General features: G+C 44.1%; 4 protein-coding genes across 4 annotated transcripts in view; 2 read left to right on the top strand and 2 right to left on the bottom strand.

The window, feature by feature from the left end:
* The first annotated feature begins 9,381 nt into the window (after positions 1–9,381).
* LOC139916116 (cortexin-3) lies at positions 9,382–9,633 on the top strand. Its single transcript, XM_071904908.1, has one exon. The coding sequence runs from the start codon at positions 9,382–9,384 to the stop codon at positions 9,631–9,633; it is 252 nt and encodes an 83-aa protein (XP_071761009.1).
* Positions 9,634–16,971: 7,338 nt separating this feature from the next.
* On the bottom strand, positions 16,972–29,024 carry LOC139916114 (GA-binding protein subunit beta-2). The gene is made up of 8 exons (XM_078287021.1): positions 28,917–29,024; positions 24,444–24,611; positions 23,471–23,665; positions 20,835–20,937; positions 18,924–19,088; positions 18,233–18,354; positions 17,194–17,487; positions 16,972–17,085 (listed from the first exon to the last, which is right to left on the bottom strand). The coding sequence occupies exons 1-8, from the start codon at positions 29,022–29,024 to the stop codon at positions 16,972–16,974; spliced, it is 1,269 nt and encodes a 422-aa protein (XP_078143147.1).
* A 3,241-nt stretch (positions 29,025–32,265) lies between these two features.
* Positions 32,266–52,526, top strand: ptpn23a (protein tyrosine phosphatase, non-receptor type 23, a). The gene is made up of 24 exons (XM_071904907.2): positions 32,266–32,478; positions 34,642–34,716; positions 36,571–36,698; positions 36,816–36,892; positions 37,546–37,595; positions 37,691–37,822; positions 37,923–38,003; positions 38,629–38,760; positions 38,949–38,996; positions 39,542–39,598; positions 39,727–39,785; positions 39,905–39,984; positions 40,864–40,978; positions 41,205–41,270; positions 41,588–41,733; positions 42,329–42,652; positions 44,040–44,194; positions 44,860–45,191; positions 45,532–48,103; positions 48,678–48,862; positions 49,419–49,523; positions 50,076–50,214; positions 50,606–50,719; positions 51,095–52,526. Exons 1-24 carry the CDS (start codon positions 32,395–32,397, stop codon positions 51,713–51,715), a joined length of 5,877 nt encoding a protein of 1,958 aa, XP_071761008.2. The 5' UTR covers positions 32,266–32,394; the 3' UTR covers positions 51,716–52,526.
* A 4,103-nt stretch (positions 52,527–56,629) lies between these two features.
* scap (SREBF chaperone) overlaps positions 56,630–71,302 on the bottom strand; it is a 43,876-nt gene continuing 29,203 nt past the window's right edge. Inside the window, exons 14-23 of the mRNA XM_078287397.1 lie at positions 69,756–69,905; positions 63,173–63,374; positions 62,254–62,369; positions 61,184–61,718; positions 60,341–60,426; positions 59,812–59,894; positions 58,984–59,150; positions 58,248–58,328; positions 57,737–57,943; positions 56,630–56,880 (exon numbers count right to left, since the gene is read on the bottom strand). Coding sequence (XP_078143523.1) covers positions 56,635–56,880; positions 57,737–57,943; positions 58,248–58,328; positions 58,984–59,150; positions 59,812–59,894; positions 60,341–60,426; positions 61,184–61,718; positions 62,254–62,369; positions 63,173–63,374; positions 69,756–69,905 — 1,873 coding nt within the window. The 3' untranslated portion in view covers positions 56,630–56,634. The remainder of the gene's footprint in view (positions 56,881–57,736; positions 57,944–58,247; positions 58,329–58,983; positions 59,151–59,811; positions 59,895–60,340; positions 60,427–61,183; positions 61,719–62,253; positions 62,370–63,172; positions 63,375–69,755; positions 69,906–71,302) is intronic.

The raw sequence follows: 71,302 nt of genomic DNA on the forward strand, positions 1-71,302 counted from the left end.
GGTCAAGACGATCTGCTGAAGTTCAAACCAAGCATCAGAATGGGGAAGAAAGGTGATTTAAGTGACTTTGAACGTGGCATGGTTGTTGGTGCCAGACGGGCTGGTTTGAGTATTTCAGAAACTGCTGATCTACTGGGATTTTCACGCACAACCATCTCCAGGGTTTACAGAGAATGGTCCGAAAAAGAGAAAATATCCAGTGAGCGGCAGGTCTCTGGGCGAAAATGCCTTGTTGATGGCAGAGGTCAGAGGAGAATGGCCAGACTGGTTGGAGCTGATAGAAAGGCAACAGTAACTCAGATAACCTCTTTACAACTGTGGTGAGCAGAAAAGCATCCCAGAATGCAACACGTCGAACCTTGAGGCAGATGTCACTTTGGTAGCCGGTTGACACTGAGCTGAAAGCTGATACCTACCCAGTATTAGTAAGGTGTTCCTAATGAAGTGGCCGGTGAGTGTATATGATATTCAGTGTTGATAATACTACATGTAATCTCAGATATGTGGTAAGAGAAAAAAAAACAACAACATGGAATTTCACAGAATTTCATTGTATGACATTTCCTGAAATTCCAATTCAAGTCTAATTACTGTGTGTTTCCTGTAGGTAATTTCAAATTCCAATTCCTCAGTTGAATTTGAAATGATGAGTTCATTCATGAATTGACCCGAACTCTGGGGTGTGTCAGTATGCACCGTGTTATTTTATCTGATCCTGTTTCTGACCCAGAACCCATCAGTCAGGACTACATCGACCTCTTTACTGACTCTTGGTTATGTGCCACATCAAAGACGTTTCCCAGATCATTTGGTAGGCTTCCTTGGCCTTTCAAAATCAGAAAATAAGTAAGAGAACGGAAAATTAGCTTGTATTTAGAGGATAAAGGTTTTTTTTTAAATGTTTTTTTGGAACAGCATATGAGTTGTACTGTACTGTTTCATTTTGAGCTGAACAGGTTTCTATCACAGCGGTGTTGTTCATGTATTGATGTGAATGATGTTATAGTGCCATGCTGTGGTCGCTTTGTGGATTTCGGTCATTTGGTTTCGATGCACAGAACAGAACCTTGAAAAAGTATTCGCCCCCAGTCTGATTTCCTGCATTGTTTTTCCACTGAATGTTATCAGATCGTCAGCTGAAACTTATTATTAGATAAAAGAGACTCTGACTCTGCTGGTTCAGGCCGGTGTTTGTCGGATTTATATTTGGCCTGAATCAAGCCTGAGAGTAAAGTATTCAAACAGCACCTAATTATCCCTTTAATTGGGTTGACTAGGGGGTGATTTTCACATTCAGATTGCGTGTTTGATTACCTTGCACATCAAGCGGATCAGAGTCATTTTGGAGATATGAGGTTTTCTTCTGACAACAGCAGTATGCACATGCACATGACTAAGGAGAAATCAGCTGAGCGTCTCGGGGTCTGTTACCTCTCCATCCACTGCCACCTGTATCTAACCCAGCCAAGTTTCCTTTGTTGGTTTGGTAGCAAATCACTGGCAGCTTCCCTCTTATCTCCCTCTGGTCCACCTGCAGCTGCATCCAGACATTTAGCAGGCAGACAAAGGAAATTGTTTCCTGGCCAAGGGAAGTATCAGCGCTTACTGGGTCACAGGTGGAGCTGCTCTGCATGATATTCAGTTATGGAGGATTGGCATGGGAAGAGGCATGATTACTTGATTACCTTGCACATCAAGCGAATCAGAGAAGAAACTAACTTTGGTGTCATTTTCCCCTCAGACTGCCTCTAAACGTGACAGCAACACACTGGAAGATCTGACCGAACTCAGCATGAAAACAGCAGAAAATCAAACGGGAGGGGGTTGAATATTCTTTCTGTTCCGATGCACTTGAACGCATCATCGGGCACCTGGGTGTTTCAAGTCAACATCAGGTAACCCAGCCGGGGTCGATCCATGGATTCCTCCTCTTGATCCGCAGCCATCTTGAAGCAAGCTTGTTACAAAGAGATGTGATGAGCAGGTTTGATCTGGCAGCCGGGCGAGTTTCTGGCATCGCATCACGCAGCGTGTATCGGCTGTAAGCTGCAACTGGCAGCGTGCTTGGTGGCTTCTTGCTCCAGGAGTGCTGAGGAGACAACGTGTGTGTGTGAGTGTGTGTGTGTGTGTGTGAGTTTATGCATGTATGTATTAGGCTTAGGCCGAGTTTGCTGATGGATCAGGCCAATACTGACCTTTCATTAAAAATCGGATATCGCCAGTCAGTGTTGCAGACTGCAGATATGATGGAGGTGAGGAAATGATTTTACTCACCAGCTTCAGCGGAGTCAGTCTGTAAAACCTGCAATTATCCTGACCTAGACCCATGATAGTCTAAATGCTGTTTCAGAGGCTTTTCCACAATGACAAGAATAAAATTGTGGGGTAACATTGAATCTTCGCAATTTGGGGGAGTTTTTTAGATTTCTTTTTGCATGAAAATGGTCAGATTTAAATATACAGCACCAAATATCGCCACAAAATATCAGCTATTGGCAGCTTCAGTCCAAAAATATCGGTATCTATATCAGAGTTCCAGTACCCATTTCGGTTGAAGCATAGGGTGTATATGGAAAACCTCGTACCTCCAATTTTGGTGATTTTCATGTTTACACTTAAATGAAAGGTTTGCATGCTCCGCTGTGGGTTCAGAAAGTTCTACGACTTTTGGACTGATGATATCTTTCAAAACCTCACTGGATAAACTGAAAAACGCCTGGTGGTCAAGCTGAAAACAAGGCTGTTTTTTTTTTTAGAGTTCCTGAACATTTTGGAGATATGAGCTTTTCATCCGACAACAGCGTTATGTGAGCTGTACACACACATGACTAAGGAGAAATCAACAGAATTCACACAAACGATTGTGTTTCACTGCCACCTACAGTATATCTAACCCAGCCAAGTTTCCTTTGTTGGTTTGGTAGCAAATCACTGGCAGCTTCCCTCTTCTCTCCCTCTGGTTCACCTGCAGCTGCATCCAGACATTTAGCAGGCAGACAAAGGAAATTGTTTCCTGGCCAAGGGAAGTATCAGGGCTTACAGGGTCACAGGTGGAGCTGCTCTGCATGATATTCAGTTATGGAGGATTGGCATGGGAGGAGGCAGAGAGAGAGAGACACTCGCCCTGATGATCTGGACATGACTCAGATCCTGAATAATGCATGAGGAAAAAGACAAAAAAAAAACACAACATGGAATATTTGCCTGGCCGAGGTAAATATTTGACTCATTAGGCGTCAGTTGGAGCTACTCTGTCACACCAACAGCAAGTCAATTAATGTCCATCCATCCTACCATTTCAGAAACAGAAATTTGGGATTACAGTGATGCAAAGTAGAGTTTGTAGTGTTTGTTATGCTGTTGTTGTCTTTTATGCCAGTGCCAAAGACGAATTTCAATTCTATGTAAATTTAATGGACAATAAAGTAGTCTGAGTCTGAGTTGTTTTCCATCAGTGGCAAGAAATTCTACGTACCTGGCTATGTGGCAAGAAATATAACTGTTGTTTACCTCGAAAGCCTAACCAGGGACAGGGGTTGCAAATAAGATCTGGCCAGAAACCCTCAAGCAATGCATGTGTTTCATGTTTTAAACTTGCAACAATGTCTTTTTGCATTGTCCCTGACAAAGAAACAAAGAAACAAAGAAAGAAACAAAGAAACAAAGAAACAAAGAAACAAAGAAAGAAACTTGATAGATACAGTGCTTGTGTGAGAAAAGCTTGGCTGTCAGCAGTGATGCAGTGGTAGATAAGATTGCTATAAAGCAAACGATAAGCAACATAAACCAAATACAATCATATTTGCAGGGTGGTGTTAATTTATATTCTTATTTTCTCAAAAGGACCCTGTTTTCATCATGATCCTGATACTACTTGCTATAAAATACACCATGACATGATATCATTTACATTACCAGTCAAAAGTCTGGACACACCTGATTGACTGTTCTATGTTTCTCATTCTCTTAAAGCCATTTTGATCTAAAGGCTTCTGCTTAAATGCTTGAAATTAGTTTCTTAGACAAATATAAATAGTGAAGTTGATCCTATGTATGAATTTCTTTCCAAAGCCTTTTCCTGTCCATCAAGGTAAAGGGCAGCTACTTTAAAGAATCTAAAATATAAGATAGTTTTGATTTGTTTAACACTATTTTGGTCGCTGCATAATTCCATTTGTGTTATTTCATAGTTTTGATGTCTTTACTATTATTCTAAAATGTGGAAAATAGTAAAAATAAAGAAAAGTGTGATGTGTCCAAACTTCTGACTGGTAGTGTAGATTTATATGAGCTGAGTAAAGGTGAGTAAACTCTACCTGATAAATTTAAAGATGGATAAACCACTCCACTGTTTCCCTGGCTGACAGTGATGTCTGGTCCCTCCATCTTGCCGCTCCACTGAGCGCCACCAGGGGGCGATGTGGTACAAGACTTGTGCTGCTGTGAGGCAGAAGAGTTTAGGGGATTATGTAACCTCTGCACAGTCACTGACTGACCCGGCGTGGACTGTCTGTCTGTCTGTCTGTCTGTCTGTCTGTCTGTCTGTCTGCCTGCTGTCTGTCTGTCTGTCTGTCTGTCTGTCTGTCTGTCTGTCTGCCGTGGACTCTGAGGGGATTTCTGTCTGTCACGATGAGAGAAGAAAGAGACTCAAACGCTGTCATCCGTGAAACAGAAGGGATGACTGTTTCTGTTTTGACGCCCATCACACCTGAAGCCTCCAAAACTATCAAGTCATCTGCAGCAAGTCATTTCTCACCCATGCAAACATTCATCCAGTGTGGGATTCATGAATTTACCTGCTGGAATAACCATTGACAATTCCCTTATGAAAAAGAACTACAGCAATCCTAGAATAAAAAAAACATCTTAAGTCCCTATGGGAATAAGTGATAAATCATATATATATCATAAAGTACATTAAGGTCACTCTAAACTCACTATTGTGCACCACAGACACACTGTAAGTCCAGAGGAATATTACAGTGGGACCGTTTAAAATGACATACCATAATCTTTTTCTCTTCCGTTTTTAATTTAATTTGGGTTTGGGTGAGCCCGCAGTCTCTGTGGCTGAATCAATTTACAGAGAGAGCATCAGAAAAACCACACCTTTCCTCTCATCCACTCGCTCGCAGCAGCAGCAGCCTACCTGGAGGATTGCTATGGCAACAGGTTGCCAGTAGCGACGGGGTACCACTACATCCCTCTGCCTGCCTGCCTGCCTGCCTGCCTGCCTGTCTGTCTGCGGGGCTGCGAGGCGCGTCAGGGCGAGAAAAACACGCAGAGAGAGAGAGGGAGAGAGAGAGAGAGAGAGAGAGAGAGAGAGAGAGGGTGAACCCCGCACCGCACAGCCGGACTGAACAACATAGACTACTGCCTGGTTTTTTTTGGCATGAAGTGAGGAACACGGTGCTCTTGCAGGACACGTGTTAGGGTGTTTTTTTTCCCGGGTGTAAAGATACTGAAAATCTAATCGTCATCACATCTGTAGCGGAATGGCAGGCTGGCGCTGACGGAGATTCCCGAGCTCCCCAGATACAACAGGTTAGTGTTTACACAGCAACTGTTTGATCACTTTCACATGCGGCTGATGCGCAGATGAGGGACGCGCGTCCGGTGGCGCGTGCATTCCTGTCTTTATTTTGTCTTTGAACGTTCATTTCACCGTTTAAACTGGATGGAAGAAGGTGCGAAAGGAGACACCAGATGCATCAGAGGGAAAAATATCTTGTGATGCGTGTGATGCGGCCAAGTGTGCAGTGACAGTCTGACTGGAGCTGGACCGGCTTTTCACATTAAAGCTGAGGATAAAGCAGTTTCATGTTGAGTAGATGGATAGTTGGGAGAGTTAGAGGTAGAACTGTATGATTTATGACCCTGGTAGCTTCACTTTAATGGCGGCCCGTTATTTCACCGTTTAACATGCCAGTTGTGTTGGGCATTCCTGCAGTGAGACTGAGGGTGTGTCACAAATAAATTAACTCCCAGCGCTGTTTATCATGTCGGTGCGATAAATCATGTTTCTGTCGTTACTCTATTACATATTAGGTGTTATTATGTTTTGCATACTGATAATGATTCGAGGAAATATGCAGTGGACTGTCTCATTTGTTCCTCACTTGATAAGGGAGTATTGTTTTATTTATTTATTTATTTATTTATTTATTTATTTATTTATGTTTTCTTTTTCTTCTTTTTTTTTTTTTTTACATTTCCCGTATTTGATTTTGATTTTTTTATGATAATTTTTTTTGTTTATTATTTATTTTTATATATACATATCGGCCTATACAAAATTAATATTTAGGCTATATATTTTGTATTATAATTTCCCTTATTCTTCCTGTTATGTTTCACTTGCTTTTAATGGGCTTTTTCTTGTAGCACTTTGAGATGTTTTTAATGAGAAATGTGTGTTTTCTTGCTTATAATGAAAAGTGTGTTGTCATAAAATGCATTATTATTATTATTATTATTATTATTATTATTATTATTATTATTGTTATTATTAGTAGTAGTATTGCCATGGTCTTTGCCTATAAATACACATCAAATTGAACTGATTAGTAATCCATGTCAAGTTATTAGACATTTCTATGCTTTTTCAAAGGGGAGTCCTTTATTAGTCATCATCACACACACACACACACACACACACACACACACATACACACACACACACACACACACAGCCTGCAGGTTAAATAAACTTTTCAGTGTAAAATAATCAGCTTAATTTCTAAATCTGGCTTAATGTCCATTGTCTGACTTATTCAATTTACTATATTCATCAGTGTCTCACATTGTTTTATCAGTCCTGTTCTCACCAAGGCAGCCAGCAGTGACGCTGCACAGTCGGACCAAAATAAATCCTGCAGTTACATAATGTTGGTCAATTTCTAAACCCAGAAGGATCTGCATCTCTGTAGTCTGCGATCCACTTCAGGGCTACAGAACCATAAATCATAATTCCTCTTGAATTTTAGCTGAACAAAGTAAATATACTTGCTAGATAGATAGATAGATAGATAGATAGATAGACAGATAGATAGATAGATAGATAGATAGATAGATAGATAGATTACAGGACATTACATCATCAATAACTTCAATAATATTCAACAGTGAGTTTTACTTCCCTGCCAGTTTGTTTTTATAAGCACAGACCATGGGACCATTTTTTATTCTTTTGAAATAAAAAACTAAAGTTGTAAACAGAAGCTTAAATATTTAGTGTGTACGTCAAGACTGTCGAGAAATTCTGCTAACTCTGCTAAGTACTTAGTCACAGAGCTGGTGGCGCTGTAAATTTAGGAACTCTTTGAAGTGTATTACATAAGCCACCGACAAATAACAAGAGTGGTTTTGGCCCCCGAGTGCTATAACACTCAGCATTCTCACTGTTTCACTGAAGGATAATGAGGAGAGATTACAATATGATAGTAAACACTGATGAATGGCCAACGGACAAAGAAAAATATCCACGTTCCTCGTCATATTTCTCAGTAAGGACAATGAATCACTGCTGTGAAATATCATTTTTTGAGTGTTAAGTGTGATGGATTACAGGCTGCTGCTCAGCCAGGCAGGGCTGAAGGCTTCTCTCTCTCTCTCTCTCTCTCTCTCTCTCTCTCTCTCTCTCTCCCCCCCCCCCCTCCCTCTCTTGAGAGTTGCCAGCAGAGAGGTTTTTTTCAGGGACAAAGAGACAGCTCTCCTCCTGCCCGTCTTGTCACTGTGAGCCGTCTCATACCACATCCTCTCCCCTCCCAGGTGACACTGTCAGTCTTTGTGACGGCTCTTCATGCTTAAAGAAGCGTAACCGAAGGACCCGACCACAAGCAGATTGGCGTTTTAGTTATACAAACATTTCTCGGGAGCAGAGCAGCTTTGGAGGCAGAAGTAATCTCAATGGTTGAGTTCTCTGGTGGAGCCAAAGAACCAGAAGTTTCTTTTTGGTTAAGCCATGCTCACACTACATGACTTTAGGCCCAAATTAGTTTTTGAAAACTGAGACAAAATGCCCGTGCTGGAGCGACTCGGTGTTCGTTAAGTCAAGTCAGGTCAGGTCAGAGAGGCAGTCTGACCCCATCTTTGAGCTTTGAGATTTTAAAACATGTAGTGTGAGATATATACAGATGAAGACAGATTTTGAGAAGGGTGAGCAGCAATAACCGATGAGAGCTTTCTCAGCAGCAGTTTGAACATCAATGTACAGACCAGCTAGCTGATTGGACTTCATTTGGGCTTCATAATTTACCTCCAACTCTCTCTGCAGAACAGAAAACCCAACCCTTTGCTCCTCCAAATTCCACATCTAGCCTTCTTTTTTCTTTTTTGAAAAAGCACTAAGTGCTTCAAGCCTCTTCCTTCTCAAGCTCCATTTAAGCATAATCAGGCGTTTGTTTTTGCACGACAGCAGAGTATCACGATCCCTCCACACCAGATCCAAATGAAGAATCTTTCACTGTGTCCATGTCACATAGTTTTTGTTTACAGCACTACATCAGCAAGACAAGAAACTACAGCAAAGGTTGTTTACTGTGAATGTGATTCATGTAGCTAGTGCGCGTCCACTGTTAGCTAACTGGCAGACTTGAATGCCAAAGAGGGAACTCTGGTCAAAATATAAATAAAAAAAATATACATGGCAGTGACTTATTTTTTTTGGTTCATGAAATTCATGATGTTGGAAGGTCAGCAGCCAGCTAACTAGCTTACCTAGATAGCTATAGGCTGGTATGGCTAATTTGAACTTGGAAGTTCAGCTAGCCTTACTAGCTAACCTAGATAACTTAGTATAGCAAGATTGTATTTTTTCAGATTTCACTGGGCTTCGGTCTAATGTTACTTGTCAGAAAAACAATGGTTCTTTGGCTCTGTCCTCTGAAGTTTAACTCAACCAATGAGATTATTTCTGCTTCCAGAGCATCTCTGCCTCTGAGAAAAGTTTGTAGAACTAAAACTCCAAACTGCCAACCCAAATCTCAGCCCAACACCCCAAGAGCCTCTGAGATCCAGGGCCAGAAGAGTTCAGCCTTGTCTATCCACAGGCTTTTGCACAGTAAAGCCTGGAGCCCCAAAAATAAATTCTCAGCTCTGGAGAGACACTTTGTTCCAGCTTGAGAGTATCAACACATTTTGTTTTGTTCCAACCTTGTGTTTGCTTTTATTTTGTGCACAGAAAGAAGAATTTCCCTGTTTCAAAGATCGTTTTTACTAGGACTTAGGCTGATATATTGGTTTGCCAGTATGTCGATCTAACCCCAGAAGACATTATCTAAATCCATTTGTTTGGACTCTCACACAGGTCTATCCGGTGTGTCCATCTTCCCTGAATATCTTTGAGCAACCGACAAAGAGCTGGAGCCGAGACGATCAAGCATGGATGTGCCCAGGATGGCCGAGGGCTTCTTCAGCAGCACGCTGTCCTCGTCGGGCGGCGGCCATCATGTGCCTTCCTACCTGACGCTGGAGCAGAAGGCCGCCTTCGTCTTCGTGCTGCTCCTCTTCATCTTCCTGGCCCTGCTCATCGTGCGCTGCTTCCGCATCCTGCTGGACCCCTACCGCAGCATGCCCTCCTCCAACTGGACTGACCACACCGAGAAGGACACCTTCGATTACCGCATCGTCTGAGGAGTCCCGAGGGCACGGACTGAAAAAAATAACGACTGAGCCGATGCTTATAGAGATATATATATACCTTTCCCCTTGGAATTTGACCAGAAAGAACAAATGACTGCCAACTCACCAGGAAAACGACGGCGTCCAGCAAGTCCTCTGAGACTTCAGACTCAGTATTCAGAATTAAAGCTTCTCCCTGCCAATTCAGCAAATTCTCAACTGTAACAAGACATGCCGAACTATGCTAAGTAGATTATTGGACAACCAACGCTATCGTGGCCCTGAGTCCAAGTCATGCACCAGAGCCAGTTCCGGTTCTCCCATAACTACCTTCCATCCATAAGTTCCTCTGAAGTTGTATTGTGGACTACCTCGTTCTTAATCCATCTCATGTGCAGATGACATCCTTCCATCTCCAAAGGGTCAAAAATATGTTTGAGATCCAAATCGGTTGGAAAACAGTGTTTACATCTTATCATGTTTACGTTTGCAAACTCCGTAGGTTTTTATTGATAACACGTAGACAATCAGTGTTCCAAAAAAAAAAAAAAAAAAAAAAAAGATTTGCAGAGAAAGTAGTTGAACCAAACGTCAAGGTCGTTGTTTAAGCGTGTGTGGTCAGACTTAATGTGTGGACAGACACTAGAGGTCCAGAGGACGTTGTGTGAGTTGATTAGCTGTGTGACTGAGATGATGCTAAGAGGAACTTCATGCCTTATGTCTTCGTAAGAGATCGGTGTCTTCGTGGCGGTAATTCATGCTAGCTAGTTATAGACCGCGAGCAAGACGAGTACCGAGGTTGTAAAAGCTGGTTTGAAAATCGTGGAAAAAAAGGCGTCGGTGTTGGAAAAGCTGTCCCTTTAAAGTTCTGGAAAGGTTTGGATCTGGACGGACGGATGCTGGACCAGCACCAGCAGCGAGTTAGCTAACTGTTCTGTGTCTGCGATAAAAAACAAATGTGGTCCTCTCGGTCATCTCCGGTGGCTGTGGGCCTTCGGTGTCCACATGTCTTAGATGTCAAACAACCAAATGAGGTATTGAAGAAAAAAAAAATACTGTTTACTGTGCTGTACCGTGTGCCTAATTATAAAAATTTAGATTGGTGTTTTAGGAAAATGAGAGACAATGGGTTCATATTTCTGTCTTAAATGTAGTTGTGTGTAGTGCCCATTTAAGATATGAAACTTACAGCATTTTACTGCCTGCAGTTGGTATATTGACAGTTGGTATGCCAGATCTGCACAGAGTGTTGATAACGATGAAGATGATGAAGATGACCGTGATGCATTTTCACATCTATCCCTTTACGAACTAATGTCGTGGCTCTTTCGTTGGGCAACTTTTCAACTGTGCGCCTTATAGTGTAGATTGTTTACAGTATTGTCGGTAGCTGAGAGACTGAATTCAGCCAGTCACTGAACAGAGGGTGTCTTTGCACTTCATGGAGATGTCATACAACCCGCTAAAAAACGTTCAGTGTCAGCCCCGCTTCCCGTCCCCCCGCGGGACAGGAGGCGACCTTCGACCCTTTTGACGTGTGATGTTCTTGTGATCTGCCGTGGCCTTTTCCTACCTATCGCAGATGTTGCGACGTTGTGTGCCGAGGTGACGTGTTTCCGCATGTTCTTTCTTGCAAAGCATCCTCTCCATGCATGATAAATGGTGAAGTGCTTTAATCCTGGTGTTGTAGCTGTGGGTCAGTTGCTCAAGCAGCTATTTCCTGTCTATATTTGAGCCTTTTTTTTTTTTTGTTGAATCTGTTTTACGTTTTGCCTGGAGCCGCCGTTCCTTTTGTAATAAAAAATGATCACAGTGCACTGCCTTTTTTATGTGTTTTATGTGTTTTATTTCATTAGGTTCATTCACCGGGCTATAAAAGTGGCAGGTATAAAGGATAAACAGAAATGGATGAGGAAGCCGTTCTTCTAACCCACCCTGCCCTTTTCAAGTCGGCGGTATGAGCAGGAGGGCCAACGCTTTCTTTTTAACGTTTTATCAGCGGCTGGCAGTGGTAGCCGGCAGGCGTCTCGATTGGTTTTCTGTGAGCCCAGACACTTTGTCTGGCTCTAGTCAGGCCCAACACACACACACACACACACATACACACACACCCTTCCTTTCTCTCCAGCTGCAGGCCTGGGCTGCTCCTCGAGCCGAGACCGATCCAGAATACCATGCAGAATAACAATCTGCTCTCTGACACCAACACTGAATGCTTTGATCTGCCAAACATCCCGCTGGGAAACATATTATATATTTTCTGATATTTAAGCAAGGTGTCAGACAGATCCACCTATGGATTCGGCTTGCCAGTGAATATGTGCGTGTGTTATTTATTAATTCTGCTGATATCTCACATCCACAGTTGTGTGGTTTTTTTTTTCTCTTTGGTTTGGGTAGCTGAACCTCATCAGAATTTCAAATGCAAGCTGATCCCACCGAGGGAATGTGCGGCCTGCGCTTTCTGGCTTATTATGTAAGAGTCAACCTACGTCTTCACTGAAGCCTTTTCACTATTCCACCATTTAAAAAGTCAGAATGGTGATGAAAGTGCCATCCTCAGCCGCTTATGACTATAACATCAAAGCAGAGAGTCGAACAGTGTCGTTCATGACATATCCAGCATTTGTTAGAACTGAGATTCGCTCCTGCAAAATGCTTTCTGGCAGGAGAGAAGAGTGTTTTGCCAGTTTATTGTACATGCAACTGTGTAGTGAAATTTCACCGAAGTGAATCTTAAGAGCTAAGATAGAAGAACCACATCTGAGGAGTTTAATTTCAAAATGAGATGTTTAGATCTCTGTTTAGATTTTATTTTGCCTTTATTTTACCAGGAAGTCCCATTAAGATTCAAAATCTCTTTTCGAAGGGAGACCTGGCCAAGAAATGGCAGCAGGGGTTACACAAGAAACACACAATACAGTAGAAAATACAAAAATAGTAAAATATGTACAATCCAAAAATCACAATTTAGATCAGAAACAGGAGCACACATCTTGTGGTGTGGATTTTTTTTTTTGAACTGATTTAGGGGATATCCATCATTTGAAAAAAATAAAATAAAATAAATGACACCTACTCTTACAAAATGATTTCCGACATGAAAGTAAAAGCTCTTATTATGAAACCTCTTAAAACCTTTCCTTACAAAATTGTTCTGATTTTGGGGATAAAATCACCCGTGGGTTGGAAATACTGCTAATTTTCAGATCCCCAGAATGGATAAGTATCATTTTGGGCATGAAAGGGCTTCAATTTCTTCTCTGAAATCTCATTAGTTCACGCCAAACAGATATTATAATCCAATCTAAACACACCCTCGCACAGAAAAGTGGGAGCTGCAGAAGGGAACATAAACCATTGTGGATCAATACCAGTCATGCCGTATGCAACATGACTCATATTACTGATAATTGAATTATTATTTTCATTCTCTGCTCTGCACGCTCAGACGCCCTACGCTGAATTTATTCCGCTCCCAGACGCCCCATTTCTCTGCTCAGCCTCAAGTTAATTTAATGGTCTTCGAACAGGTTTGAGCAGACTGTTCCCCTGTGAGTGTGAATGGCTGCGCTGAGGACAGGAAAGAGGGGGGGTATATTGATATCGCATAATTGATTTTGCAGTGATTCCTTTCATTCCCGAGGGGCTTTACCGTTAACAATAACCTATCACAATTTCATTGAGGTGTGAGAGTGAAAGGAGCAGATTGGTGCCAAAAAAAAAAAGACGATCCCCGCCGACATCATTCAAAAATATTCAAGATCCGAGCCTTTCAGACGCATATTGGTCTGCTTTGTGTCTTTGTGGGTTCAAATATAGTGTGCTGTCCATTATAAAAGTGTGCAGTAGCCCCAGTATCTCCCCCTGTGCGTGGCTCATTGCCAAAGCGATAACAGTTGAACACATTAAAGTCAGCAGTATCAGCTTTAGTCCTCAAAATACATCAAAGGAAGACAGCTGTTCAGGAAGACGCACTACTTCAAATACCAGCAGCCAAAACCCACTGAGATATTTTGTACTTACTTCTTTAATATCTTTTTTTTTACCCAGGGAGAGCTGACAGCAACACACTGCTTTCCTCTCACACAGTCACTACAGTCTTCTACTGGGAGCTGCCCAGTATGATCACACTCTTTACTGGTAATCAATAGTGAAATGTACATAAATGAAGGAAATTAAACATGGGACAAATACATTTTCACAGCATTATTATTATTATTAAATACCTGCATCCAGAGGTGGGGACTTGAGTTACACGACTTGGACTCGAGTCATGATTTTAATTGCTTGAGACTTGACTTGATGCCTGAAGAGAAGACTTGAGACGTGACTTGACTTGGGTTCTGGTGACTTGGGACTTGACTCTTGACTTGAGATCTTGTGTTTGTGTAAATGACTTAGATTGAAAGTGATGAGATTTGTTCCAGCGGACGACTGAATTTAAATTCTGTTTTCTGAATTTGTATGGAATGATTGAATTTATTGAAGTTGAAACTGATTATAGAAATCAAACTCATGATGCTCTTACCAAGTTTTTATCCTATTAAAACCATATTGCATTGAAAAGTCCTAGATATTTAGTTTTCTTTAAGATATTAAATTGATACTGGACTCTTGATTTGTTCTGACTTGACTTGCTGTTCTACATTTAGACTTGAGACTTGACATTAATGACATGGACTTGACTTGGACTTGACTTTGTAATCTATATTTAGACTTGTGCCTCAAGACTTCAAAGTTGACTTGATCACACCTCTGCATCTTTATGTAAGTGTTAGTGAATCAGAACTGAGAAACGAACATAAAAAGCAATGATAGAATAACAATAAGTGCTTGTTTATTGAATTCTAAAAAGTAACATTTTCTTTCAAAAAGTATTACAGATACAAAACTATGCAACATTATTACATTTTGTTTTTACATTTTAATTCCCAAACATGTATCTTTCACTCTCACACACTGAAAGATAATAAGCCATCATAACATCAACCAGTTAAGAGAACTTTTAAGCTGTAGTGCTACAAACTGACCTACTACTGGTCTAAGGCTGCATTTACATGAGGACGGCAAATCTGATTTTTAACTCAATGGGTGGATTGCATATTACCGTTATGGAATCATATCAGCTTCTTGTCATCAACGTAAGACTGCAGATCTGATCTTATGATGGATATCTAAACAGTGACATAAACAACAATGGAATCAGATTTTTTCCCATGTTCAGACAGTCATGAGAAGATCAGGTTTGGGCCACAAAGATTTAAAAGTCAGATTTTATGCTACTGCGTAAATACAGCCTCTGAGTGCAAATGTGTAAACAAATGTCCACTGTCAGCTTCCATAGTGAGGAGCAGGGCTGCACAAAAACAACCAACTTCACATTGACGACTGCAACTTTTCTTTGGCGGGGCTCGCCTCTGGCCTCCTAACTCAGTGTTTTCTGGTGGAGTGCAGAATCCCCCGGTCGGCAAAACAAAGCGGCCCGACGGCACCAACACAGCCGGGGTTGGGGGTTCAATTCCCCCGAGGCACAGCCGCGCTAAAAAATGCGAGAACTCCTGGAGCTGTACGGCGCTTCGGATGAGAGAATCCCCCTAACAGCACGTGGAAAATCTTTCATATAATTCAACCAGACAATTTGTAATTTTTCACCCCCATTTTGTTTTTTTCCTTCATATTAGATGACTAACTCTCTCCACACGTATCACAATTTGTTTTATAACCATAATGTAGAGCAAAAAAGTGTAGGGTGGCCCGGTAGTTAAACAGACTGTCCCGTAACCTAAAGGTCACAAGTTCGAACAGATAATGTCCGTCAATCAAACAGCCGTGTTTCCTGCTGAAGTGTCCTTGAGCCACCGAGCCTCTATCTGCTCACTGTAGGTCGCTCTGGATAAGAGCGGGTGAAGTGCTTTTACTGTAATTGCTTCGTGATTATTTTTGTCCATATTGTGCAGCTCTACTGAGGCGCGTTTCACCGTGCGACGCAGTCACAGTCCATGGTCACAGACAAGAAAGAGGTCCTTCATTAACAAATCCTATCAGGAGAAAATAACGTAAACACAGCGGCTGGAGAATAACTTAGAAACTGTAACTGGACTGAAAGCAAAAAGCTGAAATAGCGGTACAACTCCCCGGATTTTAGCGTTAAGACTGCAAAGGAAGGTGGGAGGCAATACCTTGGCTTGACAGACACACACACACACACACACACACACACACACGATCCCATCTGCCTGAGACGGTCGAGGGCTGACTACAACTAACAGTATCCAATAAACAATAAAATGACTAGACTTTGACATACAAAACATCATTACTTTTTTTTTTACATTACATTTACATGGTACAAAATAAATCGAGAACCCACAGAATGCGATCATACTTAGTCACACATTAACATCGACTAACATGACAGAAGGAGAGAGAAACTGGAGTGATTTCAGTTTGAGCTACTTCGGTTCTCACATGAAGACTAGGTTTAAGGAATTTTAAGGCTAAATCTGCATTCGGAGCACCAGAAACCACAGCTAGTGACGCTAGTTGTAGCGGCAAAAGTGTTTCAGCAGGAGGGACCGGTAGCAACACAAGCACATGATTTTGGAACATATATTTAACTTGTGTTAGAAAACTCCTGGCAGTTGATTTCTCAGTTTGCTGGTGATGTAACGGATGTGGGATTGGGGAATGTGGGAATCGATGTAGACTGACTCACTTCTCAACTTTCCTCCGTTGACCTAAGGTTGAATTTGTATTGCTAGTTGGCCTGTGAAAGTATTTACAGGATATCTCACACACCTAAAATGAGATCTCACACATCCTGAGGCATTTTTTTTTAACCTCATCCACCAACCACCAGTGAATTTCTGGTCATTTCTGGCTCTGGCTGGAAGGTTTTTCTCTGCCAGCCGCTGTGGCAGTTAACCAACTGTCATCTGGAGGTCGTTTTCAGTTCTTAAAAACCATTTGGCTCTTTAAATAGTGATTGTGTGGTGAATTTTGGGATGTACTGGCCTTTAGTGGTGGTGGTGGTAGATAACGGACAAAAACAAGTGAAAGTTTCCAACGCAGCTCCCATGCAACTGGGAGGTTGTTCAAGAAATTACAGGTAAATTAGAGGTAAGAAAACCAAAGTGATGTAGCGGTGAAGAATTGAGCGTCGTCAAAGTCCGTGGCGTTGACTGCTCCCTCTCCAGGCTCAGTGTGTGCTTGCAAATACACTAAACTGTCTTCTTCACAGGCGCGGTGTGAAAGCATCAACATATTTACAAAACCGTTCATATTTTTAAAAAAAATATCATAAAATCAGTGACATGGAGTGACAAGAAACGTTTTAAAAACTGTGGGCTAGCGTCTGCGTCTGCCCCTCCCCCTCCCCCGGCCCCGCCTGGAGGGAGCAGCCTTGGCTGGAGACGCCTCCGTCCCCTCGGCGTCCTGGACCTCCGCTACATCCAGCTCACCCTCGTTCACCAGGATGGCGTCCTCCGGGAGTTCGCCCACGACCTCCTCCTCCTCTCCCGCTTTCCTCTCCTCTCCTTCCGCCCTGCCCTCCTCCTCCTCCTCCGCTGCCTTCTCCTCCACCGCGACTCCTTCTGTGATCTCCAGCTGCTCCTCCACCACCACCTCCTCCTCCTCCCTCAGTCCGGCGCCGTTGGTCCCGGTGACGGCGGCCTCGGCGGCGACCGTGGCGGCGACGGTGGCGGCGATGTCGTTGCTGTTGCTGACGGCCATGGCCTGCTCCAGTTTGAGGCGGTACTGCTCGGCCTCCTGCTCCTTCTGCAGGAGCTGCTCCCGGTACTCCTGGGCTTTCCGGTTGGCCTCCTGCAGCTGCCGCTGGAGCTGCTCACGGTTCTCTTTGGCCCTCTGGAGAAAGCACAAAATGGAGGTTGGATGATCATGCAGTCAAGCTCCTTTGAAGCTGCCAAACGCCATGATTGAAGTTTTCTGTAGATTTTGTTCGCTCATGATATTTATCTTCAGCTTTTTCCACACTTAACCCACATGTTCTATAGCAAACCAAACACTGTAATGTCAACCACAACCAAAAAAATAAGTAGCTGAAAAAATAAGTTGTATTTGGATGCTTTTTCATTTTTTGTTGGAGTGGAATAGAACATGAACAAGGTGAAAGAAAGATAGGTGACTGGCTATTCTAACAAAACGGCTTGTCTTCCTCACTGTGTGGCATTTTTCATACAAACTTCGCTAATGTTGTCAAGCTCCAGAAAAATATGAATAACAATATTGATTACAACATGTATTTTTTGTTGATTACCATGAGTCCCAACCATAGTCATGATAAGAACAGCATAACAAGTAAACATGGATGCTCTTCAGCGCCATGAAGAGCAATGCAGACAATCGTATTGTCGTATGAGACAAAATGAGAAAAAATGAAAAGTTAGATAAGATATATAAGATATGCAATCGTATCAAATCACTGGCCTGCTCAAAGATATCTTTCCTGTATTGAATCACTAACTACACATTGAGATTTACATAGAATCGGTCTAAGAAAAAAGCGTCAACGGCATCACTTACATGGAACTGTCAAGAGGTTACTCAGTCCAGAGAAGCCATAAAATAAATCTATCTACTATTGGCTCACCTTGTCTTTGGGGCTGCTGTGATTGGCTGCAGGGTCTGACTTCCTCTTGCGTGTGGGCGGGATCTGCTGAGGCTCCTCCTCCACCACCTCCTCTGTGATGGCGCTGGCCGGCAACGCCACCACTGCAGACAGAGAGCAGCAGTCAGAACAGGCTCTAATGTACAGTCAGTGCACAGCAGTTACTTGTTTATTATATTTAGTTGTTTCTATTTGATTGTTTGTTATATTTAGCCAATAGTATCAAATGGCCAATTCTCCAATGGACCTCCAAGATGGCACTAGCTTAGCTCAAACAGCCTCAAGATGTTGCCATTTTAAGTTAATCTTAACAACAAAATTGGACTTTTGAGTGTCTATTTTTTACATTTTTCACATTTTTCACAGAGGAGGTCATCACATTTGAACCCATTTCTGATGAGCCGCTTCTTGTGGTTCAGGATTTCCTCCAAGGTTTTTCCATGGGTTGCTTTCAAACTCAAGTAAATGCAAATTAAGTGCAGTGACATCTTGAGGCCGTTTGCACCAGCCAAAGTTTCTTCTAGTTTCCCGATGCAACTGCAAAGCCTCTGTTTTGCTTGAATTCTCCGCATGTCAAATCCTGCAGGAGTGTCACATTACTCTAATTGGCAGTGCTGCAATGTGATTCTAACAAATGGTGCCAGAGTAGTGAGCCGGTGTGTTTCCCACTCACTCTGCTGCCCCTGCATGGTGACGAAGAACTGCTGGCCGAGGCTGGCGGGCTGCAGGTTGCCGTGTTGGTCCGTCACTATGGTGATGACCCTCTGACCCCCGTCGCCCACCACATGCTGAATGGCCGTGTCCACCGACTCGGCAGCTATGGCGTCCTCTGATTTTCCTGAAGAAAAGAGTGAGCTGGTATTGTTAGATTGTTAGAACAGCCAAGGACTGCTGTAACAATACCCGGGTGTGAAATGTCAAAGAAAGCCTCAAAGTTATGCAACCACAGATCAATCAAGCTGCTTTCAGGGAAGAAAAATAAGTGTAGATGAAGGAGTGCAAGATTGGAATATTTTATTTAAAGGCTTCTCCAAATATCTCAAAAAGAAAAAACAAAGCAGATAGAAAACAGAAAATAAAAATACCTGTTGCACAATATTAGTACGCCAGTATGCACAGGGAATCAGATAAAGTATCAGCTGGGGACAATCAAAACACAGTCAGTGGAGATGGAATCAGAGTGAATAATATAACGTGCAGAGGGAGAAGAAGAAGAAGAAGAAACAGCAGGGATGATAAGACATCGCTGCACGTCATAATCATGTTTGTTCTGTCTCTATCAGAATAGAAGGGTTGGAAGCATCTTACATGTGCACCGTCAAAGATTTAAAAAAGATTTGAGGCTTTTCACAACAAGTGCATAATGAGTAGGTGAACATATATAGGCTGTAAACATGCAGAATATGCAATGCGTTTTGAGCTCAGTGCTCTTCCTCAGGCAGCAGTAAAGGGGAGAGGAAGAGGATCTGTCTCTATAACGTCTAAGAACAACTGACAAATCTTTAAATATTTGCCAATTGTTTTACTTCTGGAGAAACAAATTCTTTCCATCTGTAAAGCAGTGATCAACTCATAAAGCCACGTTTGGAAGTTGGGCGGTTTGACTTCCTTCCATGCATTTTTTTTTGCTACCATAGATAAAAATGGTGTGACGTTTCAAACGGGTTAGTACCCACAAAGTGCGGTACAAGAGACGAGCCCTGCTCAATTTCTATGGGCAAAACAAAAAAAAATCGTCATTTCCTGTGGTTGTATCTGGTGTTGTTTATCGCCCATAACCTTTTCACGGCTGTCAAACAACTGCATGATCATTACAATTTAATTATGTGGAAGTCACAAAATGCTAACAAGCTAGAGAACTTCTGCACAAGGAGAGGAGTCATGTTAACATTTTGAGAACAATTTAATGATTAATGATCCTGCTGTTGTTTTGAGAACAGTGAAAACGTATCGACAAATGATTTACACCATGTACATTTCACATCAAATATTAGAACAGAGAAATGCTGATTTATTGTCTCGCTCACAGAAATTGAATAGGGAACATCCCAGCATAGCAATCTGTGTGTCAGAGGGGGGAAATCCCTCTGGCGTACTTGAGGGTAAAACTGAGAGATCGCGGTCCAGAAGCTGTGCAGCCCGGGACGGGACCAGAGAAGATGTGTCAGAGCCAGAGGCGGATCCACAGCTGCCGCATAACGAGCAGCCAGAAGGACACATTTCACTCTGTCTGGTTTGGGAGTAAATGGAGTCGGTGAATTATTTTATACTGAATGAGCTGATATGTGGACTCTGCTGAGGCTCTCCTTCCAGTGTGTGTGTGTGTGTGTGTGTGTATGACTTAAGTCACTTTCAGGGACACACACCAGACTTAAGACCAGTTGATTGGGGACGGCTTGTGCAATTGGGGACAAAAGCCGTGTCCCCAATTGGTAAAAAGCTGATTTTTGGGTCAATGGTTAAGGTTAGGGTTAGGGTTAGGGTAAGTCTCCAGGAAATGAATGTAAGTCTATACCCCAAAAGTGACTTAAGTAAGACTGTGAGTGTGTGTGTGTGTGTGTGTGTGTGTGTGTGTGCTGCCTACCTGTGGTGGTCTTAGTGACCAGCTCTGACAGGCTGACCACCCCACCAGCAGGGATGATGTACTGGGGCTCTGGGTTCATGTTCACCTGGTTCTGCATGCCGTCCTGCACACACACACACACACACACACACACCAATGAATAGTAGTACAACCTTTCTTAGTGTGACATAGCGTTGGACTGCAAAGGAAGAGGTCTGACTTCACCCACACCCTTGGCTTCAACCACACACACACACACACACACACACACACAGAATAAAATAGAATACTTTACTGTCCAAATTAGACTAGAAAAACATCTTTGGCCTCAACGCCGGGAACAATGAAAAGATATATTTTTACACACAACAATATAAAAAAAACACAACACAGTGACACTACAGACGACAATTGATCATTTTGTTTTTTGGCAATAAATCAATAAGGTTTCTTTCTTTCTTTAAGGAAACTTTCTGAAACACTTGAATGCTTCGGCTATATTGAATTCTGTTGCACTTCATGATCCGATGTATAAGTGAGTGAGTGAGTTTTACATTAACACACTGTACTTGAGTCTATATAGGAAACAGCATTTAAAATTGGCAGGGTGACATATTTCAATGAATAATGCATATTAATCATTTTGGCCGGTAAAAATGATTCTTGGCAGGTTCATTTATTTTTAGTTTCATCTTTTAAATCCCTTCTGAAAACACACTTTTACAGACAGGCTTTTATGTGAATTGCTCCATATACTTGTATCTCCATTTTATTACTTGTTTTTTTTATTTTTTTACTTATTTAGTTATTTATTACTGTCTCTTTTGGGGACAGCTTTTATTTGTCTGGGCGTTCATGTGGTTTTGGCACACGCTTTTATGTAAAGTTCCATCTGTTTTTAGTTGTGTCTCTGTTTTCTAGTTTCTAGTTTATCTCTTGTATTACCTTTTATTCCTCTTTTTAATTTACTCTTCTTTTTATTGAACTTTATTTTATTTATTTAATTGGGCTACTTTTACATCACTGTCTCTTTGGGTTTTATTGTTGTGTTGTTGCTTTTAGAAAAGTGCTACACAAACAAAAGTTACTCTAAAGTTGCAGGTGCAGTGATTCATCTGGCACAAAGGAACTGTTACAGACCTTTTTCTCTGCCGAAGGGTGTTTAGTCATGCCGACCCGAGGAGAGGATTTTATATTCGGGGGGTTGAGGTGGGTGTTTTGTGTCGATGTCTTTCTTGTGTTGGTCACCCGGTTGCTTTTGCTCACGGCCCTGCTATCTTTCCCAGCTGGTTTAACGCTCCTATCTGAGGAGAAAAGCTATCTCATGGTGATCCAGAGCCTCCCCCGTCCCGCCCGAGGCCCACACACCTCTGTTATATAAAGACGGGCCTTATGTAAACCCGCACGTTCCCAAATATTCTCTTCCCGAACTTCAACGTGACAGAACGGAAGGGGATAATCCTAATAACTATCGATTCTGCTAGTTTTCATTACAAGCGTGGATTCTCTTTTAAATATCTTAACAGGACGACGAGGCTTAATCCGCTTTTTTGTGTGAGATGGCGTCTAAATGTCGGTATTATGGCAGGAAATGAGTTTGCAACATGGCTGTCTGACAGAGAGAGGCTGCATGGCCGCTGAAACCATAGCAACGCCGCCCAGAGTCCGACCGGAGCCTCGCCGCTCGCACTTAGGGAACATCAAACACATTTTTTAAATCGTGTGAGGCTATGCAAACGCACTCACACACACACACACACACACACACACACAAGCAATCACACACATGCTCGCTCTCTCTTTCTTTATTTTCTCTTTCGCTTTCCTCCATTCTCGCCCTCCATCCCTCTCTTTGTTTATCTCCCCCATCTCTCTCTCTCTGTCTGAATCCGCCCTCCTTTCTGTCTCTTTCTCCCCTCCTAATCTGTCTATCTCTCTCCCTCTCTCTCTCTCTCGCCCCCCGCCCTCTCCACATTTATCTATTTCTCCCTCTCTTCCCCAACCCCCCCTCATCTGTCTGTCTATCTCTCTCTCTCTTGTCCCCCTCATCCTATTTTACCTGCTTTTGTTGAAATGTGCTCGGTCATTTTTTGGTCTCTTTAGATTGTTTCTGGTTCTGTTCTGTTATCTTGTCTTTTAACCTTGTGCCAAAGCTATAGAAATAGAGCTGAACTGACATCAGCCTGTCTCTCTCCCTCTTTCCCCCGTCAACTGTCTTTCTGTCTACCCCACCCTCTCTCTCTCTCTCTCTCTCTCTCTTCCTCATCATCTATCTCTCTCCCTCTCTGTCGCTCATCCTCCCTCTCTCTACCCCTTAACTGTCTCTCCCTTCCTCCTTCTCTCTCTCTTCTGTTTCTCCCCCTTGTCTCTCTCCACCTCATCTGTCTTCTATGTGACTATCAGTCTCTCTCTCTCGCTCTCTCTCTAATCCTTCTATCTGGCTTGGCCTGTCGGTCTCTCTCTCTCTTCCCTCCTCCCCATCTATGTCTTTGCTCCTCTGTCTCTCTCTCTTCCCATCATCTGTCTATCTCTCTCTCACATCTCCCCCTCCCTGTTTTTCTCTCCCCAAGAGAGTCTGAATGTCTGTCTCTCTCTCTCTCTCTCTCCCCCCTCCCTTTCTATCCCCCAAATCCCCCTCCCTCTCCCCCTCCATCCACCTGTAGCAGTATCATCAGCTCGGTGTTGCTGGTATCCATGGCGATGTCGAAGGGCGTCTTGTCGAACTTGCTGAGGGAGTGGACGTCGGCGCCGTACCTCAGCAGGAGCTCGGCCACCTCCCTGTGGCCGTGCTGAGCCGCCCAGTGCAGCGCCGTCATCTTCAGCATGTCCTTGGCGTTGATGTCGGCGCCGCTCTGCACGGACGCACGGCGCCCCCCGGTGGCAGGAGAGGGGGAGAGGGGGGAAGAAAAAAAGAAAAAAGGGAGACAAGGGGGGAAGAGATGAGGATAGATGTTGGTAGCTAATTAAGTAGGGAAGGTAAGTAACTGGTGTTTACAGGAGAACTGCAGGTAAACCAAATGTGATCAGATCAAAATATGATTCAAAACATTAGACAAGATTCTTTGAATTTTGTGTGTTTGCAATACAGAGTTTGGAAAATCCTTTTTGGGCTTTTTGGTACACCTAGGGACATTGTCCAAACACTAAAATCAAGGTTTGTTTGGCACTCATCCATACATTTCTCATACCAAATCAGCTGAATTACATTGAAATACACACAGTGATTTATAAAATATGTAAGTGGCACAATTTAACATCAGGACCAGGAAGAGAACAAGTAATAAGACATTAATTAGAGTGCTCATTGCAGGGGAAAAGCATGTTTTACGTTAAGATTTTTTTAGATTATAGGAAGGTGTTATCTATCTATCTATCTATCTATCTATCTATCTATCTATCTATCTGGGTGTTTCAGGTCTGTTAACACCAGCAAAGATTTATTATGCATCACACACAAACACACGGACACAATGCTTGCTTACATCTCCATTAAGTAGTCAAGCTTACACACACACACACGCACACACGCACAAACAAATGCATGCATACGTCTGTTCATGACATACTGTAGACTCACACACACACACACACACACACACACACACACACACAGCAGACGGCTCCCCTCACCCTGACTAACAGCTCCACTATGCTGGAGTGGCCCTCTGTGGCGGCCATGTGCAGGGGGGTCCTGTCCACCTTGGTGCGGGCGTCCCTGCTGACGCCGGCGCGCAGCAGCACCTCGGCCGTGGAGTGGTGGCCGTACTGAGCTGCCAGGTGCAGCGGCGACGTGCCCAGCTGCAGAGGAAACACAGATAAATATAGCTTTTATTATCTTTATTTATCCGGGGGAAGTTGACGGAGCCGCATGCTGTTTCCCAGCATCGCCTTGCTTCACATTCATTCAGTTCCACACATTCACCCCTTCAACCAGTCCCCTACAGCAGGGGTTCCCCAACTTTTTCATATCAAGGACCCCCCAAACAGATCCGCATTAGACCACAGACCTCATCAATAAGATTTGAGATTTTGTCCCATGGAACCCCATCTGAGAAGAATTTTTGTTGTTAAAGACCCCATGATGAAAAAAAAGGAAAGGAGGAAATGCATCAAATCAAGGAAGTAAAGATGCCATATCTTTACTTCCTTGATTTGATGCATTTCCTCCTTTCCTTTTCCTCCTTTCCTCAAGTGCAGTGATCAATCAAAAGTCTAAACCATTGGAATATGAGTCAGGGAGAGAAAGGCAATTTTATTTGATGGGTGGGGTGCCGAGGGGCCGGATTGTTCAAAAATCTGATGGTTTTATTGGTTAGAAATGTATATTTACGCCTCCTGGTGCAGCGTGATGTCACCATGAAAGATACTCTGTTTTCCAGGAAGTAAAAGTAGTGGGAGTTTGTTTCATGGGGACTTTAAACATGACAGACTTATATAACTGTAGGCCTATATTCTGTAGGTGAGGTGATACCAGCAGGGTGGAGAGTGAAACCTAGGTGTAAAACAGTCCTTACAGTACATGCTCTCATTGTGCTAACTTTTACAGAGTGAAATAAAACGATTGCTCATTTTTCTGGGGACCCCCTGAAATTCCCTCAAGGACCCCTGGGGGGATCCCGGACCCCACTTTGGGAACCACTGTCCTACAGCTCCACTGAAACATGTTGGGGGGATTAACTGCCTTGCTCGAGGGCATCTTGACTGTGGTTACGACCATGACCATGAAACATAATTTTTCTTTTCTCTTTCTTGCTCTCTTACTTATTATCTATTACTCTTTAGTTTGCCTTGTGTTGTTGATGCTTGTTGTTGTTTGTTTGCTGGCTTGTGCAGTCTGTTTTGTGTGTTATGGATGTTTTTATGAGCGCACTACAGCAAATTCCAAGCAACTGTCTAGTTGATGTGGCAATAAAGTAAAGTAAGTGAGTTATTTAGGAAGGGAGGAGCGTTACTCACTTTCCCCACCTACATTTTCCCAGCCAGTCCGGGGATTCAAACCAGAAACCTTCCAGTCACAAACCTGCTTCTCTGACCTGTAGGCTACCGCTGCGTTAGCCATGGATGCCAGGAAGGAGTAGATTATATAGATGTAGAATGACATAGCATTAGTCATTTTATCACTACAGAGGCTGTGTAATAGCTCCCTTGTGCTATTAAACTAGGATGAGTATCGATGTAGAAACGTTGTGGTTATCAAGTAGACTCTTCCTATCAGTGATGTTTCATTTAATGAGGTCCACAGCTCCTCCAGGAGGCTCTGCAGCTGAATTCTGTCGTCTAATTCTTCGTCTCTAATGCCGCGTTTCTCGTCATCTTGGATTTACCGTAAACACGAGCTGCCGACTGGGAAAAACCTTTCAGTCAGTCTCCTAGTGGTAATTACAAGTAGGACATGTGGGAGTTTGTTGTGGGCTCCAATATCTCCCACTTAATCCACCGATGTTGGCAGTCCAATATAACAAAAATCAAAATTATCATCAGTTATATTCACAGTAATACAATTAACTCTACTTACGGAAAGTGAGCAATATCTGCTGCAGTTCATTTATGGTTCATTTTACATTCATAAATAAAAATGATTTTGGATGAGGCCGTTCCAACAAGTTAGACATGTGAACGCTTCCAAGTCGCAGCGAGGAGACGTCATGCTGCTCTTCCACTTCTTCCTATGACTAACGTGACACTGGAACTACTCTGAGACTTGCATTTGCACATTTACTTTTAACTTTACGAATTTCATAATAAAACAAAGTTTGCACACCTGACAATTTCAGTCATGGCTGCTCAGAGAAAAAAACAGCAACGTAAATATATGAGGCTCCCGCACGCCATCTGCTCGCAAATCTCAATTCATGGCGACGTTTATGACCGAAACGTCGCAATAAATTGAGATTTGCAAGTAGATGGTGTGTGGGAGCCTCATATATTTATGTGGCTTTAAGAATTTTGAAAACACACTTCATTTTATCTTTTTATTATTCCTTTATTTAAGCAGGAAGTCTCACTGAGATCAATATTCTCTTTTTCAAGAGTGACCTGCTAACAACTATTATCTGCTGTTGTACACTTGATAACTGTGACACTAGAGAGTTTTCACCCAGCAGGGAATAGAAAATACAATAAGACCGCAAAAGGGATAATTGCATCACGTTGTCTGTTTTGGTAAATGTCCACTGAACCAATATTTACTTAAATTAGCTTTTTTGAAAAGATACATTCAATGTTTGTATATGATATTATTGTAATCTGTATTTTAAATGAATTGAATTTACCTGCAAGCTGATGAAATAGCTGCCTCCATGCATTTATTAAGGAGCTACATGAACCCGTGTTGTTTAAATCATTAGATATTTCTTTTAACATGCAAGGCTACATGCAAAATCCACAGGCCCTTCCCCCAACTCTCATTATCATTTTATTAATGCTATGATGTTCTATATAGCCTATATATATCTATCGATTCATTTATAATTTACTGCTCGCTGGCATATGCCACTAATGCAGTCGGTTTGTTTCACATGTGCAAATTTGTGCAAAAGTGAAGTACACAGGGAATATATGAGTGTTTACTCGCTTTGCACATCGCACTGCAACCCCGTCGACCTGCAGCTACATGAGATTTAGTTTAGTTTGATTTAGTCTCTTTGCACAGTGATCAAACACACAAGTGAAGTGGTGAAAATGCAGCAATAGAATACAGTAAACAGAAGAGCAAAGAAAATGATAAAAATATCTCACCTCAAAGCAAACAAACAAAATCAAGATGCCAAGCAAAGACACAACAGTGTTTGGGTAGCAGAATCTAACATGCTGGAAAACAGGAGAATAAGACGACACATAGAATGACAGGGAGGATAAAAATAAATTCAAACTAGTCCTGATAAAGACAACAGAGGGGGTGGGGGGGGGTGAGAGAGATCAGACTGACGCTCTGCATGCAGAAAACGTTCCCTGCTCTCTGGGACTGGTGGTCTGAGATGTGGCTTCAGGAGTGCCGACACGCCACCGCTGCATTTTGATGAAGCAACACATTACCGCTGTCTCCGGGCAAGAGGCAAGAGTCCACACAGCATACGGACGAGATCGGAGATTATGTTGTAATTAATTCATTACAACCTCACCTACAGGCTTCTGACAGAGATTTATAATACAACTACACTGAGTAGAAAGAAGGTCTCTACTGCTGTTCTCTGTGAAGGACTGTTTTGGTTCTGTTAACACCAGCAACATCAGAGTTTGAAGAGTCCACCTTAAATCACTTGGACGAACACTTTGCATTTCTGGGCCCGTGTTGTTGTTTGGTGTATTTTTCTTATTCCTGAACGACATGACATCACACTGAGATATTTCCAGCAGCTACAATGGAGTTTGACAGCAGAAAATGTTTCAGGAAGTAAAACATCAGCGGTAAACGTCAGGTTTTGGTGTCAGTCCCTCAGAATCAAACAGCGAAGGCTTCTTTCTAGAGCCGCCATTTTGCACCAAGAGACGTTCAACAATCATACAGGGAGAGAAGAGGAGAGAGAACAATTTCTCCACTGACAGCAGCCTCAATAGACCAGCATGCAATGCAGCCACAAGACAGGTTGAGTTTTGAGTAAGTGGCGAGACTCTCACTTTTTCTCCACTGGAAAAACTCTCACTGGAAATAGCTCTTACTATTACTATCTCTATGTTTATTTCTCTCTCGACCGACACGTATAACCCACAGCTGAAAGCAACAAGTTTGTGCCTCTGGGGGTTGTCAAAAGTCATTCTGGGAAACGTCGGATATCACTAACTGAAGTAGAAGTAGACGAGGCAGATTGAGGGAAAGTGGGTTCACCAGAAAAGAAAATTACAACACTTCATCACAAAATAACTGCTGGAATCATTAATCCACTGAACATCACAGATTAATGATATCTAACAGTGTAAGAGGATCAGAGAGGGGATTTTTCATTTAATTAGTGGCTGCTCAGTGTTCCTTTTACTGTAAAAAATGTGTCTTCAAACCCCAGTGAGGAACAACACCCTCTGTCTCCGAGCAGCAGATGACTGTCCACACCGCTTATTATGGATTAGATGAAAGATTATTCCATAATTAACTCATAACAGCCTCACCCAGTCTGTGGTGAACGGAGCCCCATTGGCCATCAGGGTTCTGACATCATCGTCCTGTCCGGCCCGCGCCGCCTCCAGCAGCCGCTTCCCCAGGTACACCAGAGACATCTACTGGCAGGGAGGAGAAACACTGTGATGCTCTCAGACAGGGACAGAGCAGCTGGGCAGGAGTGACATTTTAAACTATAAGCACAAGTTGCTGTCTGTGTCTGTGGTTGTTATTGTGGTAAAGCCATATATCTGTAATACACTTCAACACTTCAATAGCTGGTTTGTCTTGGGTTTAGACTGTTTTGCACTTAAGCAAATTATGATCTTCAGCAATGATCCAATGTCTTCCTTCAGTTTTATGAGACCTTTCTTGTCAGGCTATTCAGTATTATTATTACTTTATATGTAAATAACACAAACTAATTAGGACTAGCAGGCTATAGTTGGTAATCGTTTTACATTATTTTACTGTTGCTGCATAATTACAGTGGTAGTGAATTGAACAAGGGGAATAACGTGTAATTACGTATATAAGGCCTGGAAAAGGCAAGGAAAGGACTGAAAAGAGTATTTCTATTGGTTATCGATGCATATGCAACTCAAACCGTTAATAACCAAATAATAACCAAAGTTATTCCAGAAACTTCGACCAGATTCAGTCACTGATTTGGTTATACAGTGCTGTAAATACTAGCAGATATGTGTCAGCCTATGTCCTGTTGTATGGCTGTTTTGCATAGTGAGGATACAGTGGAGCAACTACTTTGGCAGGATGTAGGAAATTAAAGCTTTCTAGATGAAGCTTTATCTATGCAGTTTTTGAGCGATTCCCTCCACACGGCCTATCGCTGACTGGTAGACTGACCAGAATAGATCCGTTTTCTCACTCGATAAAAGACAAAGGGAACACATGAATAATTATTGAAGATATTAAATCCGAGGTTTAGTTTGACATCTTATTTGCTTTGTTCCGGTGGAAGTTGCGGATAGCAAATGAGAGCCGCACATCAGCTAACGTTATAAGCTATTTCCACATCCGCTAGTCAAGTCTCCTGCTGCAGCTCAGCTGAACAACTCCGGTCGGATTTACAAATAAACAATAATATCTTCAGCTGTGATTTCGACAACTACCGAGATATCGATACACGTCGATAGCTTATTATCTCCGACCAGACAGACTGGAGAAAGCTAACTTGCTTGCTTGCTAATATTGTGGCTATCCTTGGAGTTCTCATTTATCGCTACATTAATGTTAGCTCTTATTCTAATTTCATGTTTAGCTATCAAAGAATGTATTTCTGGGATTAATAATTATTGTGGTATACTTGCCTCACAAAGACGATGTCAAAAGAGTTACTCTTAAATTATGCTGATATGAACTCCTAGTTGATGGATACACTTTCGCAACTTCTTCGCAAAAACAAAATATCATTTGTTTTTATTATTTGTGGGTCAAAAATGGCGGCGACACAACAAGTGTCAAGCCAGACAGAATAAATCATTCGACTTCCGGTTAGAACCTTCAAAGTAAAACCCTCATTGAACATCATGTTACAGCATTTTATGAGTAAAGTACTGTACTAAAGAGCACAAACAATATTTTTGCGTAGCAAGTAAAAAGACAATTGATGTGTTTTTTTCACCGCATGTAATTATGGGTGTTTAGGCCTGTGTAAGATGCAACACATACAAAACTGTCAACAAAATAGAAATGTTTCTATTTGGGAAAAGTTGATTATAACCCATGGGTGGGGTACAGTACTGCCCACAGAATGTGGCGGTCAGTCCCTGGTGTGACGTCAGCCGTAATAACGTTACGTACTTATGGGGAACGCTTTTATTTTGAAGGCAAAATCGCTTAATTTCCGGTGTTACTCTTGTTCTTTTTAGCTGGCTTGATGCAGTTGGCAACAAATTAAGCGTTTATGCGCAGCCTGAGTTGGCACATTTATTCAAACATTTTGGAAAAAGGTTTTTTTTTTGTGACTTTTAGGATGGTTTTGTTTTTCTTTGTAATTTTCATTGTGAAACTTATAAAGTTTATTCATGAACTTGGTGCCATAAACTTGTTGGCTGTAAAAGTGTGAATAAAAAAATGTTAGTAGCCTATAGTGCCTCTACAGATGCATTCCCTAACGAAAAATAACTACAATATTCCCAAATGGACTTGTGTCTGTGGTACTCAACAATGAGTTTATAGTGATTATACTTATTTATTATTCTTCATTCATTATTATTCTTTATTTTATCTTTCTATTCGTTTTTTTTTTTAATCTCTGGATTATATGCAATATTCCTATATGGATTTATCAGAGGTGTGACCAAGTCAACTTTACTCGAGTCCCAAGTCAGTCTCAAGTCTTGAGGCACCAGTCTCAAGTCTAAATGTAGATTACCAAGTCAAGTCCAAGTCATTAATGTCAAGTCCCAAGTCTAAATGTAGAACAGCAAGTCAAGTCAGAGCAAATCAAGAGTCCAGTATCAATTTAATATCTTAATGCCCCTTAAAGTGAAAAAAATGTTGCACAGGATTCTGGTCAGGTTGCTGCTTTGACTTCTGGGCCTCCTGCAAGATGCATCACTGGACTTCCTACTCTGTGTCTATTAATTTATTGGCATATTTTATTTATTTGCACATAAGTAAAATACATCCAGTACAGAATGACTGGTAAGTGCTGGAAGAACACCACCCTCCTTTCTCAAGGGGGAGACAGGGAGGTCATCTGCTGGTTGCATGAGCATTTTTAAATGGGATGGACCAATGTGGCCCCAGTGATGTAGTGGTGAATAAAAACCTGGGTAAACCGTGACCTCCAATCGGTGAGACAAAAGAAAAAACACCAATATATACAAAAAACAATACATGTATGCTTATTTTCCTTAAAAGACATTGTCTTCATAAGACTTACATCAGTTTGATGTAAGTCAAATATAATATATATATATATATATATAATATAATAAACACAATATTTACTCAATTTTAGTGTTATTATTTGCGAATGCCTTTTTATTGATAACACACAAAAACAAACATGACATAATCCACCAGGGAAACAAAAAAAGAGTAGAATATCAGTCAATTTTTGAGAAGATCAAATATTTATTGTAAATTTTCGACATTAAGTTTTATATCAGCCTAAAATGTCCCCCAGTGTCTCCGGTGGGTACATTTTATTTAGCAAATAAGTTTTTAGGTGGGTTTATCTGCATTCCCCACTGCATCCCTGTTTGATCGTGACCCTGCTCAATACAGTCTCTTCCCTGAAAGCAAGTCAAACTACATCAGTAACTACATCTCCCACAAGCCTATGCGGATCGGCTGGTTACGTCATTTCCCGTCCCAGCTTCCGGTTGGAGTGTAAATGGGTACATGACACAGTTGTTTGGGGGATATCTGCTAAAACCGTTAACGTCCACAAAACTATCGACGTGATATTGAGATCGTAACGGCTGACAGTCCGGTGTCGATCCGCCGTCGGCCGCGATGGAGGCGGTCCCCCGCATGCCGATGATCTGGCTGGATCTGAAAGAGGCTGGGGAGTTCCAGTTCAGCCCGTCCGTCAGGCAGGTGAGCTGGGTGGGGAGTGGAGCAACAGGGCTGAGGTCGGAAGTCAACCAGACAGGGATTATGGATGACTGGATAACCTCATTAGCAAGCTAGCCAACGGACAAACTAGCTATCACAGGCGGTTGGGGGTTCGAGAATGTTCGGGCTCGGCTAGCTAGCTAGAATCTGGCAAACCTCCCTGACCACCGCCTTTGTTTGCTAACGCTAACATGTAGCTGCTCGCTAATAAACAAGCTAGCTCGTCAAGTTGAAGTTCATAATTAGCTGGCTAACGGTACCCAGAAAATATGAATAACTGCTAACAGCGATAAAGGTAGCACTACAGTTTCCTAACGTAACGAGTCCAGCTCGGCAGGGCCCAGTCAGTCTGCTGAGATGAAACTAATAAACAGTGAGATCATTGTCATATGCACCTGACCACAGCAGGTTTTATGGATATTGAAAGCTATGACATCACGGCTCACTGCCAAAACAAAGACTAATTATGCCAACAGCCCTAGTACACGTCAAAAGTGATACTACAAATGCATGGTTAAAGCTTTTCTTGTCATCTGATCATGACGTGACGACATGGCATGACGTGACGTGATCATGACAGTCCTCAGATTGGTTTTCGCAATCAGACTGTCAAATTTTAAAGTACAAATAGATTACACATTTTGAGGCGTTTTACTCGTAACGTAATCCCAGTGTTGTGACTGAGTTTATATGACTGACGTTTACATCCTTGATGTGATTTGCTCATTGTTATCTTTATCGATTGCCCCATTTTCTACCTCCTTTTCCTGATCTAGATAAAATGACAGATCTTTGCCCTCTTGGCTGATTCCTATCTGGAATACTCGATTGGCCTACAGTCAGTGAGCCACACTAGAAATGTGAGATATGACGCAAAGGAATGACGAAATCAGTAATCAATTTTTATTGATCAGATATAGCAGTTGCATTTTCTCCCAATTGAGAGTCGGTTAAGTGAGGTTTGTTTTGTTTCATCAAAGCAAGTCAGTCCATCCATTTTAGCTGTTGCATGAAAGAAGTCATCAAAAAAATAAAAAGCAAGGATGTAGGAGACAGCTGGTGAGAGTGTTGTTGTCTTTGTGGAATGTGGTAGTTCAGCTCCAACACATGCTGTTCTCTTTTCCTCTTTTTGTATGGGAGAGAATGTCAAAATCTATTGCAAAATCTGACCATTTAATGTTGCTTTCCAAACATGCATACCTCTCAGATTATTGCATAAGACCTTTTCCGAATTGTTGGAGTCGTCTAGTAAATTTGGTTTACATGTAATCCACCGAGCAGGGCTAATTTCAATACGATGCAAAGGGAGAAAGAGATAACGGCACACATCGGGAACCGGGACAATGCCTGTCTTGTTGCTGTGTCATTGTACATCTTTCCGGCCTTGTGACCATCCGACTGGCTTAATTTCATTATATTAATTGGACGCAGACATACTAGTGCCATGCGGAGTGAGTATGTCTGAGTATTCAGTGGGGTTGTTTACCTCCTGACCTGACATTAAGTAGCTCGACGCTCATTAGATCAGCTCATGGGGACAGTGAATGTCTTGGCAAGGCATGATGGGATAGATCCACAGCCTGAAGGAGGCTAAGTCATGGCCGTTGCTTAGGACCAAAGATAAGTGTAATGATTAGTTAGCCAAGGGTCAAAGAGAGTTGAATGAAACGGAAATGCTAATAGCACTGTTTTCTCCTGAACTGATATCCTGCATGTCAGATAATGTTAAATATGACTGTGCTGTAAAAAAAAAAACATCTTAAACAAGAAAATTCTGGAGTTGTTTTTTTCATCTAAACTTTTTGGTGGCAAGCAGGACAGGAAAGTAAAGGAAACACAGTAGCTGTTCCATCCCAAAGCCACTAGCTGCTTTGGCTGTTTTACCAGCCAGCTAGATTTTTCTAATAGACCTTTAGTATAGGACTTCCAAATGATGGCTGGTTACCTGGCTAAGTGGCTGGTAGAGAGGACAAGCTTACCATCCACAGTCAAAATTTCCCAGCATTTGGCTTGAAGCTAGTGGTGATTTCCCATCCTGGTGGTAAAGCGTTTTTATCGGACCTGTAATCTGACCTCATGTAGGCGTATTAAAATACAGTTCCTTCACCTGCTGTTTCTGTCTCCTCTCCTCTCCTCATCCCCCAGTTCATCCTGAAGAACTATGGAGAGAATCCGGACAACTACAACGAACAGCTGAAGAAACTGGAGACGCTGCGGCAGGTAGGCAGCGTGTGAAACTGTGACTAACTGCTCCGCTCTCACAAATCGTTCTGGGGATCAGAGCCTTCCACGCCTTCGTCTGGGTTACTTGTTATGTTGGTGATGCAGGAATCGAAGCGTCTGGATAAGAGCGTCAGCTAGATGACTAAAATATGAAATATGAATGTAAATTTAGCTCGGGGATTTGTCTACCATCAACTCCTGTTTGATCATATGAGAGGATTGATGCTAGTCAAGCCGATTAACCAAACTCTAAATCGCTCCCTCTTATAAACAAGTTGGCATCACCTGATCCTCGCACAACTTCTTCTGCTGGGTGCCATTTGAATAAAGAAAAAAACAAGACCAGGAAGTGTTCCCAAGCAATCTGTTCACTGCCATGTTATGACTGCTGAGAACGTAACTCAAAAATATGAATTCATAGTCGTTTCAGCCTGCTGTTGAGACTGATGGCGAGGTTGGGAGATGCTGTGTAAGCCTAAGTGTAGGTGTAATGTAGATGAGTTTAGGTCTGATCAGTATTGAGATGTAGCTGTGAATCAAACTAGATTTCTGTACAAGACGTATAGGTGTAGTTGCAGTACATCAGATCACAGTACATAGTAAACATGAATCCCAGTGTGTTTTTTCCCCACTGTGGTTTCCTTGCTTCATTTCATAATGATGATGTAAGCCATTAAATATGCAACACCTTCACTCCCTTCAGAATATAGGTGTGGATTTTGGGGGGAGGCTCAGACACTCTCTGTGTTTTTACTGGCTCTTCGTTTTATTTGAAGCACAGTTGAGCTTTGTGATTGGCTCATCTTGTGGTTGGCTGTGGTCTAGTTGTTTCACATTCCATTTAATGCATGAATTTAAAGGCAGTTTGACAACAAATCAGACTGCCATGTTTCATATTTTGGTTAATGTTTGTCCTTCAAAACGTCTCACTGCACTACAAAGCCAAAGAGCAGTAACTGAATGAGTAGTAGAACTGTGAAAAATGGCTTTAAAGTTTATCTCTTGCCTCGACAAAAGTATTTTCGGAACCCAAATGTTTATCATTTAGTAGCATTTATAGGAAGAATTTTTGTTGATATTAAATCTAAACCCTGGATATGGCCTCTGACGTATGAAACACATACAGTAACAAGTAGTTACTTGCCTTTGTTGGGCAGAATAATTCTCACTCTCTCTGCATATTTTTCTCATGTAAACTTATATATTTTGTGTCAATCTTGCTGAAGAAGTGAGGGGAAATGGAGTTGCATTGTGGCTGCTACTTTGCCCTTAGTATGTCAGTTATTTGCTGCTCAGAGTGAAAAGTTGGAAGTTGAAATGAAATTTATGTCCCTGCTTCAAAAGCCAGTGGTGGTGTTAAACCTTTTTATAGAGACGTTGTTGCATCAGCCTCTCTCTTAGCTTATTGTTGACTGCTTCAACAGATAGTTATGTTTAATAGCCGGCTGATATTTGCAGTGTTTCCTCTGTAATTTTATGCTTAGTTTGGGAGTAATCTTAACTTTGGTTGCACATCTATCCCTGTTTGGCTCACAGTTATGGTTCTAGTGGAAATTACAGTACTAAAAAAGCGACTCTTTGGAAACTTCATCATGAAAAACATCAATTCTAAACATAAAGACTAAACTTCTTCATGTTTTCAAGGAAAGTTTGTGTACATTCCAGTTTTTATTTGACTGTTTCTTTTGCAGAGTTGCTAATTATCTTGCTGTGGTGGCAAAACACAGCTGATTAAATAGAAAAGAAACACTGTGTTTCTGTATGTGTGTGTGTGTGTGTGTGTGTGCGTGTGTGTGCGTGTGTGTGTGTGTGTGTGTGTGTGTGTGCGTGTGTGTGTGTGTGTGTGTGCAGAGCGCAGTGAACGTGACGAGGGATTTTGAGGGCTGCAGCACGCTGAGGAAGTATTTTGGCCAGCTGCATTACCTCCAGAGCCGCGTACCGCTGGGACCGGGCCAGGAGGCCGCCGTGCCCATCTCATGGTAGGACAACACACACACACACACACACACACACACACACACACACACACACCCTACAAAACTCCCCTGTTTTTTACACTCCATCTCATGTGCTACTGTTATCTTTGCCTCTCTCAGGACTGAGATCTTCTCTGGAAAAACAGTCACCCATGATGACATCAGCTATGAGCAAGCCTGCATCCTCTACAATCTGGGTGAGTCACGTCATGTGGAACTCGACTTGTTTTAAACTCGTCCAGTTAATTTAAACTGACACTGATAAAGCAGCTAAACTGACCATTGTGGGCCAAGTTTTGCGTTGCAGGATGCCCTTAAAAAGACTGAATGCTGAACTGAGACTCAGACTCCTCTTGTGACCAAACCCTAAATTGTTTGTTTACTAGCTAACTGACATTGGTCGCCAATTCTTTTAGACTCGGTTTCAGTAAAGGGATTCATTCTGATTCATACTATATACTGTATATTTCTATAGTGTAAGAAAAAAAAATGTTACCTGAAATTCGTCACTCAACACTCAAAAGCCCTAAGATAGTTGTTAACTTATATGCTTCTCAATAGTAACTTTTACTTTTTTCTACAGTAAGTTTTACTTTTGTGTCAGTAGTTATTTGGTAAGCAGCAGTGGTCACTTCTCAAATGCCTGGTGTTTTTTGCTGCATGTCACTCACTCTGCCTGCCCCAACCAGCTTTCCTGTTCCTCTTAACTTTATTATCTCATAAAGAAAAAATGCTTTGAAATAATCTTTAACAAACTGAGACCTGACCTGAAGCTGGAGTGAAGTCTGGTCAATATTTCACTCCTGAATGCAAAGCAATCTAACTGAAACTACCTGTTGATTCTCTGTAGGGGCCCTCCACTCCATGTTGGGAGCCATGGATAACAGGGTATCTGAGGAGGTAAGCTACACACACATGCACGCATGCACACACACACACACACACACACACACACACACACACACAGTCCCACTTACCATTTTCTCTCTGTCCAGGGGATGAAGGTGTCCTGCACCCACTTCCAGTGCTCGGCGGGGGCTTTCTCCTACCTGAGGGACCACTTCAGCCACAACTTCAGTGTGGACATGAGTCACCAGATCCTTAACCTCAACATCAACCTTATGCTGGTAGCTAACACACACACACACACACACACACACACACACACACTCATTCACACACACACACACAAATGTTTCATGTCTCATCACCCTGTCTCTGTCCCAGGGCCAGGCTCAGGAGTGTCTTCTGGAGAAGTCCATGTTGGACAACAGGAAGAGCTTCCTGGTTGCCCGCATCAGCGCTCAGGTCAACTTTTTACCATCAAATATCATGTATTTCAAAATATGTCAAACCTTTTTACAGGCCAGCGACTCACTTTGTCATTCACCAGCCACAGTAGCTGCTGCAATGGAAAGTTCAGCAGTTAAATATGAGTTTTAGAGTAGAACAGAACCTCCAAACGATGAGACGATCAGACTCAGGCAAAAATGTACTGGCATTTGTCTGGTGGCTGATGTTAACTTCCATGCCTGCCTTTTTTTATGATGAAATATACAGTGGCAATAATACCCAAAATTATGTACTTTGCTGTGACTATGGGTACCTCAGTGCTGCCGACATCACCATCGTACCCATAGTCACAGCAAAGTACATCCTCACCGGTACAGCTTTAATACAACATTTAACGATGTGTGTTCACCATCTGAAAGGTTTTCTTCAAAGTGACGCAGCTATATAAGGTTAAAAAAACAAGAGAAAACAAGGAGGATTACTAACTACTTATAGAGTTGGCATAGCAGCCAGCTAGCATTGCATAACTTATGTTAAAATAACAGATTTAGAAGTGGCCTATTGTTATCACACTGCTCTGTGTGTGAGAGACAGTACTCAGACCGTGCTGGTGTGTGATGGTGCTGCTGTCCTGCTCCAGGTGGTGGATTACTACAAAGAGGCCTGCAGGGCCCTGGAGAACTCTGAGACCGCCTCCATGCTGGGAAAGATCCAGAAGGACTGGAAGAAACTGGTCCAGATGAAGATCTACTACTTTGCTGCTATCGCACATGTGAGTCCAGTGGGAGAGAGGGAGTGACTGTGAGAGTGTGTGTGTGTGTGTATGAATGTCCCTGTGTGTTGCAGAGGTGGTGTGCAAATAGGAAAATTTGGAATTTGACTATTCAGATACACACACACACACACACACACACACACACATCCCTTCTTTGTCTCAGTCTTTTTTTTTTCTCTCCACAGCTCCATATGGGGAAACAAGCTGAGGAGCAGCAGAAGTATGGAGAGCGGGTAGGACCAAATTTCATGCACAGGAATATTTGACCCTTGTACTCCTTCCTATTCGTCGCTGCAGTGTTGCCAATAGAAATTTAAACTTATTCTACTGTTGGGCGGCGTTCACATGAGCATTTGTGATACGTCAAAAACGCACAATATCCCGTGTATTTCAATGAGAGAGGTGTTGAGGGATGACATTGACAGAGTGCAGTGCGTGAATTAAACATCACAACCCAGTCCGTCAAAAAAGTTGAAACTAGTTAAAATTTTGACGGACAGCAGGTAAACGTCATCCGCTAACAGCCAGTGAAATTTATACAGACTGCTTCAAAAGGTTTTAAGATTTGATTAACAACGCAGCCGAGGTGGTTTCCATGCAGACACCTTACACTTATTCTAAGTTTCTTTCGATAAGGGCATCAGCAAAAAGCCTGCAATGTAAGCATGTCATTTCCTTTCTTCTTCTTTCTCTCTCACTCTGTCAACATTTTACCGCTCCCTCTCCCCTTTATTTCATTCTGTCTCTTACCTGGATTTGGATTTTCTGTTTCCCGCAGCTGGCTTACCTGCAGAGCTCCTTGGACAAACTCAATGAAGCCATCAAGCTGGCCAAGGTAAAGCTGCAGTTACCCTCCAGCAACTCATGTATAATGTCTTGTGTGTGTGTGTGTGTGTGTGTGTGTGTGTGTGTTCCCCTTCTGTCATAAACTGACATCTCCGCTGTGTGTCTTGGTACAACCAGGGTCAACCTGACAGCGTGCAAGATGCCCTGAGGTTCAGCATGGACGTTATCGGGGGAAAGTGAGCAAAATGAGCAACAGTTTTGGCATTTTCTATGTAGTTGCGCTGGTAATGTGGTACGGCTTCTTCCTTTTTGATTTAAATGTTAAAACGTCTTCTCTTTTGACTTTTACCCACAGGTTTAACTCCGCCAAGAAGGACAATGACTTCATCTATCATGAGTCGATCCCTTCTTTGGAGACTCTGGCCTCAGTCAAAGGTAACAGAAGCTTCAGTATATTCGATTATAGATTATAGATTTTGCATATAGTTGTAACATGTTGAATGTATTTATGTAGAGTGATATGAATAGTCCTACAGTCTGTTGTGTGTCTTCCACTGTCCGTATGCAGTTTGAGGTCCTGTTGTCTTTGTACTGTGTGTGTCAGTGTTTACTATGAAACTCTTAAGTTATCAATATGTCTCTGTGCCAGAGTCACCAAGACAAATTCCTACACATTTATTGTACTTGGTGATTAAAGTGATTCTGATTTTGGTATGTTTTGCTCCTTGGACCATACATGCCCAGTCTCTGATTATAACCAGGGTTGTGTATTTGAATTTTCAATGAGTGTTGCAGTAATTGCCGGATCCAACACACACTAATGCAAACTACTGCTGGTCAAAGCTGAAATTAGTGAGTTAATCACCTTGGTTCTGTGTTTTAAAATTCAGCTATAATACATCGATTTGATCCTATTTGAGGTTTTATGTTTTGTTGTCTTAAATAATGTAATGTTTTAAAATCAGGCAGTAGAATTCAATGCACTGCCCTGCCGCCATCTTGGATCCAGATAGCTGTGTTAATTGCTAACTTCTGTTTGGTGGAACTGCCTACAGGCTTTTGCCTCACATATCCAAAATATCACCAATGAGGCACAAACAGACCGCAGTAGGAGTGCTGTGAGAACGTGGGAGTGCTGAGTAAAATTGGCCTCAGGCTTCACTATAGGCACAAATAACATCTGCGTCTATTTCTTCCTTATTCTTAATATGTCAGTATTTGTGGCTTCCCCTTCTGTTGAGCTATCTATTTCCATTTATGAAAACAAGCTTATGTGTTAGTATGCCAGTAAAAGCAGCCGCTCTGCGCCCATAGGTGCCCCGCTGGTGAAGGCTCTGCCAGTCAACCCCACCGACCCCAGTGTCACCGGACCGGACCTGTTCGCCAAGCTGGTGCCCATGGCTGCCCACGAGGCTTCGTCTCTGTACAGGTAGATGACAGGTTCATATTAGACGGTTGTTGGGGGTTAGAGGAGTTCAGTTGATTTACTCAGTAAAAGACATTGGTTATGCTGCTCATGTCCAAGGTGAGAATGTGTGTAAATGTATGAGTGTGAAGCAGGGTGATGCTGAAAAAGAGCTGTGTGTTCAGTCAGCCTAGCCTGCATAAATATACGTCAAAAATGTCTGTGCTAATGGTTGGGTCTGTTTTTGCAGTGAGGAGAAGGCCAAGCTGCTGAGGGACATCATGGCCAAGATTGACGGCAAGAACGAGACACTAGAGTGAGTAGATATTGTGTGTTCGCTAACTTTGCCTAAGGCTTGACATTCAAGTGCAGATTATGGACCTGTCCCATGCATAAGAAACACACAAATCAATTCAATTATATTTTGTATTCTCTATAAATCTACACAGCATCACACCATGCTCAATTGATTTCCTTAACCAAAATGTTCATAAACAAACAAACATGACGCTTTTTGAAATGCCATTCCATACCTTGAAATCAATATTGATACCAAAAATCAATAGTCTGACCAATAGTCTAGCCGATGTGTTTTTTCCTGGTGTGGCTAACTGGTCCTGTCTCCTCCTGCAGGCAGTTCATGGACTCTCTGGGCTTGGAGCCGGAGTCGGTGGACAACCTGGACATGTACAGCCACATTCCCACCGTCCTGATGGAGAAGTGTGCCGCCCTCAGCGTCCGGCCCGACACCGTCAAGAGCCTCATCCAGTCCATGCAGGGTCAGTGGCAAGGGACACACGCACATACACACACACATGTACACAGAAATAAATAGATGCACTACAACCTCTTCCAGTGAGACTGTGTTTTGGTGTCGGAGTGCAAAGGAAGAGGCAGGTAACACCTCACACCTTGGCTTCTACCACACAGTGTCACAATACGTGAAGGATGAATATGTTCTGGTGATGCAGAGACTTGCTGATTGATGCACTTGGAAAGATGTTGTGGGGTTTTCTTTTACAGTCATCAGTCAAAAAGTATGCCTGTTGTCTCTCTGCATTTTGCATTTTATGAATTATTGATTTTCTAGAGCTTATTCTACTGTTGTGCTCATTTTAGGACGCTCTAGATAAGAGTGTTAGCGGATTGACTAAACCATACACACAAACATACATACAACAAACAAACATACACACACATCTTCTTCTGTGGCCTGTGCTGCTGTTGTTGTTGATGTACTTGTTCTGTGTCTTGTTTTTATGATGCTTGTTTTATTGATTTTTATGTTTTCTGTAAGGCGCTTTGGTGGCAGTCCTGTGTATTAAATTGCTCTATAAATAATGACTCATATCCCCTCCCTTCTCTTCCCTGCAGTCCTGTCGGGCGTCTTCACCGACGTGGAGGCCTCTCTGCGGGAGATCAGAGACGTCCTGGAGGAGGACGAGGCGGGGGTGCGGGGCCTGCAGGAGGCGGCCGGCCCGGCGGCGGCCGAGGCGCACCCCGCGGCGCAGGCCCAGGCCCAGGCCCTGGCCGAGATCCGCAGGGACCTGGAGAAGTACATGGAGGCCCACGAGAAGGCCAGCTTCACCAACACCGAGCTCCACCGCGCCATGAACCTGCACATCAGCAACCTGCGCCTGCTGGGGGGGCCGCTGGAGAGCCTGAGGGACGCCCTGCCCCGGCCGCAGCTCAGCGAAGGTGAGGGTGGGGGTGTGCAGGGTGCTGCGCTGGTGGCATTTACAGAACGTGTGTACATTTGAGAACTTGCCTTTGACTGTTCTGCCCTGTATCAGCAGCCTCACCAGGGCTGCAGCTGGTAAGATGATATTGCCTAAATTAGCTGAAAGAATGAGAGTTTTCCAGCTCATGGAGATCTACTCAGCAGAAGTCAGTCAGTGACAGTTTAAGAATTCTCAGTTCTTGAGTTTTTATGGATGTGGTATGATAAGATGAAGAGCAATGGAGCTGAAACGATTAATCGATTAGTTGTCAACTATTAAATTAATCGCCAACTATTTTGATAATCGATTAATCGGTTTGAGTAATTTTTTAAGAAAAATAAGTCAAAATTCTCTGATTCCAGCTTCTTAAATGTGAATATTTTCTGGTTTCTTTACTCCTCTATGACAGTAAACTGAATATCTTTGGGTTGTGGACAAAACAAGACATTTGAGGACGTCATCTTGGGCTTTGGGAAACACTGATCAACATTTTTCACTATTTTCTGACATTTTGTAGACCAAGCAACTAATCGATTAATCGAGAAAATAATCGACAGATTAATCGACAATGAAAATAGTCGTTAGTTGCAGCCCTAAAGAGCAACAATATATTGTTACATATTTTTTTGTTGAACAGCTGGAAAGGAGGTTGCAAATATTAAAATGAAAAGGGAAGCGGTGTCAGCTACTTTGCATCCTGAATAACATGTACAGTATGTAGTCTGTTATATAACTGGAAAATGTCCACATGTGCTGCTGCACTTGGACATTTGAATTTGGCAAAACAAAGTGCTGTACCTTCTATGTTATTTGTGTAATTAAAGAACTAAATATGAATGAAACGTCAGCAATACGTCAAAAAAAAAAATCTATTTTGCGTGGTTCTACTTTTATGCCAAATATGCTTTAAATTATTTTGATATTGCATTTTTTTACTTGCTTGTTTGATAAAATACAGTGTGTGAAAACATGTTACCTTTTCAAATCTAAAAATTTAAATGCACATTATGAAAAGATTTGCTGAACTGAAGCTTCACTTTCAGTGAACAAACAGCGATGCAAGGTCTACAAATAGGCAACACAGAAAGTGAATAGGTAAGGAACAGGAAAGTAATTGTTAAATACAGGTAAACATTTTCAATCTGAAGTCCATTGGAGATTTTGATCCCTAAAAAGTGAGCTAGTCCCTAGATGTTTTTTTTATTTAATTTAGGTGCTAGTGGCCCCTTTGTTAACATTTTAGTGTGGAGCTTTGAACTGAACGTATCACTGATTATCAATACTCTTTATGGGTTCTTGTTCTCATATGAGTTATAAATGTAATACATAAGTGTGTTTGTGTGTGTGTGTGTGTGTGTGTGTAGAGGAGGTGGCGGGGCTGCAGTGTATGAAGCGGATCCTGGGGAAGGTGCAGGAGATGCGGGAGCAGCGGGGCTCTCTGGAGAAGCAGCTCCGCGACCTCATCCAGCAGGACGACATCACCTCCGCCCTCGTCACCACCGAGCGGGCCGACATGAAGGTACGGGCCGCTCGTAATGTCAGAAAAACAGAGAGAGAGCCCTAGAGAGAAATGGTGAAAGGAAGAGTCTGCAGAATTAAAATGAGCCCTCCATGCTTTCAGCTTCTCACAGGAGTGTAAAACAGAATCTGTTTCAGTGAATTCAGCTCTTAAAGTTAGTATCAGCATCGCCTATATGAGTTAGCATTACACAAGCAATAAATTTGCTAAATGTTGTATCTTAGAAATACCACAACTGAACTCCATTAACGATATACAGGGTGTTTGCAAGTCGTTAAAAAGTGAAAAAGTCATCAATTATCTAAATTTAAGCCTTAAATTATTAAAATATGTCTTAAATGCAACTAGGGAACTAGAGCTCTTAATTTTTCACCATGTAATGCAGTGTTATTTGTAATTAATATAATTGGACGTCATGTTCCTAAACATTTAATTTCCTGGTGTCCTTTTTCTTATTCTGCCCATTTATAGTTTCAGAACTTTGATTGTCTATGTTCAGTCATAAATAGTCTGGGCCCAGAAATGCAAAATGCATGTTTTTAACAGTGTTTTATGGTGGATTTTTTCTTTTAATTCCTTTTCGAGTGCCATTGTCTTTTCGGCTCACTCTTAATGCACAAATTGACAAGCGAAACGTCTCCTCTAACCAACCCGTGTCCTCACAGCGTTTGTTTGAGGAGCAGCTGAAGAAGTACGAGCAGGTGAAGGTGTACATCGACCAGAACCTGGCGGCCCAGGAGAACATCCTGAAGGCCCTGACCGAGGCCAACGTCCAGTATGCCTCGGTCCGCAAGGGCCTGAGCCAGACGGAGCAGCAGTGGAACGGCACCGTCCAGACGCTGGTCGCCTCCTACGAAGCCTACGAGGACCTGATGAAGAAGTCGCAGGAGGGGAAGGAGTTCTACGATGACCTGGAGGCCAAGGCGTCGCGCCTGCTGGAGAAAGCCAAGACACTCTGTCAGACCAGAGCAGAGGAGAGGAAGACCGTCCTGGACAGGTAAGGAGGACATTGATAGACTGAGTTTTTAATACAAGGAATGTCTGCTTGTGACAGCTAAATATGAGTTTTACTTGTATTTTTTGTTTACATGTACACTGTTTGTGAAAAATGAAGTAAAATAGTAAAGTCCTGAAACTTTCCAAGAGTAGCTTTTTTTTTTTAGCTTGAGATGGACAAAGTGAATAAATGAGAAATGTTGGCCTCATGAGAAGAGAGACAAATTCTCAGTTTTTCTCTGACTTTCTCTGACTCTCGACCTATACTAATGGAAAAAAATCATACTCTAATCCCTCATTTTCATGCTGCACCTCTGACCTCTGTTGTTCCTCCTGCTCAGAGAGACCCAGAAGAAGCCTCCAGCTCGGCCCACTGCAGCCAAGCCCTCCCTGCAGCCGAAGGGTTCGGACGCCGACTCGGCCTGCTCTAGCCTGGAGGACCCGGAGTTGGCCCAGCTGAGTGCAGCCATCCTGGCCCTGGGGGGGGACCTTCCAGAGGAGCTGCGCAGCCTCCCCCCCGACATCCCCTCCCTCCCCGCCGCCGCGCCTCGCCTGCCCGGCCCCGAGGCCTACCTCCCCCCTGGTGCCAACCTGGGCGGCAGCAGCTCTCTGCCCTGGCCCGGTGCTCCGGCTGCCGGTCTGCCTCGCTTCCCTGCCAACCTGCCCCCACCGGAGCTCCTGGCGCGCATCGCTCAGTTTCCTACTTCTGGGCCTCTGGGGACACAGGGGCCCCTGCCACGTGGACCCCACCCTCAGATGCCACCCCAGATGCCCCCACACATACCACCCCAGGCGGCGGTGTCAGGGTATGGGCCACCCCCTCCTCAAGTCCCCCAGCCCGGTCCTGTGGCCCCTGCTCCAGTCCGGCCCTCCACCACCACTGTGGATAGTATCCAGACCCCGATCCCCAGCTACGCCCCGACCCCGCGCCACCCTGTGCCACCTGCAGCCTCCGCCGGCTACACCGTGCCCCCGCAGATGGGTGCCTACCCCCAGTTCATGCCCCAACCAGGGATGCGAGGCCCAGCCCCTCCACCGCAAGCCCCTCCACCCCAGCAGCAGCAGCAGCAGTACCCCCAGCCCCCTGGGCAGCCGCTGCCTCAGGGCTACCAGGCTGGTCCTAGATCTATTCCTGGCCCTCGCCCTCCTATGCAGGCCCAGCAGGGCTACCCACATGGGTATATACCCCCACAGCAGAGACCGGGCATGCCCCCCCAGTACCAGCAGACGTTCCCTGGTCAGCCCCAGCCACATCAACAACATGGCTACCAGCCCCAGCCTCAGATACCACAGGGCTACCAGCCTCCGCAGGGCTTCCTTCCCCAGCAGCACCCTCAGATGATGGGCTCCATGCCGAGGCCACCTCCGGGCCAGATGCCTCCTCACGCTGCACACCCTCAAATGCCCCCCACTTCTCAGCCCCTGCCCCCTGCATCCCAGCCCTACCTGCACCCTGCCAACCAACAGATGCCCCCTGGGCTCCCTCACCAACACATGTTGCCACAACAGCAACAAATTCCAATGCACCCCAATGCCCAGCAGATGCCCCCTCACCCACATCAGCAGATGCAGATGCCACCTGGTCCCAGACCACAGATGCCCCCCACAAGTCAGCCAATGCCTCCAGTCTCACAGAATTACATGCCCCCCACCAGCCAGGCCATTCCTCCTCCCCGACACCCACAGATGCCTCCTGTCTCACAACATATGGCCCCTGGCCCTCAGGCCCACCTGCCAAGGGGCCCCATGCCCCAGATGCCCCCCAATGCCCTGCCACCGCAGCACCACCCCCACCCTGGACAGCCCCCTATGCCACACATGCCCCAGCAGCCCATGCGGATGCCCAGCCAACCCCAGGCTCCGCCCCCTCACTCCGGGGCAGTATGCTACCCCGGAGGGGCTCCAATGATGCCTCAGCAGCCCCTGGCCCCGCAGCCCGCGGCCCCCCAACAACCTCAGGCTCCTCTTCCCATGACCCATCCACAGCCTCCTCCACCCTCCACCATGTACCCTGCAGCCCCAGGGGCTAACGTACCTCCAGGTGCCCCACAGCAGCCCACTGCCATGGGCCCTCATGGTCCACAGGTTCCCCCTGCTCAGCACATGATCCAGCCTTCACCTGGAGGTCCTCCGGTGGCCCAACCACCCAATGCTGTCCCTCCCTCCCCCTCGCCTTCCCCCTCCCCCTCCCCCTCTCCAGGCCCTTCCTCTCTGGGTCTGACCGCCCAGCAGCGACCCGCCCCGGCTCCCACCCCTGGAGGCACAGCTCCCCCTCCTCTCCCCTCTCCCTCTGCTGTCTCTCCCTCCACCTCCCTGTTCCAGCGGCAGAACTCCAGCACGGACGACCTCCTCTCTTCGAGCCCGGAGAGTCAGCCCGGAGGCCCCAAGGCCCCCACCAACGTCCTGCAACCCACCAAAGCCGACCCCCAGGACGGGGAGCGCCGTAAGAAGAGCTCGCAGGGGGTTCTCCTGATCCAGGGCGACCCGTACCAAGCCCCCGAACGAGTCGCCCACCTCCACGGAGAACTGGAACGTTACCGGGCCCAGGTAGAATCCCTGGAGCACCCCTCGGAGAACGAGGGCGGCCTGTCGGTGCTGGACGCCCGCTGGAAGGAGCTCCAGGATCAGCAGGAGAAGGACGCCCGCCAACTCTCCATCGCTATCGCCCGCTGCTACACCATGAAGAACCGTCACCAGGACGTCATGCCCTACGACGTCAACCGCGTGGTGCTGCGCTCGGGCAAAGACGACTACATCAACGCTAGCTATGTGGAGGAGCTGTCGCCGTACTGCCCGCGCCTCATCGCCACGCAGGCTCCGCTCACCGGCACGGCGGCCGACTTCTGGCTGATGGTGTACGAGCAGAAGGTGTCGCTGGTCGTCATGCTGGTGTCAGAGCAGGAGCTGGAGAAGGTATTGTTTAGTTTAGTTTGCACAGTGCAAAAACATAGAAGTGATAAAAACATGAAAATAAACATAAGCATAACATAAGAGGGTAAACGGAAACATAGAAATAATAAGATACAAATTGTGAAACCATACATTTGTGCAGGTGAGACAAAGAAGAACCCAAAAGAGCGTTTCACCTTTCACCTCAAGATTTTTTTTGAGTAGGCAGTCCATTCTCTTTAGTGTTTTTTGTTTTTGTTTTTTTTGTTTCCTGGATATTTCCTGCAGGTGATATGTGTATATCACCTCTGAATCTTTAGTTGTGTGATTCACTTCGAGGTTCATTGAAAATTCTTTGCTGTATGGAGGTTGACTGATCAAGTATCTTTTATTCTTGAAGGATGGGATTATTTTGGGGTTTTATATTTTGTATTTTATTTTATTTGAATTTGATTTTTGTTAATTTAGATTTAGATTTCAGAATATTTCAGAATTCAGAATATTCAACTCCTGTTGATACCCAAATATCAATTCCTCATTTTCTGTTTTTTCTCCCATGATTCCCTGTTTGTTTAACGCTCTTCTCCATCTCTCCCAGGGAAAGGTTCTGCGCTACTTCCCGACGGAACGCGGCCAGCAGCTCTCTCAGGGACCAATCACGCTCAGCCTGACCACGCAGAAGACCACGCCCACCCACGTGGAGCGCATGATCAGCCTGCAGTACCGCGACCAAAGCCTGAAGCGCACCGTTGTCCATCTCCAGTTCACCTCCTGGCCGGAGCTGTGAGTCATTTACTTCTCATCCTGAGTCCTTCAAGCTGTACTAAGCACCAAGATAATATTGATCTCTTCCTGGTTTGAAACAGACTTGAGTCATAGTATTTGTAAATAGTATTTGTTAGTATTATTTGCAAATAATTGTTAGTGGGTATTTTTACCTGCTTGGAGTACCAGATGAGTATGATTTACCTCACTGGGATTTAAAAAAAAAAGTTCCATTCAGTCAGAGCTGGAATGTATATTAATTTGACTCTCAAATACTTTCCTGTGATAATCTAAACTTAAGTTCATTGCATTGATCTATGTGGTAAAACCCCATCCATCTAGCTTCCATGTAGGCTAAACCAAACCATATCAAGTGCTTCCAAATAGTATTTTTCCCTGTCCTGGTTTGAAAGTGACACTCTCCCCAACAGAGTAACTGATCAACTGTGATATTTTCATTCTTTGTATATAGTTGTTCCTATCCAGCTGACCTTCACCTGTTCCTCTAGAATCTGTTGTAGGGATTTCAGTCTGCTTCAGTCTAACCTGGCTGTCTCTCTGTATTTCTGAGCAGTGGCCTTCCTGACAGTAAGAGCAACCTGCTGCGCTTCATCCAGGAGGTTCATGGACACTACCTCCACCAGAGGCCCTTACACACACCTGTCGTGGTGCACTGCAGGTGAGTGTGTGAGTGTGTTTGAGTGTCACTGTGTTAGATATGCAGGCCTACATTCAGGATGGGAATCCCACCTGCTCTTAAACCCACCAATTCCAGTGGTCTTTCCCACTTCTTCATAAAAGCTTGTATTTTCCATTTAAGATAATACCATAACTCCAGTGTCAACACATCAGTAATTAGAGGTACATTATAAAGACTGCAAGTGGTTTCCAAGCTTCAAATTTAATACTGGCTGTAAAACAATACTTTTGATACTTAAATAAACTTGATACCTTTTTTTTTATTGAATAAAAGCACAGTTTATTATGTAATTGGGTAAATTATTTGAGAGAGTGACAATTGTACATGCCATAAACTTTTCGCCAGGTTCATTTCCTCAGTACAAATGCCTAAAATTAAGAAGATTAAGTAGATTTCTAATGTTGTTCATTACCTTTTTGATGCCTCAAAAATCAGTATGGCATCAACGAGTGTTTTTTCATACCCAGCTGTTTTAACCCGTCAGTGTTTTAAGAGGAGTGTGTTAATGAACCCGTACGCTGTCTGTCTCAGCTCGGGAGTGGGACGCACCGGTGCCTTCTGTCTGCTGTACGCTGCACTGCAGGAGCTGGAGGCAGGAAACGGGATCCCAGACCTTCCTCTGCTGGTGAAGAAGATGAGACAACAGAGGAAGAACATGCTGCAGGAGAAGGTCAGACACACACACACACACACACACACACACAGACACACAAAGAATCTGAATGGTTGAATGGAGCGGTGTTTGGGGTTAATATTTGATTCATTTGACAACTTTAAAGTTGCACTAGGCAATTTTACATATTGGCGGCTCCAAATGGCAGGACCTCATGTGATGTGATGTCAGTAAACTGCACACTACGCAGACCTGAATTTCTGGTGGGGTGGCGGGGGTGAAAAGGTCCAGCCATGGTTGTTGAGTCCAGGTTTCTCTGGACGGAGCGCTCACTCACTGCTGTTTAGGAGACAGTTTGAAGACTTCCTGCCAGTCAGCACATGCAGCGGCACCCAAATAACAACAAGCCTTTATATCAACATGTTTCTGTCTGTCTCTCTGTCTGCAGCTCCACCTGAAGTTCTGCTATGAGACGGTGTTGAAGCACGCTGAGCAGGTCCTGCAGCGTCACGGCATCACTACCGCCACCTGCAGCAAGAACACTAACTCCGCAGCCGCCAAGGTTCGATTTAGTTTGGTGCACTAGCTTGTAAAATAGTGAAAGTGGCTGGTGAATTTTGGGGATTTACCAGCTACTGTGCCCAGTAGATGAAAGACTTGGTTTCCTGCCATAGAGTGTTAGTGTCGCTCTCCCTGTTGTAAAAGTCTAGACCTTGGATCACATCTCTTCCCCGGTAGCTCCACTCTGTCTGTTAGTCATTTTCGGCTGAGCTCTAATGTTTTATTTGTTTACCTCATGCATGCCCGGTTCTTAAAAAGGGATTCTGCGAGTTCTGGTCAGAGGAGGTACTTCTTCACCCTCAGTAGAGCAGAGTGCACTTTGTCTTCCTGTGTGTTCGTCCTGTTTTCTGAGCCTCGCTGTCTCTTCCCCCTGCAGCCGTACTCCAGACAGGAGTCTCAGCAGGACATCGTGCTGGGCGGCGACATGCCCATCAGCTCCATCCAGGCCACCATCGCCAAGCTGAGCATCCGGCCCCCCAGCGCCACCGACCCGGCCATGGACGCCGCCGCCCCCTGCGGCCCGGAGGAGCAGGCCTTCGCCGCTCCGCCCGACCCGTCGCTGCCGGGCGACCTCCAGCCGCCCCGGGCCCCCTCCCCCGCCGCAGACACCCGGCCCCCCTCCTCCTTCAGCCCGCCTCTCTCCTCCCCCTCCTCGTCCCCCGTGAAGGTCCGCTCTCCGCCGCCCAACGGCGTGGACTCCGCCTCGCCCTCCTCGCCCCCGGCGGCCAACCACCACCACCCGGTCCCGGAGGCGGCGCCCAGCGTCAGCCCTCCTCCCCCCGCCTCCTCCGGCCCCGCCCCGTCCTCCCTGGAGCTGCTGGCCTCCCTGACGCCCGAGGCCTTCTCCATGGAGGGCGGGGGGCGGGGGAAGCAGCGGGTGACCAAGCAGAGCTTCCTGCAGCCGGCGGAGGGCCAGGGCCTGCAGGGGCCCCGGGAGGAGGGAGGGGACGACCCGCTCAGCAGCCTGGACCCCCTGTGGAGCCTCAACAAGAGCTGAGACCCTTCTCTCCGTTCTCTCACTTTATCGCCCGGCGTCGAACCAGCCCTTCAGCCGTCAGCGAAGGCCTGTAGCACTTTCTAATCCTACTTTAAAGAATTAAAAAACACTGAATCCTGGGAGCGGCAGAGACGTTTTAGTGGTGTTGATTACCAAGACGTGCCTGGTGGCAGATGGTCGGTATTTGGTTTGGAGTTGGGCGCATTTCTAATGCTTTAGGGGCGCGATCTCTCTCACACACACACACACACACACACACACACTCCCCCTTCATCACTGGTGGCCTGCGCTTCTGGGACCAAATCACTGTGCACTCGTCTGACTGTATCCGTTTATTCCCTCTTCGCTTTTTGCTGCTCTTTCTCTGTCTGTGATGGATGGAATCTGTTCTGCACTTCCCGCCCCAGATCCGGCCACTTCAGCATCACAATCCCAGTATGCACTCTGCCGTCGTAGCCCTTTCGCAGGCGGTCGTCCCGGCAACACCAGGCTGTGGCGGTGTCTGCTCCCGGGCCGATGGTCTGTGAAGATTTTAACGACTGGAAGACTGGATTGCACTAAGGTGACGCATGCAGACACAGGCCGACGGCTGGAGGCGGAGCTTGGAGGAGCTGGGCGGAGCTAATTAAGGACCCTACCACCCCCCCCCCCCCCCCCCATCCCATCCCATCCCACCTTGATCTACAGTAGGTATATCGTTATGGTAACACAGAGCAGAATACAAATCAGCACGTTTTAACAAGTTGATTATTTTTCTTTCTTGTCTGTAACACTGTAAATATCTTAAATAAAATTAGACTATTCCAGCTGTCTTTCTTTCTTTTAAAATTTTCACTATCATTCATAAGGCGTATTATACATTAGAAAAATATCAAATAAACCCAGTAGACAACCTGCTGTGGTATCAAAGCCTCTTTATTTGAAAATTAGTACAAAGTTTTGCGCCTGCGTTACAAAATAGTAAATAACATTAGTTGCCCTCCACTACAGCCTGCGTACCTTGTAGCCAGCCGATGAAGAGAGGAGGCCGGAGGGGGAGAGGAGCAGGCCGGGGAACTCGGACCGCATCTCCACAGGAACTGAAAGAAATCTGGTTTTTTAACTCTTCGCAGCACAGCCGATTTCCTCACAGCTGTCTAAACAGCGAGAAACGGATCAGATGCGGACCGCGGGAGTTAAAATCTGATTGTTTTTCTGTTCTTGTGGGGATGCGGCCAGGAACATCGTCCCGTTCCTCTGCCCCGACTCCCCTCAGAGGACAGAAGGATGTAGAAGCTGCATCCCAGCTCTTTTCCACAAACTCTCGATATGGTTTTAGTGACAGCCGGATGAACGATAGCAGCTGGACATAAAACGTGTTTGAAGTTACGATGGATTGCTGTTAGTAGACCTTTATCTTCAGGGCAGAAATGAGTCAGCGTTTTGTTTGAGTATTGGGGCAGAACCGTATTCATTACCTGACAAAGGCGGCACTGTGTGGATATTGATCGTTACGTGGATAAGTCCATATGTGATGCACTACAACATTCCTAAGAGGCCAAGATTCAGTTTGCCTACTACTCCCTCCCTCCCTCCCTCCAGAGCACAAATCAAATTCACATTGCCAGAAAACAAAAGTAAAAAAAAAAAAAAAAATCTAATAAAGCTATACACATTTTCCTCTGTTTCTAAAGCTTTCTCGCCTACTAACAACAACAAAAACAACAAACAGAGCTAATAAATTAGAACAGTTACAATGCCAGGAGGTCTTCCACAAGCTCAAATGTGAATGGCGACATAGAAGGTTCAAAGGTTGCATTATTATTTAAGACATTTTAATTTTGACTGCTCATTTTGGGTTTTTTTTTGCATTCCTGGGAATCAGAGCTGAGCCGCTGCCTCGACATGTCTGCAGTGTGCGTGTTTACTAGCTGTCGCGGGTGTGTGTGTGTGTACTCGGCGTGCAAGTCTAGTTATTTCACGTGTGTGTCAAAGTGCCTAATGTGTGTGTGTGTGTGTGAGCGCGTGCTTCGGAGACGGTTAGTAGTGCATGAATTAGTGTTCAGATACTGTTAAAGGCTTTAAGTTGCTGGTTTTATCATGTGGGTTTTTGTTGCGTCGTGCCTCCTGGATCTACATTCAGTGGGTGCAGATGAGTGGTGGGGTGGAGGATTCAGATAAAATACATTCTGTCTGTAGTTGGTGTGTGTTATGGGGTGAGTCTCAAACCTAGAGTGCTACATTCTCTCAACAGGTATCCAGAGCAAAAAAGGGGGTGAAGTTGAGGCACTGACTACAATTATTCCTTCCCCCCCCTCACCAGTCACAGTGTCCGTCTCGAGCTTATCCAGCCACGTTCACTCTTTTATCAACCACATTGAATTTTAGAGGAGAATTCAGACTCCAAAATGGCGGCTGGTAAAGTAGACAAACTCCCGAACCACGGCCAGAATTGACCAGCATTTGGCGAGTGGTCATTTCTCACCGTAGCGGAAGAGAACAGAGCATGAATTTGACAAAATGCAACAGAACAAGAGCATGAGTCCAAATTTTCTAAACTGGAGAGACTCATCACAGCTGAAGCATTCAACCAAGTGAGCAGCGAGTCTTGCTTTCGTCTGAGAGAGAGTTAATCTTGCTTATTTATTCACATTTGACCAGTCGCACGTTTGATTGTGAGGTCCAGCAGGGTGACTGTCTCATCGTGTTGTTACAACGAACTGAAAAACACTGTAGAGCAGATGGGATTTAGAGGCGTTTTGCCCCCTGTGGGTGAGAAGGTGGATGGTAAGAGGGCTGATTTGTATTTTAAGATTTTTTATTTATATTTTGAGTTTCTTCTTTGCCGTTCAGGCTTTCCAATTGGTTAACACACTCCAGGGTTAGATGACCTCAGGATGCATCAGGGCTCAAACACAGTTTAACAGTTTCCAGGTGTTTAAAAATAATGGAGGAAGGTCTTAAAAAAATATTAAAACCGTTACCAAGTCTTCCAAAGAATGGAAAAACATACCTCTTTCTGTTTGAATGGGAGAGAACATTTGCTTATCAGCAAACGTACATAGACCTTTTCAAAACTATAAGGGTCCAGGTGTAAATTCAGCACACATATGACCACGCAGCACTCGTTTTGGTAAAATCTCATCTTTTCGAGTTCATTTCGTGCCCTGAGAACGGGCAAATCTGTTGAAAACGGTGAGATCTTATTCAAATAAGAGCTGTTCTCTCCCATACCAGAGAGAGAGAGACCACAACACTGCAAACTGCTTGAACCTGAGTGTCTGTGTATATTATTTATGTTATTAGGTAATAGTCAGAGGTGTAAAACTTAAAATTGAGATGTGGGGAAACATAAAGAGGTGTAGAGACCCTAGTAGGAGGCTGTCTGCTCTGTCTATTGTTGCCTTTCTTCACATTCTCACTGACAGCACTGTAAAAAGTAGAGGACAGGTTTTAAGATTGATTAACAAAAGAAATAGACCTTTGTTGAGACCAACTCCGGCATGAATGAACATAATGGATACAAAACGTACAGTGGCGGCCTAAATGGAAATCAAAAGAATCATCTAGTTTGAGCTAGATACAGTATACAGCGATTTAAAATAAATCTCTGAAGGGCACAGTGTAAAAAAAACGATAAGGTAGCCAATGTAAACTCGACGCCGATGCCAGCCTGTGCGGGGTGACGTCAATAATCAAATCCAAAATTCAAAATGGAGGCAGCCCGACGAAGGCCGAGCACACGTGACCTCAGTAACCCCCGGGATCAGAGGCCAAGGCTGGGATAAAGGGAGGAGCCTCTTCCCCTGCGACCCCAACTCCATCACAAAGAGACACCTCAATGTTTTCAGTTCAATATTACAAGTTACATTTCATAACCGATGCCTTTTCTCCTCCCACCCCACCCCCAAAAAAGAAAAATCACCATCTTACATTTATGTCATCGTCTCCACATTATATTATGGTGTAAGAGCCAGGATTAGCCATTCATAGACAAATTGTTATTCAAAAATGTATCGCTAATAAATAATAGATTTATACATATAAAAACAGCCCCCTCTGGAGGTTTACTTTTTACAGTAATCATATCCAGTTCTCCCTCACACACACACTCACACACACACACAAAAACACTCATATCACACACAAACACACTCATTTCACTCAAAACCAATCATTGATTTTTGTTCTCAGCAGTGTTTCACCATAAAAAGACCCAGGGAAATCCCTAGACACATTCACTCTCTCTCCAACACACACACACACACACACACACACACACATATATATATAACTGCTTAGCTTAGCCAAACGGGCCACAGACCTCTCAGCTTGCCGTGGCTGCACTATGCTGACGAGCGAAAAACCAGGCAGCAAGGAATATTAAAAAATAAGGAGACAGTTTTATCTTCCTCTCCGGGCGGGTGGGGTCCTCATGAAGCCCCACCCACATCAGCAGCATAGAGGGCAGAGCCACAACATTTAGAAAACAAACAAACAAACAAACGGAAAAACAAAAACGAAGCACACAAACTGGCGACGGGCGGATGTCGTCCTCTGCGGGCGCGACCCGTCCCGCCCTCCTGAACAAACCTCATGATCTTCACGCAAATGTCAAAAAGGTCAAGGTGACGCAGCATCAATCCTCCGCTTTGTCTGTCATTTCATCCAAGGCTTGCACTTTTTTTTTTTTTTATTTAACAGAAACAAAATCTCATTGCTATAGAAAAAGAGCCTCGTACGCATATGGAAAAAAGGCCTAATGATCGTCTCGTTTGTATGTAAAAAAAAAAAAACAACAACAACAAAAGAGCGTCCGACGGTGGGAAAGTGGAACGGATGGAGACGAAAAGGGATGCCGAGTGTACGGTTTTTTTCCTCCGCCCCCTGCTTTTTCGGTCAGCGCTCGTGCCGGTCCCCCCCCCTCCTCCTCCTCCTCCTCAGTCCAGCTTCTCCAGCACCGACGGCACGTAGACCAGGCTGAGCTCGCTGCCGAAGTCGCAGACGATGGCGGCGTTGTCGAGCACCAGGAGCTGCCGGACGCCCTGGCCGTCGCTGCTCTGGCCCAGGTAGACCGTCTGCAGCAGGTCGCCGAAGTTCAGGTCCCAGAAGGAGACGCAGCCCTGGCCCCCCGTCACCAGCAGAGACTCGGAGATCACCCCCAGGCTCGCCCCGCAACCCACCTCCTGCAGGAGAGGAGGGAGGGAGAGAGAGGAGGGGTTAGTTTTACTCAGCAAAGAGAGAAGAGAGGAGAAGACGTAGAAAGAGGGAGAATGACGCAAGTAAAATAGTTGGAAGGTGCTCACTGGACCGGGCTCGGATTACAAAATCATGAAGAAGGGAAAACCAAGACACTCTGTCTCTCCAACAATTATAAATGCTTTTATTTGGCCGGCATACCAACTAGGAAATTTGAGTGTGGCTAATATGTTTTCAGATTTCCTTGTTGGTATGCCACACTAATAAAGGCCTTTTTAATGTTTGGACCGAAGAGGAGTGCCTTGGTTTTTCCTTCTTCACAAAAAAAAGAGGGGTTGGCTTTATTTACAAAGGGAAGAGGGAAAACAATGTTCCTACTGCGACTTTTCCATGACTTCCACTAACTAAATCAGAGTGCTTCCATGACCTAAAAATGTAATTCCTTCCTGGTTTGTTAATGTTTTTCTAAAAGAGTCTGGAGGTCTAACAGTCTGGTTTCCACTACAGTTGGAGAACAACAGCTGAAACCCAAAATCTAATGCAGTGAATGTAAGAAACAAGTTGTAAAATACATTCTGCTGCAGTGTATTCCTGGAAAGTGACCATTTGTAGGGAGAAATTATCAAATTCCCTGACTTTCCCTGTCTGGAATACCTCTCAATATATCATGATATTCCAGGAATTCCATGACTAGCGGAGGAGAAGGAGACGGGATGGGTTTATTCATTAAAGGAGCAAAGATGAGAAGGAGAGAGAGAACGAGGGGTTGGCTTGAAAGAATGAATCTAAAAGAGTCATTTCAGTGATTTCCACACACACACACACACACACACTATACTGTACCTGCTGTATGGAGTAGAGCTTGATGCCGGTGCTGCGGTCCCAGATGCAGATGAGGTCATCCAGTCCTGAGCTGATGACACAGGAAGTGGTGCAGACCAGCGAGGTGACGTCGCCGCGGTGACCGTAGACGTGGCTGACCCGACTCCCTGTCAGGACGTCCCACAGGCAGATGGCTCCGTCCTGCCCGCCGCTGGCCAGAACCATGGTCTGGAGAGGAACCCAAACACAGGGTTACACACACACATAAAAATGTAGATTTTCTCAAACACTGATACAGATATTTTTGGATTGAAGCTGCCCATAGACGATATCTTTTTATTATCTGGATATTCAATGTCTTTAAATTTAACCAGTTTTAACCAAGAATTAGAAGGTATTTTGGTATATAATGGTATTAGAGGAAGGTATAGACTTGTATTTTGGTACAGAATGGTATTAGAGGAAGGGTGTAGACTTATATTTCGGTATAGACTGGTTTTAGAGGGACTAACAGGCTGCAGTCCACACTGACCTGGTCTATGTAGATGGCTGTTATCCCTCCAGAGTGTCCCTGCAGGGTGAAGAGGCAGCACGAGTCCTCCAGACGGTACACCTGACAAATAAACACACACAGGTTAGGGTTCATCAGGATTAGACAGAACAAAAAACAGGTAATAGGATTTTTTTGTCAATATCATCCAGCCTTTGTTGTAAGTGCTTCAAAGATAACTTGGGACGACTTGTGAATGTATGTGTTCTTTGTTGTTCAGTTAAAAAAAAAATCCCTTTTATCTCCTTAGCTCTTACTTTATTTCTTGTCCTAGCACTTCCCTTACACTTCTTCTTACATGATCATGGGAATATTGTGTTGTGGCTTGACCTTTGACCTCCGTACTATTGGTTGCTTGTAGGGCTGGGCGATAATTCAATATTATCGTTTATTGTCTTTCAGTGGAATCATATCGTGATGATATGATATATGATATTTTGATATTGTGACACACAATTCTGCCGTCTAAATTGATAACAAGCATTTAAAAAAAAAAGAGGTATGAAACATTTTAAGGAATATTATCGTGATATACTGTATATCAATATTGAAAAAGATCCTTATGATTACTGTGATATTGATCACTCAGCCCTAGCTGCTTGTCATGTTGGTGATGTAGGAACTGAAGCTTGTTCTACTTTGGCACTCACTGTAAGTCAGTCTGGATGAGTGTTTTGTCTAAATGGCTGAGCAGTAGCAGGTAGTATTCGGTCGTTACCCTGACGGTGTGGTCCTGGCTGCCGGTCACCACCCGGCCGGCCGCCGCCCGCAGCACCGTGATCGGCTTCTGGTGAGCGCACTGCACCGAGCGAGTCAGCTGACAGCTGATCACATCCTCACTGCTGTAACAGGGAGAGGGGGGCATGCTGCCACGACCAGGGGCTCCTGGAGGGAGGGGGGGGGGGGGGGAGGAGGAGGAGGAGGAGGAGGAGAGGAAGAGGAGGAGGGGGAGGAGGAGGAGGAGGAGGAGGAGGAGGAGGAGGAGAGGAAGAGGAGGAGGGGGAGGAGGAGGAGGGGGGAAAGGGGGGGAGGAGGAGGAGGAGGAGGAGGAGAGGAAGAGGAGGAGGAGGAGGAGGAGGAGGGGGGGGGGGAGAGGAAGAGGAGGAGGAGTAGAGGAAGGAGGAGGATGAGGAGTAGTAGTAGAGGAAGAAGGAGGAGGAGAAGAAACAGTTAAGGAGGAGTAGAGGAAGATGAGTAGAGGAAGAAGGAGGAGTAGTAGTAGAAGGAGGAGTAGAGGAAGAAGAAGGAGTAGGAGTAGTAGAAGGAGGAGTAGAGGAAGGAGTAAAAGGAGGAAAAGGGGTACAAGGAGTAGAACAAAAAGGACAAGGAGGAGGAGAAGAGGAAGACGAAGAAGAATCTTTATTTCTACAGCACTTACGCAAAACCAGAGTTTACAAAGTGCTTTCCAGGAAGGCATAAAACACAAAATACACCGACAGTATAAACAATCAGTTATGATTAGAGGGATTCAGTTATGACTAGAGGGACCGGTCTAGAGCCTGTGGTCTTGATGTTTCACTCCCTCGGTCGTGTGGCGGAGCCTCACCTCTGTACTGCAGCAGGCCCAGAGGCTTGTTGATCTCAACGGTGAAGAAATCCAGAGACCCGTTCAGCCGGGCCGCTACGATCCTGGAGAGGACGAGGAGAGACACGGGTTCTCAGGATCAAATACAGTCATGCAAGTCTTATTTTACTGTTACACATACAAGGTACTATTCTACTTCTTCATTAAAAGTATGTGGTGTTTCCTCTATAGTCACTGAATGGTAGCGTGCCACCACAGAAAGAAAAGTACCACCACTTCTTAAGAGGATGGTTAAGAGAAAATGGTAATCTAGCTCATTTTCCCCTAAAAAAGAAGTACAAGTAAACAAGTATGGGCCTAGTGTTTACTAACAGTGCTTTATCATAATAAATCACCCAAATGAGAAGAGGTTTAGTTCTGCAATCTGCACTGGAATCAAAACTGAGACTAAAACAGACTAAAATCAGTCCCATCCAGTGCTAAATAACAACACTGGCTAGCCCGTGTGTATGTGTGTGTGTGTGTGTGTGTATGTTTGTGTGTGTGTTACCTATTGTTGAGGAAGGCTAGAGCTGTGATCCCCGAGACACCGTCTTCGTTACTGCAGCGTAACGAGCCCTCCACTGCATCCCACAGCTGCAAAGACCAAAACAGGTCAGTGTAGACATCAGCACTGTATACTCAACATTTACGTTCATTTTACACGTTAGGCACTTAGCTGATGCTCTCATCCAGAGAGACCTACAAACAGTGAGCAGGTCCAGCGTCTCATTCGAGGACACTTTGACAAGACACACCGGTTGGGGGATCAAACCTGCCACCTTTCAGATACATGACAGTCGCTCTGACCACCCAGCCGACCTGCTGCTCTTTGACAAGCTACATATGTGACATTTCATTTCTCTTACAATGCCTTGCTGTAGCTGGAAATAGTCAAGATGCTGTTATGTAAAAGCACAATAAAATAATTTTGTTTAAATCATCTCCACTGATAATTGTGGTCATAATATGTGACAAAACAATCAATTATAATTTTAGCCATAGTGCCTTGAGACTGTGTTAGTTTATACTCTGCATACGGCATTTTGGATGATGTGCATCACATTTTGTGTGCTGATCTTGGTATTGTGAATTTCCTTTGGGACAATAAATCGTAAATAAAGTAGAGGCCCGAGAGTATCGGCAAATGTTCGCAAATTATTCAAAAAGACGAGAATATCATCATGACCTGATGAAGCCACAGAGTGAACGTCGTCATTTTTAGTTTGCCAACCACATTTTAGATTTTTTTGTTTTGTGTAAAAATAAACAGACAAGGCATGTGAATGCGCATGTCATTTTTTGCAAGTTATAATAAATGGTATCACTTCATCACATCAGCTGCTTATTTCACCTCCAGTTTCCCACTGCTCCTCCCAGCAGCGATCAGATTCCCCCTTAACTCCATGGCCCAGACGGCACTGTCCCAGTCCGCCGTCGGCTGCGTCCCGGCAGCAAAGGCCCTGTCCTGGGCCGTGGGGGCCGGAGTGTCCCCTAAGCTCCGCCTCCTCTGCAGGTGAGCTGCGGAGGGCGGCGAGGAGGAGCAGGAGGGGGAGGGGTAGGCGGAGGGCGACGGGGGCTCGTGCTCCATGTAGGCGCGCTCCACCAGGCCCCCGAAGTCGAAGCCTGTCCTGGGCGGGGGGGAGAGGTGTGAGGGCGGCTGGCAGGTGAAGTTGGTGTCTATGAGGGGGGTGAGGTCCGGCTGGTCGGTGAAGAGCGTCGGCCTGCTGGGCGCCGTGCGGCGTCTCAGCGGGTAGCCCTCGTCCTCCGATAGGCCGTCGCCGATGGAGGGACCTTCGGAGCCCAAGCACTCTGGCTCTGTGGCTCCGCCCACGCTGTCCCAGCCGTCCCGCTGCTCCCAGCAGCCACTGCTGCTGCTCCGTCTCAACCTGAGAGAGAGAGAGAGAGAACAAAAGGTCAGTTTGCTGCAATGCAGTACCAAATAATATCAAACAAGTGTGGAAAATGTTCAAGTTTAGTATACTCACTTATTATTGACAAAATATCAGCATTTGATTCATAAATTATTATTATTTGATAATATGGTTACCAGACAATTATGATTAATTGTCATGCTCATCAAAAAACCGAGCCATAATCTAAAAGTTGCAAATGTCACAAAACAGCGAAGATAATCAGATTAAGAACAGGCTGCAGGTTTTTTTTGTTTTTTTTTTTAAGATTTATTTTTGGCATATTTTATGCTTTATTGACAGAGAGATAGTGAGAGAGACAGGAAGGTATGGGAGAGAGAGAGAGGGGAGGACATGCAGCAAATGACCGCAGGCTGGATTCGAACCCGGGTCGCTGCGGGAAGGACTGAGCCTTATGGTACGCGCTCTACTCGGTGATCCACCAACAGCAACATAAATACATAATGGATTGAGTGTGAATCCCGGTATAAGATGTGTGTGAGCGTCTCACCCGTGGTGGGGGATGACAGTCAGACAGTCTCCAGTCTGGGCGTCCCAAACCCGGATCTGTCCCGCCAGGCAGCAGCTGGCCAGCAGCATCCCGTCACTGGCCAAACACTCGATGTCCTGCAGGGAGAAAGAGAAGGAGACAATAAACCAGCTTCATTATACAGTAGGTTCACAGAGATATTTATCTATTGCACACACATGACTTATGATTCATTTAACAGTAGGTGTCACTTTATCCCAAATGGTTTGTCCCTCATTTGGAATGAGTAGCCACAATTTTCCTGCAACTAGAGGGTCACAGGTTCAATCCCTGCAACAGCCAATCTGTCCATTCCTGACAAAGTTTTCTGCAGTGAGACAGTGAACCAACACCTGTTGTTCCCTGCTGAACCTGCAATCTGACTCCTCCGGTGAAATAAATACATGTTAGTGAGCCTCAGAATAATGAGGGAAGAAACAGCTTCCTAACTGTGTGTAACACGGCAACTCAACTCCTTAGCATCGGTTCATTTAAGAGCAGGTGTCTATTTTTTTTTCCCAGTGGCGTACATCTCAAAAGACAGTGCAAGTGGAGATAGTTGAATGGAGAATATGTGGAGAATTGTTTTGTTTTTTCCATGTGTGTCTACATGTATCCCCAAGTCAAAAAAGTCAAAGCTCTCCATCTTCAGGTACTTTAAAAGGAAACTAAAAAGACTAAGCAGTTAAAAAACAACCAACCAACGCAGGCTAACCAGATCTGGTCTTCATCAGGGTCCCAGGCTTGTGTTTTGTTTTTTTTATAAATTGGTTTACTGATAAGCTCCACCAATAAGCACCTGTGTGCAAACATTTTGACCAAATCCAAGCAGCACATTTTCTTGTTTTTCTGGTGTGTGCGTTGTGTGTATGTGTGTTTCTGTATGTGTGTCCCGTCTCACCATGCTGTGGCCCCTCAGCAGCAGCGGTGAGATCTCGCTGATGGGCGGTGAGTAGCCGTAGTCGTCACAGGGCAGGTCGCCGCGGCGCCGGCGCCCGTGGGCCACGCCGTTCTGACCGTAGTTCCGCGGGCAAAGAACCCGGTAGAGACAGAAGAGCAGCAGGACCAGCAGGACGCCCGCCGCCAGGCCCAGAGCTGCCACCCTGCAGGGGGAGGGAGGAGGGGTGGGGTGGGGTGTGTGAATGAGGAATCAAAGAAAAAAAAAGGTCTATGGTTTTATTTTTCCTTTATTTATCCAGGGAGAGCAACGGAGCATGCTGGTTCCTTTCCAGCAACGTCCTTCTTTACATTCATACTGTTCCACACATTCACACTCTTCTCCTTTTGATTTACTGCCCATTATTAATGATGATGCTGTTTGTTGTTTAATGTTGTCTGTCTGTTATGTCCCTTAATGTTGAATGTTTGTATGTCTGAATTTTTATTTTATCCCCTCCCCTTTCGCCCCCAAGAGGCGAACCTCTTTCCAGGCCGTCTGTCCAAATAAGAATCTGTTCTTAAGATCCGCCTCAGGATAAATACAACAAAAAGCAGCTGAGGGTTCGGTGCCTTGCTCAAGGGCACCTTGACAGAAGTTGTTGACATTTTCCCAGCTGGTCAGGGGATTTAAACCAGCAATCTTCTGCCTAATGCTGCCCCTGGTGTGTCTACAGCATAAGAATTAAATCTGTATCACACTGTTCTTATCAAGGTCTTATCAAGGTCTTATCAAGGTGTATCAAGGCTGTAACTTTGATTAAACATTATAAACATTAACAATAAAAAAAAAACAGCTTGTTAAGGCAAAATTCATAGAGCCTACAAGTTCAGTTCATTTGGCTAAGAGTGATTTTAAGAAAGAATAGAGTAAGTTTAAGAATAAAACAGAAAAGTTATCACTGCACAGCCAGTGAAATAAATAGATACAGGTCCTTAGACACCAGTTTCTAGCCTGCCAGTCTAAATTATGAACAATTTATTGAGGTAAAAGGATGGGCTGCTGCATAAAGCCCGTCCCATACCTGGAAGGCCACATGTATGATCTCTGCAACTGTCAATCAAAGTTTCCTCAAACAAGACAGTGAACCCTACCTGCTGCTCCCAGCTAGCCCTGCAGGCTGCCTCCTCTGGTGAAATGCAAACCTGTATGTATGTATGTGTGCCTCAGAAGTACATGCACAGAAAGAAATTCCTAAATATCGCCACATTGCAACTAAGAGCTCTGAATTCCCATAAAAATATACCTCCGTTCTGCAGCTATTCCCCTGCAGATACACGCCACCGAATCCAGTCCCTCCATGTGTCAGACCGTCCACATGGCAAAAGCATGACATAACATCTCTGCCTGCTCTACTACCTGCTGTGAACACCCCACACACACACACACGCACACACACACACGCACACACACACTGTCCTCTAGTGGCAACAACAGGGACAGCAGCCTCTTGTCTTCAGTCACCTGTGGTGTGGAATGTGGCGTTACGGTGACGGTGAGACCTGCCACAGCGGTGCGACCCACCCCGCCTGAAATACCAGTCCTTCAGAAGTCTGTCTGCTGCTCTGAGACTGAAACTCACTCATTCACACAGAGCTACAAGTACAGTATGTGCCGACTGCAGCAGCATGAGGGAGGTTTTGTAATATAACATGAGCCGCAAGACAGAGAGTTTCATCCAAAGCGTCTTGCAGCACAACGGGTTTATAGGGTTTTAAGGTGCGATCACAGCTGCAGTTCTTTGGTCCGAACCATTGTGGAAAAGTTTACTTCTAGTTCGTTTTTTTGCATTTGGCTTGTAGGTTCACACTAGGGCTGGACGATAATTCAATATTATCGTTTATCGTCTTTCAGTGGGATTATATTGTGATGATATGGTGATTTTGGGATATTGAGACGCAGAATTCTGCTGTCTAAACTGATGAGAACAAGCAAATTTTATTTAGAAACTCAGACAAAACGAAGTATGGTAGGAATATTATGTGAAAATTTCAGTTTGACATCACACCAAACATTACCATTCGGTTCAATATGATGAACATTAATTTGATTATTTAACGTGATTTCGCTTATGTGAGCCATATCGTCATATATATCAATATCGAAAAAAATCCTTCTGATTATCGTGATATTGATTTCAACCATATCGTCCAGCCCTAGTTCACACTGTCTGATTACAATCGAACCAGGACTTGTAAACAAAAGTCACATGGACCCACAAGCAGCTTGTTTACTGGTTTTGCTCACCTGTCATCTTGCCAGGTTAGAGATTTTGGAGGAGTCAAAACAAAGCTGATTCCAGTCCCTGATGGACTTGTCTGTCTCTTCTTCTCTGGTGTTCATACCAGTTAAGAGCACATGAAGAAACAGCTGAATATGAGCATCAGTCCAGACTTCATTTTGTTCTGCTAGGCTTTCCAAGCATGAGGAACTGCTGGCTATCACATGTCCACATCTGTCTCCTTCTACCCATAACACCTTGCATTTTTGGGTTGCTTCCTGTAGTTGGTTGGATTATGTTCTCACTCCTAACGAACCGCACCGCAGTTCTCTTGTTAGAGGACTGAGACTCGCATTTCCAGGTGTCTCCTTATGCCGTTATTTGGTGCCACCATAGTTCGGCATTGTTCTCACTTGCAGAAACAATCTGAACTAAGGGAGTAAACAAAACACTCCAGAGTTTGAATACACTGCTTGGTGTGAACACGCACTCAGTATGGGCGGTTCCAGAGGGAATCGAACCCCCTGTTAACACCATGCTCTCCCCATGGAGCCGCACATGGGGGTGCAGCACGAAGCACACAGAGGGAAACACAGATCTGATTCAAAGCCTTACAGTGGGAATATCACATTCTGAATATTTGTTAACGTTCCCAGTGCTAAAGGACATGGGAAGAATGTGAAGAGTGTCATTTCAAGAAGTTGTGAATTGTGATTTGCAACAATGTGGAGGGTTGGACCGCTGATACAAGGCGCCGAGGAATGCAGGAGGAAGATGACCTTGGCCCTCTTGGGAGTTCTCAGAGTGTGTGAGAGAGAAGAGAGTGTGTGTGTGTGTGTGTGTGTGTGTGTGTGTGTGTGAGAGAGAGAGTGTGTGTGTTCAGATGGAAAAATGTATCCGCACACTGGATTTGAGCTCTCAATGTATTATTACTTATTACTGTTACTTTTATTTTATCAACATTACTACTTTTTATTACTAATGTACCATTATTGCTGCTATTACTACTGTTATTACTATTAATAGAATATAGTCAATTTTTCTGTAGTGGGTTTTTTTATAATGATTTTAATTTTATTTAGTTTTATTTGGGTTTATTTTCTATTCCTTATTTTGCAGTTGTTCTATTATTTACCTAATTGTTCTTGTTCCTTTAGTTTTGTTTTTAACCTTATATTTTATATTTTTACCATATATTTTTTACTCTATGCTTTTATTTGTTGTGAAGCACATTGTAACAATTGTTTTGAAAGCTACTATATAAATAAAGTTTTTATTATCATTATTAATTCTATCATTATCAATAGTATCATTATCATTCTCATTATCGCTATTATCATTACTATGGTGTGAATGTATTTCTCCATTTGTGCTTCAGGTCTATTTTTAAGCAGCACCTGTCCTGAACCGGTTGGATGTGGCCGCTTCCACCAGTGTGTGTGTGTGTGTGTGTGTGTGTGTGTGTGTGTGTGTTCACCTTTACCACACTAACCCTCTCTGACTCAGTGTTTCTACACAGCACAACGCAGCAGTCACTTCCCTGCTGTGAAGGTCGTGACCCTGACCTGACAGCCTCCAGCTGACAGCCTCCTATCTACCAGCCAGAGATAAAACACACCGACAACCTGACAACAAACCGCCTTACACAACACTGATGTTGACATGGAGCTCAGTGTCACTACTGTGTCATAAGTTGATTTCTCTGTATTGTTGGCTTAATTACAGCATTTTTACACGATTTTATGATGCTTTAAATTCAGTGTAAGGATATTCCTCCATTTTGCTGTGTGTTGACTTTATCCTGCACCTGAGCCTGATCTACTTCACATGTTTTTTATGACCCATGTCATGCTATGTAACTGTCATGTAAAACGTGATAAGAGTAAAAGTTCTCCATAACAACAAAGATGAACCCTTGATTTCCAGGCCAATATACGTATGTATATGTTTATGCTACACCCTACAGCAACAATAGTCTAGTAGCATTATCTAATAAATAATTGGTCAGTACTAATGTGGCAGCTATGGACACTGCAGACATGGATTAATTTGGCATGCATGGACAATTAACAGTCATCCATGTTATATAATTTATTTGTAATTGGGCATTTTATTTGTTTGCGCGTTCGTTTCTGTCGGGGTGGGGAGGTGGGAGTGGGTGTTGGGTGTCTATGTGTTCTGTTTTTGGTATTTTTACATCTTTTTTATTGCATTTCTGTATGCTTATATATTGGAAAAAGCTCAAAATAAAAAAAATCAGATCAGCACTGGTCAGTAAATTGGTCAGTACTGCTTATGCTTCTGGGAAATTGGCGCTGTGGTAAGTTTATCTGTCCTACCGCTAAATTAGGCACGAGTCTGGCCATCATTTGGAGGTCTTACTTGATTATAAAACCTTTGTTGGCTGGTGAAATAGTGAAAGTGGTTGATGAATCTCGGACATTTTGGCCATAAGACACTTTGGCCTGTGAGCAATACGTTTCCTTCCCCCCCAAATAGAGGAAACTGTGGTTTTTGAGTGCTTTGCTCTCTTCCTACAATCCAATCTGTGACAGGAAACACCAAAGAAGAAGACAGTTCCACCGAGTTCAGACCACACAGGAGAAACCGCCTCTCTCTCCACCGGCATCTGCTCCCTGACCTGAGAGATAACAAGCAGCCTTTTCTTTGTCCTCTCTTTTTTTTTGTCTCAGATAAGATAAACATCAGCCCACTGACAGAGCGCACTTCACCCAACCATGACTGAGATACGGCTTAACCTCAGATTCTTCTAGAAGGGAAGGAGAAGCAGTTAGGGCTCCTATACACTGTCTATTTCCAAACTTTTTAACCCATACAGAATCAAAAGCACTTTCAGGGTTCTGACACCTTTTTGTAAATTAAATTCCAAGACTTTTTGATTGCTCATGTCTGACTTGCAGCACAATTTCAATGACCAAAACTTGTCAGCATTTTCCATTTTTCAACTATAAGATTTTTTCGTTAAACAGACAATTTGAATGTTGCAGGTATCACCTCACATGAGTGATTGACAATAAAAAAAAAAAAGCGATTGAACAAATTTCTCTGACTGATTTCCAAACATATTTGGATATGTATAATTTTCCCTAACTTTTTCCAAGCCTGGAAAAACAAAATGTTCAACTTCCACAACCAGATTTTTGATGACTGGTAACTGTGCTGTCCTGTGTGAAGAATGCCCGCTCCTTTATTCATTCAAGGATTTGGTTACAAGGACATCGAATTGAGTCATGAGTTTATGTGTGTGGGTACATATGTCTGTGTGCCTTTGTGTGTGTGTGTGTGTGTGTGTGTGTGTGTGTGTGTGTGTGTGTGTGTGTGTGTGTGTGTGTCTCAATGGTTAGGGCAAATTCCACACACCTTAGCGCATGCTATGTGGAAGCCTTGACTTTGAGGCTTAAATCTCTGCCAGGCATCAATGTCAGAAATCTACATGACCTCAGCCTTGGACTCTACTTGACTTTACTACTCTAACTCGACTGCAGTCCTGCTGGAGGAGGGACTTCCCTGGGAGTTTCAACATCCACTATGCAATCAGTTCAGTGACACCCTGGTGCAAAGAATAAAGGCCAAGGACTCTGAAGTGCTGTGACCCAGCATGCACTGCTGTGGCTCTGCATGACTAATGCAACGATTAATACATTTTCATATTCCAGTGGTTCTCAACCTTTTTGGCTTGTGGCCCTTTAAATCGAAGCAATGCATACCTGCGCCCCCATCACAGGCTGCATATGCAGAGCGGTGAACAGTTCAAGCAGAGAATGATTTTCCCTTTTCAGGTTGTTTGATCTGATTTAGTATCAGAGGAGGCCGAGAGGCTGAAAACTACTCAGCATTTCACAAGAAGAAAGCAAAAGAAAGTTTTGAAAAGAACAGTACAGTATAATGTACAGTAGAAATATGTTTTTTTATATCCCATAAATCATCTCGCAACCCCCAAAATTATATCGCGACCCCCAGGTTGAGAACCACTGTCTATTCTATCCTACTACTTCTATCCTATTTCCAAATCACATTTTTTTCCAGAGGGAAGGGTGTTGACGACAGCTTCCTCAACAAGGCCTTCTTGTGCTGTACAGATTCCTGGCCTCGCAATTCATTCCATCATCAAAATTAGAATCTAGTAATCGACTAATCAATTAATCGACTAATAGACTAATCGTTTCAGCACTATTTGTCATATTATCGTCTAGTCCTAGTTTGCATTTCGCAAAGACTTGATCTACTTTTTTAGAGGCTTTAAAATCAAGTGGGAAGAGGTGCGTGTGTGTGTGTGTGTGTGTGTGTGTGTGTGTCAGTACTGACTTGTAGAGGGTGAGGTCTGTCTGCAGGTCAGTGGAGACCTTGGGGATGGGGGGCGGAGGGTGTCTGGTGTCCTGAGGGTGCCGCGTCTCGAGGGCCTCCTGGGGGCTGAGGTGCAGCGTGACGGGGATGACTGGCAGGATGCTGATGTACCTGGAACAGGAAGGATGTTACAGAACAGCTGACCTTCCACACACACACACACACACACACACACACACACACACACGCAAAACCCAAACTGGCCAAAGCTCTTTTTAATGTGCTGATGTACAATTAATGGAACAACTAGACTCTAAACTGACCTGACTCTCAACCATGGTGGAAAATAAACACCAGCCACATGCTAGTAACTACAGACATTAGACAGACTGGTATCGTTTAACATGAACTGAAGTTTATAACACATTCGTAACACCGGAGCACGGGCTTCATGACAGCTGAATGGCACATTCATGAATACTGACAGTCGTCATGACAGCTTTATCACAACTTGGAGAAATATATGAAAACTGAATGAAAGCTGACAGATTGAATCAGTATTAATTCGGTTATAAAACATGTCATGCTATGTCTTACCAACAAAGTTAAGTTGAGAAACCATATTAAAGGCTATGGAATATATGACAAATAATGTGGTAAAGCCTGTTGATAAAGGCGAGAGACAAACAGCACAGATAAAAAAAAAAAACACCAGAGTGGGAAATCCCCACCAGCCACCGGCCAAGTGCTGGTAATTTTGTCTGTGGCTGGAAAATGTGTCAGCTCTATGAGCCACTTTGATATCTAACCAAACGTCGGCCAGATGTCTAGTTTTACTGTAAAAATCAATTTGCCAATTTTTAATGCATTGCTTACCGTCAACAAATCCTATGAAAATAACAAAATCAACAATGCGTTTGCTCTACTCCCGTTACTTTCTGACTTCCCACGTACCGTTTTTAGCCGTCAACCCGGAAGTCATTGGCTCCAATTGTAAGCTAAAAACCTTGAAATACAGCTCACAGAGACTTAGTTTCAATTTTAAACATCGCTAACTGTTACCATGAAAAAAGTCAGGCTGTTGTAGTTATTACAAAATCAAATTCAAATGGGAACAAATTCTTCATTACGCCGCGGACTATTTTCGGTGCTACGGAACTACTTTCCTGAGATCGCAAAGTGTTTACAGCCGGCTTATTAAGTTGTTTGAGGAAAAAGTCGGCCGGCCCGGTGCATCGTGATGATGAAATATGTTGCCCAGAGCAACGGCATGGCTCTTTGACGTGTTTTTAATCGTTTTTTTAATACAATGGAGTTCTATGGCTGCTGGGACATGAGGCTTCATTGGGCAGCGGCTACATGGACGAGACTTTTTGGCAAAACAAAATCATTGTTGATTTTGTTATTTTCACAGGATTTGTTGAGCAATACATTAAAAAACACCAGCCTTATCCTTTAAGTCATGACTCACTAAGTAATACTTTTGCAAGGCTGTTTGCAGCTGCAGTAAGGCCAACAATCACTCCTGCTTAACAGCTGCAAAAACAAAACAAAATGTTTAAAAAAAA

The sequence above is a fragment of the Centroberyx gerrardi genome, chromosome 12, assembly GCF_048128805.1.
Source record: "Centroberyx gerrardi isolate f3 chromosome 12, fCenGer3.hap1.cur.20231027, whole genome shotgun sequence".
NCBI lineage: Eukaryota > Metazoa > Chordata > Actinopteri > Beryciformes > Berycidae > Centroberyx > Centroberyx gerrardi.

Excerpts from the sequence above, each read along its gene's own strand:
- ptpn23a (XM_071904907.2), top strand. The coding sequence starts at position 32,395 with ATGGAGGCGGTCCCCCGCATGCCGATGATCTGGCTGGATCTGAAAGAG. Across the intron at positions 49,524-50,075 it reads CCTGTCGTGGTGCACTGCAG|CTCGGGAGTGGGACGCACCG; the intron begins GTGAGTGTGTGA and ends TGTCTGTCTCAG. Across the intron at positions 50,720-51,094 it reads CTAACTCCGCAGCCGCCAAG|CCGTACTCCAGACAGGAGTC; the intron begins GTTCGATTTAGT and ends TTCCCCCTGCAG.
- LOC139916116 (XM_071904908.1), top strand. The coding sequence starts at position 9,382 with ATGGATGTGCCCAGGATGGCCGAGGGCTTCTTCAGCAGCACGCTGTCC.
- LOC139916114 (XM_078287021.1), bottom strand. The coding sequence starts at position 29,024 with ATGTCTCTGGTGTACCTGGGGAAGCGGCTGCTGGAGGCGGCGCGGGCC. Across the intron at positions 20,938-23,470 it reads AGCTGATGATACTGCTACAG|GACGGCATGCAGAACCAGGT; the intron begins GTGGATGGAGGG and ends GTGTGTGTGCAG. Across the intron at positions 18,355-18,923 it reads CACCATGCAGGGGCAGCAGA|TGGTGGCGTTGCCGGCCAGC; the intron begins GTGAGTGGGAAA and ends CTCTGTCTGCAG.